Here is a 70,299-nt window from a genome sequence, read left to right on the forward strand (position 1 = left end):
GCCTCACAAATGTTGAGGATGTGAGTGTGATCCTCAAAACCCACATAAAAAACTGTAACCCCAGTACTGAGGTGAACAGAGACAAGAGGATCTTTGGAGCTTGCTGGTCAGCCAGTGTAACCAAACAGTGCAAGACCCAGGTTAGGGGTGGAGAGATGGCTCAGAGGTGAGATGACTTAGCTGTTAAGGCACCACGAGTTCAAGGCCACATGAGTCTACATAGTGAATTACAGGTCAGCCTAGGCTAGAGTGAAACCCTACCTCGAAAAACCAAAATCAAAACAAACAAAAAAAGTGTTCCCAGAGCCAGGCATGGCAGTATATGCTAGCCAGCATTTAGGAGATAGAGGCAAGAGGATCAGGAGTTTGAGGTCATCCTCAGCTATATAATGAGTTCCACGCCAGTCTGGAGCAAATCCTGTTGAGGTTCCATCCTCAAATAGGCCTAGAGGCTACTCAGCTTCTCACACACTTTCTCTAGCCTCTACTGGACCTAAGGAGGACAAAGAGGTCCTAAAATCAGCCTGCTTATCACTGCCCAGGAAGCAACTGAGCCTGGGGTGAGGGGGAGGGGTGTCCTAGTGACTGGGCTACCAAAGGCAATGACTCATGTTTTGGGCATTCTATTTCTTTGTTTTTCGTCTTTTACGTTGTTGTTTTGTTTTTTCCAGGTAAGGTCTTGCTCTAGCCCAGGCTGACCTGGAATTCAGTGATCCTTCTATCCCTGCCTTCTGGAATTAAAGGCATGCACCACCACACCTGGCTCCATTTTTTTTTGGTTTTTTCGAGGTAGGTTCTCACTCTAGCTTAGGCTGACCTGTACTGTAATTCACTCTGTAGACTCAGGGTGGCCTTGAACACATGGTGATCCTCCTACTTCGGCCTCCCAAATGCTGGGATTAAAGGCATATGCAACCACGCTCAGCTTTCTTTTTTTTTTAAATTTAAATTTATTTGAGAGAGAGAGAGAAAGAGAGAAAGAGAAGAAAGGAAGGAAGGAAGAAAGGAGGGAAGGGAGAGAGAGAATGGGTATGCCAGGACCTCCCAACTGCTGCAAAGAACTCCAGATGCATGTGCCACCTGGTATATCTGACTTACGTAGGTCTTGGGGAATCAAACCTGGGTCCTTTGGCCTTGCAGGCAAGTGCCTTACCTGCTAAGCCATCTCTTCAACCCTCCATTTTTTGTTTTTTTGAGGTAGGGTCTCACTCTAGCCCAGGCTGACTTGTAATTCACTATGGAGTCTCAGGGTGGCCTTGAACTCACGGCAATCCTCTTACCTCTGCCTTCCGAGTGCTGGGATTAAAGGTGTGTGCCACCACGCCCGGCAATTTTTTCTTTATTTAATTTACAATTTTTACGTACAGTTTGCTTTTCTTTTTCAAGGTAGGTTTCACTCTAGCCTGGGCTAACCTGAAACTCATTCTGTAGTCCCAGGCTGGCCTCAAACTCAGTGATTATCCTACCTCTGCCTTCAGAGTGCTGGAATTAAAGGCATGCATCACCATGCCTGGAAATATACATTTTGTTTTTAGAGGCGTGATTCCTGCACAGAAGGAAGCTAAGAACAGCACCACTGAGGTCACTTCTGATCCAAAGGTCAAGATTCTCACCCTACCTGACAGGTTTCATCTACTTCACTTCTGCCCAGTAGGGATTTGGCCACATTAGTCTGTACAGTGGGAGGTGTGAGGCGTTGGCTTCATTACTCACAGCAAACATCAAGGAGTGGAGTGCTCTGAATGCCTTTCCTTCTTTCTGGGCCCTGGCCTGCCTCCAGAAAGCCTTTCCTACCTGGCGCTCCCTTTCACCTCTTAGTGGGGAAAGAGGCTGCCGGTCTATGATGCCTCAACTCAGGGACCAAAGCACACTCCTCTCCCTAGCTAGGTCACCATCAAAAAAACACCTCCTAGCCGGGCGTGGTGGCGCACGCCTTTAATCCCAGCACTCGGGAGGCAGAGGTAAGAGGATCACGAGAGTTCGAGGCCACCCTGAGACTACATAGTGAATTCTAGGTCAGCCTGAGCCAGATCAAGACCCTACCTCGAGAAACAAAACAACAACAACAAAAAACAAACAAACAAACAAAAAAAAACACCTCCTCGGGTTGAGGAGATAGCTTAGTCAAGGCACTTGCCTGCAAAGCCAAAGGACCCAGGTTCGACTCCCCAGGACCCACATAAACCAGATGTACTAAGTGGCTTATGCAATCTGGAGTTCCTTTACAGTGGCTGGAGGCCCTGGTGTGCCCATTCTATCTGCCTCATTGTCTCTCAAATAAATAAAGATAAAATTTTTTAAATCAGCTGGGTGTGGTGGCGCACAGCTTTAATTCCAGCATTCAGGAGGCAGAGGTAGGAGGACTGCCATGAGCTCAAGGCCACCCTGAAACTACATAGTGAATTCCAGGTTACCCTGAGCTAGAGTGAGACCCTACCTCAAAAAACAAAACAAAACAAAAAACAAATCAATAAAAATTTAAAAATAAAATAAAAAATTTAAAAATCCTCCTCTGAGTAGGATTATGACCAGTGAAGGGACCATTGCTGTTCTTCCATTCTACAGCTAATATGTGCTGGAAAGGAAATGGGAAGCCTTTTCTCCCTCTGGGAGAATATAATGTCCTCACTGGACTCCAAATTCCTTAAGATGACTTTCTGATCTCCTGGCTCATCTCCCCTCACTGTGTGGCAGGCATGGCAAAGAATGTTCAGTTTCATGAGGGGGTGCCTCACGTATAGGCCTCCACATGGGCTGTTGCCAGCTGAATCACTTCCTCTCCGGTGCTCTCCATTTGCACCTGACACTATTCTACTCTGACAGATCCTTCCTCCTCCTTGGTGACAGAACTTGATCTCAAGTGCCCAGGCCCAAGAACAAGGCTTGGTCTACACAGCCTGCTCAGTTGCCTTTGCTGCCTTCCCAGCCAACTCCTTAGACATGTCCATAAGGCCCATTTCTTGGCTAAAGACCTCTGAAAAAACTACTTCCTGGGCTGGAAGGATGGCTTAGCAGTTAAGGCGTTTGCCAGCAAAGCCAAAGGATCCAGGTTCGATTTTCCAGGACCCACGTTAGCCAGATACACAAGGGGGCACACATGTCTGAAGTTCGTTTGCAATGGTTGGAGGCGCTGGTGTGCCCATTCTCTCTCCCTCTCCCCCTTTCTCTGTCAAATAAATAACTACTTCCTGGGTGACTTTTCATTAAGTTCTATGGTGGGGTGCTGCCACAACCTTCCTGCAACGAAGAGATGTTAAGTCCTTGAGGGAAGATGGAGAAACACAGGAAGGCGTCACTTCCTTGGTGTCTAACACTGCCTGCCTACACAGTTAGATGGGCAAATATCCCTTGTACTGTTGCTATACCTAACTGATGCACCAGACTTAGTTCCAACTTCTGAACAGGTCATGTTACCCAGACAGCATTCCGTGGCTGCTCAGGACAAGAGCAGGGGCCTCCTTCTCAGGAGTAGTAGGTACATGGTGCCTTCTTCCATCTCCTCACCTGTTCATTCCCTCTGTGCCCCAGCTGTGAGCTAGACAGTGGACGACTACAGCTGTTTGCTATTTTATTTTGACATCAGTATACATGTTAAAGGAATATTGGTGGCACAGCTTTCTGAGGACAAAGATGGATGTGTAGATGGATGAACTGAATCCACTGCAAAGCTCTGAGGATGCTCTGAGCACCCACATGCTGGAAAAGGTGAACATCTACCTACCTGGAAAGCACCAGAAGCTGCTCCCGGCACAGGACAGTCTGCGTGAGTCTTACCTCATGACGCTTATCAGCTCTGCAGGGTTAACTGAACATTTCCTTTCCTCTGCCTGGTCTGGTAGTAAGTCACACCCACCTCTCTGAGATAGTTCCCTGTGGCCTGGACATGCTCAGCTGTACTTGGAAGGCCAGTAAGAAACACAAGCTGTGGTGAGAGAAACCGCATTCTCTCCTGATACTACGATGCCTTTCATCATCACCCCACCTGCTGACTCATCTACAGGCACTGCGAAAAGCAAGAAGTCTTTGAGTCACCCAGTTTCTCATACTATCACAGTTCACATCACCTTTCTACTTTTTTTTTTTAATTTTATTTATAAGCCAGGTGTGGTGGTGCACACCTTTATTCCCAGCACTTGGGAGACAGAGGTAGGAGGATTGCCATTGAGTTTGAGGCCATCCTGAGATTACAAAGTAAATTCCAGGTCAGCCTGAGCTAGAGTGAAACCCTACCTTGAAAAAACGGGGAAAAAAAAAGTATTTGCAAGCAAAGACATAGCGAAGAGAGGAAGACAGAGAATGGGCACAACAGGGCCTCTAGACAGTGCAAACAAACTCCAGACACGTGTGCCCCTTCTGCATATCATGTGCATGGGTCCTGAGGAATCAAACCTGGGTCCTTTGGCTTCGCAGGCAAGCGCCTTAAGCACTGAGCCATCTCACCAGCCCTCTACTTCTCCTTTCATGCCATTCCAAAGGCACGTATGGTCTCCCTTGGACAGCAGGACATGAACACATTCTGGAACAGACGCTTTTACACTTTTCATCCTCCTCAGTTTATCAGCATCTTCACGCTACACACTATGTTAGCAAACTGGCAATACCCACGGGTATATGGTAGTGATCATTCCTTGGTGTGCATGCATGTTTGTGTGTGGGAGTATACATGCCACATGTGTGCATATGGAGGCCAGAAGTCAATGTTGGCTGTCTTTCTCTACCCAGTCTATTTTGTGTGTGGTGGTGGTGGTGGTGGGGAGGCAGGTAGGGGTTTGAGAGGACCCCATGAAGCCCAGGCTGGTCACTTCTGATCCTCGTGGCTCCACTTCCTAAAAGCTGGAATTAAAGGTAAGTTGCCACCATGCCTGGTTTTATGTGGTGGTAGGGAATCAAATGCAGGGCTTTGTGCATGCTACGCAGGTACTCCACCAACTGAGCCACATCCCCAGCACTGTACCTTATTCTTTCAAGATAGTGTCTCTCATTAAACCTACAGCTATTCAGTGAGCCTCAGAGATCCTGTCTCTGAATTACATGGTAATTACACCACCAGGCCCAACATTTTACATGGGTTCTGGGGAATCTGAACTCAGGTCCTCATAATTGTGGCACTTTACTTACTGAGCCATCTCCCCCAACCCAGTAGCTATTTTTGACATGCCATAATCAACTCTCCTAAAGCTACATTTGTTTGTTTTGAGGTATGATCTCACTTTAGCAGATGCTCACCTGGAACTCACTCACAGCAAATCCTACCTCAGCCTCCCAAGTGCTGAGATTAAAGGTATATACTACCACAACCAATCTCCCCACCCCACCCCCGCCTCCAACCCAGTGGTGCTTGGGAATAAAACCCAGATCTTACGCATGCATTCCACTACTGAACTACATCCCCTGGTCAACCCCCTGCAAGTTTGTATTACTTTATTGATACTGATTTTACTGTTCTGAGCACTCTACCTAGAGCCTGATTAATGCTTAGTATACCCTCTATGACTGAGCTATATCCCTAGTCCTATATTCTCATTTTGTAGGTAACGAAATCAAAGTTCACAAAGTAAGTGGTAGGGAGCTACATGTGTCCAACTGCAAATCATTTCAGGGTTGGGCCACGCCAGGTGCAGGTCCCATCCTTGTAATAACACCTGAGGAAGAGTACATATATGGTTTGGGTATAAAAATTTATTATACATAAAGAATAATTACCACTAATGAATGCAGATAAGCTAAGACACAATGGTATTAGATGGCTAGCTCTTTGGAAAGTGAATGGGTTTAGGTGGCTTGGAGCTTTCATGCCATGGTGATTGGTCAGTCAGACATAAAGGCACATGCCAACCACTACAGAGCCTCAGGGCATCAAGGGATTGTCCTGAGTGCCCACAATGCCCTCCCTGTCTGACCTAGAGCTTCAAAGGAATGGCACACCCAGAAGCAAGAGAAAGAGCTTCCTAAGGTGGCCCAGGCTTTTCTCTGAAGTCACGGCAACACCACTGTAAGCACAACATTTAATTGGATGATTCCCACAAACTATACATGGACATTTCTAGCCATCACAATTCCGTGGAGTACAAAACACCAAGTTACAGGCTGGGGGAAAAGGAAAGTAGCGCCCATGGTGGCCCCCTCAATCCTGTTGTTCTACTGGTAAGGACTGGGGAAGGTTAAACGAGCCCCTCCTTTCAATGTAGAAAAGAATTACTCTGATTGATATTAAATTGTATTGAAAACAAAATGGACTAAAAAGCAAATACTACTCTATGTTGGGGTGGAAGTGGGAGGAAAGAATGAGTCCTTCAAAGCAGGAAGGAGACAGCTGGGGAGGTTTCCGTGGCTGTGATCCAGTTGGTCACTCACGCTGCTCCATTTTTACTTTCGGTGGTCTCAGGAAGGTCCGATTCTTCTTCTCTTTCTTCCCCTTGGTATTTGCTTGGAAATTTCGCCAGCTATCTACCCGACCGTCTCGACTTTCCTAAGAACACAGAAAAAGTCTGAGGTGGGCTAGGGTAGCTCAGTTAAGAGTGCTTGTGTGGGCTGGAGAGATGGCTTAGCAGTTAAGCACTTGCCTGTGAAGCCTAAGGACCCCGGTTCGAGGCTCGGTTCCCCAGGTCCCACGTTAGCCAGATGCACAAGGGGGCGCACGCATCTGGAGTTTGTTTGCAGAGGCTGGAAGCCCTGGCGCGCCCATTCTCTCTCTCTCTCCCTCTATCTGCCTTTCTCTCTGTGTCTGTCGCTCTCAAATAAATAAATAAATAAAAATTAAAAAAAAAAAAAAAGAGTGCTTGTGTAACATGTGCAAATCCCTAGACTCCCAGCACCACATAAAAAACTTGGCATATAGCCAGCCATGGTGGCGCACCCCTTTAATACCAGCACTTGAGAGCAGAGGTAAGAGGACACAGTGGATTTCAGGTCAGCTTGGGCTAGAGTGAGACCCTACCTCAAAAAACAAACAAACAAACAAACAAAACTAGGTATGGGCTGGAGAGATGGCTTAGTAGTTTAGGCACTTGCCTGCAAAGCCTAAGGACCCATGTTCAACTCTCCTGATTCCACATAAGCCAGATGCTGCAAGTGTACAAGGTCGCACATGCACACAAAGTGGCACACACGTCTGGAGTTCGACTGTAATGGCTGGAGGTCCTGGTGTGCCAATTCTCTCTTTCTCTCATTAAAAAACAAAAATAAGCAAATAAACAAAAAAATTGGGCATGGTAGAGCATGCCTGTACTTCCAACATTCTGGAGGTAGAGGCAAGACAAATCAGAAGTTCAATTTCTTTCTCATCTACACAGAGAGTTTGAAGCCAATCTGTGCTATATGAGACTCTGTCTCAGGGGGAAAAAAAATAGGCTGGGAGAGAGAGAGTTCAGTCAATTAGAAAACTGCTTCCCTTGTAAGCATGAGGACTTGAATTCAATCTCCAGAGCCTATGTCAAAATACTAGGTAGCACACACCTATAATCTCAGTGCTGGTGAGTCCTGGGTCTTACTGGCCAGCCAGTCTTACCTAATTGGTTAGTTCCAGGCCAACGAAAGACCCTGTCTCAAAAAAAGGTAGACAGTGTACCTGAAGAACAACACACAGAGTATCCTCTGGCTTCTACGCTCACACACGTAGCCACACACACATATGACCATGCATGTGCAAACATGCAGCAAGTTTGTGCTACCCTGCCACCTACCCACCCTCTGGCACACCAGCCCAGTTCAGCCATCTAGAATAATACAAGAGTAGAACAGAGGGGCTGGAGAGATGGCTCAGCAGTTAAGGCACTTGCCTACAAAGCCTAAGGACCTGAGTTTTATTCCTTAGTACCCACATAAAGCCAGATACACAAGGTGGCACATGTGTCTGGAGTTCATCTGCAGTTGGTAGAGGCCCTGGCATGTGTATTCTCTCTCTCTGTATCTGCCTCTCCTTCTCTCTCAAATAAATATATATAAAGAGAAAGCAGGGGCTGGAGAAATGGCTTAGCAGTTAAGGCATTTGCCTGTGAAGCCAAAGGACCCAGGTTTCGATTCCCCAGGACCCACACTAGCCAGATGCACAGGGACACATGCAAGTGGAGTTTGTTTACAGTAGCTAGAGGCCCTGGCGTGCCCATTCTCTGTCTCTCTTATATCTCTTTCTCTCTGCTTGCAAATAAGTAAAAAGAAAAACAGAGAGAGAACAGAGCAGAGCATTCCTCTCACTCTTAGGGGCCCAGGAAAAGCTTAGCAGCATTCTCAAAGGCAATTTGGAAGGAACACCAATCACCTCAACAAAGCTACTTGTTGTGGACCTGAGCTAATGTTTATCATAAGTTATCTTGTTATCAATGAACAATACCTCCAGCCCAGCTTATTTCTTTTCTTTTTCTCTTTTGGTTTTCTGAGGTAGGGTCTCATGCTAGCTCAGGCTGACCTGGAATTCACTATGTAGTCTCAGGGTGACCTCACAGCTATCCTCCTACCTCTGCCTCCCAAGTGCTGGGATTAAAGGCGTGTGCCATCACACCTGGCTAGGTTAAATCATTTTCTTAAAGCTATAGTGCTGGCCAGCAGTACAACCACTTCCCACCATACTTTCCTGCTGCCCCTAAATCTTGAATGGAATGCCATCCCAAAGCCAGCTACAATGAGAGGAACACAAGGAATTCTATCTACCTCCTTACGAAGGGGTTACTCATTTTCTCTTTTCATACAGAAACTAAGAAAGAAACAAGCCAACAATTCTGATTAGCTAAGATCTACCTGAATCAGAAATCCTGTAAAATAAGAATTAAATGTTACTACAATGCAGAAGTGGGCCAAGCTGGGCCTAGTGACAAACATATTTTTTGTTGTTGTTTGGTTGGTTTTTCAAGGTAGGGTCTCATTCTAGCCAAGGCTGTTCTGGAACTCATTTTGTAGGCCCAGGCTGGCCTCAGACTCACAGTGATAGGTCTACCTCTGCTCAGCTGGCACATGCCTGCCTTTAAACCCAGCACTCAGGAAGCTGAAGTGGAAGGGTCACCATGAGTTCAAGACCAGTCTGGGCTACACAGTGAATTTCTTACTTGGGATAGATAGCACCTGCTTAAAAAAAAAAAAAAAAAAAAAAAAAAAGGAATCTGAGGCCACACTGACACTACATAGTGAATTCCAGGTAAGCCTGGACTAGAGTGAGACCCTACCTCGAAAAGTAAAACACAAAACAAAAACAGGGGCTGGATAGATGGCTTAATAGTTAAGTGCTTGCCTGTGAAGCCTAAGGATCCCAGTTCGAGGCTAGACTCCCCAGGACCCATGTAAGCCAAATGCACAAGGGGGCACACACGTGTGGAGTTTGTTTGCAGTGGCTGGAGGCCCTGGTGCACCCATTCTCTCTCTCTCTCTCCCTCTTTCTCTGTCACTCTCAAATAAACAAAACACAAAACTGGGGGCTAGCAATATGTCTTGGTGGTCAAGGTGCTTGCCTGTGAAGTCTAAGGACCTATGCTCAACTCCTCAGGTCCCACATAAGCCAGCCACACAAGGTGATGCAAGCATGTGCTGGCCCACAAGGCAGCACACGTGGTCTGGAGTTTGCAGTGGCTGGAAACCCTGGCCTGCCTACTCTCTCTCTCTCATTAAAAAAAAGAAAAAAACTGGAAGTGAGCTGTGGTACTTTGAATGTATGTTTCCCCATAGCCTCAGGAATTTGTTTTTTAATTTCTTTAAGAGAGAATGGGTATACCAGGGCCTCTAGCCAGTGCAAATGAACATGTGCCACCTTGTAATCTAGCTTTACTTGGGCACTATGGAATTGAACCTGGTTCCTTAGGCTTTGCAGGCAAGCACCTTAACCGCTGATCCAGCTCTCCAACTCAAGAGGATTAAATTTTTTTTTATTAATATTATATTTTTATTTATTTATTTGAAAGAGAGAGAAATAATCACACAGAGGATGGGGGCTGAATGGGCAGGCCAGGGCTTCTGAACAATGGGGAATCGAACCTGAGTCCTTAGACTTCACAAGGAAACACCTTGACTGTTAAGCCACTTCTCCAGCCATAATTTTTGTTTGTTTTTGTTTTTCAAGTGCAGGCTGACCTGGCATTCACCATTTAGTCTCACGGTAGCCTCGAACTCATGGTGAGCCTCCTACCTCTACTTACCAAGTGCTGGAATTAAAGGCATGTACCACCATGCCCAGTATGAGCTAGAGAAGAGACAGACTGAGAAAATGGGCACATCAGGGCCTCCAGCCACTGTAAACAAACTCAGGTACATGCACCACTTTATGCATCTGGCTTTATCTGGGTACTGAGGAATCAAACTCCAGACCGTAGGTTTTGCAGTCAAGCACATTAACCACATTAACCACTGAACTAACTCCCCAGCCCTTTTCGTTTTTGAGGTAGGGTCTTACTCTAGCCCAGGGTGACCTGGAATTCACTTATGTAGTCTCAGGTTATCCTGCAACTCACAGTGATCCTCTCGCTGTTGGAATTAAAGGTGTGGCAAATTCCCCTTTTAATACAATTTGTTCAGCTGGGTGTGGATGCACATCCCTTTAATCCCAGCACTTGGGAGGTAGAGGTAGGAACTCCAGGTCAGTCTAGGCTAGATCGAGACTCTACCTTGAAAAACAACAACAACAAAAAAAAAGAACCCTGATTAATACATGGGCCATGCACTTGGGAGTATATACCCAGGGTATCAAAGAGGAATCAAATCCCAAAGCCACAAATTTTGCAAGGACAATGAATGGGGGTCACAAGAATCTCAGTTTCTAGCTGGGCATATGGTGGCATATACCTATAATCCCAACAGTTAGAATAGGGTGAAGGGTCAGTAGTATCCTTAGCTAGCTGGGCAGGGCATGGTGGCACATGCCTTTAATCCCACTCAGGAGGCAGAGGTAGGAGGACTGCCATGAGTTCAAGGCCACCCTGAGACCACATAGTGAATTCCACGTCAGTCTGGGCCAGAGTGAAACCCTACTTTGAAAAAACAAAAACAAAAACAAACAAACAAACAAAAGTTATCCTTGGCTATATAACAAGTTTTCTGTATAGTGAACCAGCATGAGCGATATAAGACCTTGCCTCTAAACACATAAAAATGAAAAATCTGTTATAGGGTTTGAGGCTTAGTGGGTAAAGTACTTGCAAGCATGTGGATATGGGTTCATAAACCTAGCACCCATATGAAATGCCTGTGATCCCAGCAATGGGGAAGTGGATTTACTAGCTAGCCAGTCTAGATCAATCAGTAAATTCCAGATTCATCAAGAGATTCTATCTCAGAAAATAAGGTGGGGGCTGGAGAGGTGGCTCAGTGGTTAAAGGTGCTTGCTTGTCAAGCCTGACGACCTGGGTTTGATTCCCCAGTGCCCACGTAAGGCAGATGTGGACAAAGTGGCGCATGTGGCTGAAGTTTGTTTGCAGTAGCAAGAGGCCCTGGGATACCAATACTCTCTCTCTGCTTGCAAATAAATAAATTTAAAAAAAAATTAAGGTGGGCCAGACATCATGGCACATGTCTTTAATCCCAGCACTTGGGAGGCTGAGATAGGGGAATTGCTGAGTTCAAGGCTAGCCCTTAGGACTATAAGAGTGAGAGAGTTCCAGGTTAGCCTGGGCTAGAGTAAGACCCTGCTTCTGAAAAACCACTGGGGGGGGGGGGGAAGGAAAGAAAAACCAAAATAAAATAAAATAAAGGCCTGGTGTAGTGGTGCATGCCTTTAATCCTGGCACCTGAGGGACAGAGATAGGAGGATTCCTGTGAGTTTGAGGCCACCTTGAGTCTACATAGTGAATTCCAGGTCAGCCTGGGCTAGAGCAAGACCCTACCTTGAAAAACCAAAATAAGATAGTAATAATAAAGAAGCAACTCACTTTCCTTGGGACTATTTGGGAACTGCTCCTACCACTGCTCTTCCCAGGGCAGAAGAGCTCACAGGAAGCTGTAACAGGCCTACTTCTCCCACTCTTCCCACATCCCATTGCCTTCTGTCTGCCTCAGAACAATCCTAGAAATATCCCTGGAATCAAACTTCCTTTGGCAACTTACCTCAAAGTTTTTCTGCCATTCCCTTTCTCGTTTGGCTTTTTCTTGAGCTTCAATCTCCTCTTCTCTTTGTCGTTTCCTATGAGAAAAAGCCAAACACAGGACTTATATGATACTCACGGACTTTTAACATGAAAGGTAAGGCATGAGTGTACAAAATGAGACACATAAAGCTAATGAATTCCTTAGAAGTCTATAAAGACAACTGTCAGCAAAGGGCTCAAAGCATTTTCATGAAGGTCTTATTCTAAAACATGAAGGTGGGGCCATGGGCAGGGGTATGGTCACGGTATAAACATCCCTGGGCTGGAGAGATGGCTTAGCAGATAAGGTGCTTGCCTACAAAGCCTAAGGACCCAGGTTCGATTCTCCAGGTCCCACATAAGCCAGATGCATATGATGGCACATGCGTCTGGGGTTCGTTTGCAGTGGCTAGAGACCCTGGTGTGCCCATTCTCTCTCACTCTCTCTCTCTAATAAATAAATAAGTAAATAAATAAATAAAAATCTTAAAAAACAACCCTAGCCAGGCGTGGTGGCGCATGCCTTTAATCCCAGCACTCGGGAGGCAGAGGTTAGGAGGATTGCCTTGAGTTCGAGGCCACCCTGAGACTCCATAGTGAATTCCAGGTCAGCCTGGGCTGAAGTAAGACCCTACCTCGAAAAACCAAAAAAAAAAAAAAAAAAAAAAAAAAAAAAAAAAAAAAAAAAAAACAACCCTGATATACAGATAAGATAACTAAAGCCTGGCCAACAGTATTCTGAAGTTAGGGGCTATGTGGAAAACATAGGTAATCATATGCTAGAATTGTAATAGCAGAGGTCCTTGATCAAGATGATCTCTGAACAAAATCTAATCCTGAAATAAAGTCATTTTAAACAATTCAACTAATAAAATCTGACTATTCCTAAACAGTAGTCAACAATGCAAAATACAGAAACCAAATTAATATCATTATGTCTTTTTCCTTCTTTCTTTCTTTTTTTTTTTTTTAATTAATTATTTATTTATTTATTTGAGAGGGGCAGACACAGAGAGAAAGACAGATGTAGAGAGAGAGAATGGGCATGCCAGGGCTTCCAGCCTCTGCAAACGAACTCCAGATGCATGCGCCCCCTTGTGCATCTGGCTAACGTGGGACCTGGGGAACCGAGCCTCGAACCGGGGTCCTTAGGCTTCACAGGCAAGCGCTTAACCACTAAGCCATCTCTCCAGCCCTCTTTCTTTTCTTTTTTGAGGCAGAAATTCACCTAAGTCGCACTGGCTTTGAATTTGCTATATGTGAATGAACTTGAACTCCCTATCCCATCTCTCACTCCCAAGAGTTGGGATTACAGGTTTGTGCCACCACACCTAGCAACCTCAAATATTTTCCTGATAATCAAAGGAAATCATAATCATACTTTAGAATAACTTTTTTTTTCCTCCAAGGTAAGGTCTCACTCTAGCTCAGGCTGACCTGGAATTCACTATGTAGCCTCAGGGTGGCCTTGAACTCATGGTGATCCTCCTACCTCTGCCTCCCAAGTGCTGGGATTAAAGGCATGTGCCACCATGCCTGGCGTAGAATAACATTTTTTTTTGGGGGGGGGTATCGAGGTAGAGTTTCACTCTAGCTCAGGGCAACCTAAAATTCACTGTTTAGTCTCAGGGTGGACTTGAACTCACAGCAATCCTCTTACTTCTGCCTCTCTGTGCTGAGATTAAAGATGTGAGCCATCACACCCGGTTTAGAATAACATTTATAAGTGACTACATTATGCAATACTACACACACACCAAAACTGCAACTGTAGCCCCCAAAAGATTCTGACCTCAATAACAATAGCTTTAGAAACTGTATTTTATTCAAAACAGAAAGAAAGAAAACACAGTACTTAAAATCCCCAAGGACAGTTCTATTTAGTACTTCCCAAAAATCAGCAGAAAATGTCTTATACTGATGATTAGCTCAGAATGGTTTCTTATATGCTAGGCAAGCACTCTACCACTCACCTATATTCTCAGCCCTCTGTAACTTACTTTTTTTTTTTTTTTCCAATTTATCAGTTGTTTAATTAGGTTCTTAGTAAGAAACTTAGAACACCAACGTGTGAGGATAAACTCCATTCATTAGAGCAAAACCGACTGCAGGTAGCCCTGGAGCTGAGGAACAGCTTTGATCTTTGGCAAAATTTTCAGAGTCACAGCTTTCTGATCCACCTTGCATTGCTCTGTAATCTCGTATTTCTCCTTCTCTGTGTCAAAGATCTCGCCTTCCTGATTGCCTGGGCTTCCGCAGTTTCTTCTTCTTGAAGTAAGCATCAGTGAGGTGGTTAGGAATTTTAACTTTGCTGATATCAATTTTTGTGGAAGTGGCAATGACAAACTTTTGGTGTGTTCTATGCAGAGCAACTCGATTGAGAGAGAGGGGTCCAGTCACAAGTAATAAGTCACTTTCCAGATGCTTCAGGAAAACCACTCTCTTGCCTCTGTGGTGTCCTGTGAGGATGATCAGGATGGTCCCGGGAGTGATGGTGGCACGCAGCGTCTCACATGCTGACCGAAGGGTTTCTTGCCATGGCTCAACAGCTTCTGTGGCACGTCTTCAGTAGAATAATACATAGGCATTTTACAAAGCTTAACCACGCGGGTACCTCCATTCTTGTCACCACCGACTGGTTTTGTGACCATAGCAAGAACCTTTTCCCTTTTTTCTTTTCAACCTTGGATTTGGCAGTTGAGTACTTCTTCTTGTACAGAGCCTTTCTGGAATACATAGCTGATCAGGAGTACCTGCCAATTCCTCTCACCAGGACCGGGTTCCGGCGGCAGTGGAGCTTCCCCTTCTTTGGCTTTGTAACCTTAGGGTCACCCTTTTTAGCCCTGTCTACAGCATCAGCCTTCTTGACTGCAGGTTTCTTCTCAGTGTCTGCTTTCTCGGACTTTTCACCTACCATCTTGTAAGATGGGAAACAGCTATAACTTACTTTTTTAAATGATGTGCTACCTAGCTTCTTCATTAGGAAAATTCCCAGAGACCAATGTTTGTTAATCTAAGCATTTAGACAGGATTTAAATTAATATAGGAACATGTACCTTTCATGCATTTCTTTGGCTTCTCTCTCTTTTCTTTTAATTTCCAGCTCAGCAAACAGTTTCATGGTCTGTTTATATACTGCTTGTTTGAACTACAAGGAAATTAAGGACAAAAGAAAAGCAAATATTTTACTACCAATGCTGAATCAATCATTTAGAATTGAAGCCCAAAGGATTAGAACCCAGCAAGAAAAAAGAGGTCCTTTAAGGAAAACCAGTGAACAACATTATCGCTTTTGGGAGATAAATAACTCAACTGTCTATAAGATCTTTCTGCAACATACAGATGCTTTGGAGGAACCTGGCTCTGGTAAAAAGTACTTGTAAGAAAAAAACCTGCCAGGTATTATGGCACGTGCCTTTAATCCCAGCATTCCCAAAGGCTGAGATGGAATAATCATCTTGAGCAGGACTTGGTAGCTCATGCCTTTAATCCCACTCGAGAGGCAGAAGCAGGAGGATCACTATGAGTTCAAGGCCAACTTGAGACTATACAGTAAATTCCAGGTCAGCCTGGGATAGAGTGAGACCCTACCTTGAAAAACCAAAAACAAAGAATAGTCACCTTGAGCTCTGGACCTCTGGGGCTACAAAGTAAGTTACAGGTCAGCCTGGGCTAAAGTGAGACCCTACCTCGAAAACACACACACACAATCCTATAGCACTTGAGATTTTAGAGGGTATTTTCCTCTTGCCTGAAAAGCCTAAGGACCTGGGTTCAATTTCCTACTACCCACATAAAGCCAGAAGCACAAAGTGGTACATGAGTCTGGAGTTCATTTGCCATGGTTCCCCCATTCTCTCTTAACTCTTTCTCAAATAAATAAATAAATTTTATATATATATATATATATATATGCCATCTCTCCAGCCCTCTTCTTATGTTTTAAAGCATGTGTGTATGCATTCAACTGTGTGAGTACAGGCATGTATCTGCCACAGCACCCACGTGGAGGTAGAAGTATTTTTGAACTTTTAGCTGTCAGTCCACCTTGTCTGAGGCAGGGTCTCTAGCTCTCGCTGTTATCTGCTGTACAGGTCTGTGCTTCTAGGTAAGTTTCCTAACCCTGCAGCCCATCTCACTTCACTGTTGGCATGTTAAGTGTTTAAAGCAGTATACAGAGCTCCTGCAGTTCTTTATTGCTATTTCAAAGCAGGGTCTCACTCTCGTCCAGGATGACCTGGACTTTACTATGTATTCTCAGGTTGGCGTTGAACTCATGGCAATCCTCCTACCTTTGCCTCCCAAGTGCTAGGATTAAAGGTGTGAGCCACCATGCTCAGCTTTTTTTGTTGGTTATTTTTATTTATTTATTTGAGTGTAACAGAGAGAGAAAGAGACAGAGAGACAGAGAGAGAGAGACAGAGAGAGAGAGAGGGAGGGAGGGAGGGAGGAAGAGGGAGAGGGAGAGGGAGAGAATGGGCGCAACAGGGCTTCCAGCCACTGCTAACGAACTCCAGATGCATGCGCCCCCTTGTGCATCTGGCTAACATGGGTCCTGAGGAATCGAGCCTCGAACCAGTGTCCTTAGGCTTCACAGGCAAGTGCTTAACCGCTAAGCCATCTCTCCAGCCCCCATGCTCAGCTTTTGATTTGTTTTGTTTTTGTTTTTCAAGGTAGGGTTTCACTCCAGCCCTGGCTGACCTGGAATTCACAATGTAGTCTCAGGGTGGCCTTGAACTCATAGTGATCCTACCACTGCCTCTGGAGTGCTGGGATAAAAGGTATGCATCACCACACCAGGCTCCAACCCCTATGTATTTGTTTGGTTGAAACAAGGTCTTGCTGTATAGTCCAGAATTGTCTAAAATTCACAACAATCCCCCTGCCTCAGTCTCCCAAGTATGTTGTGATTACCGAAGTGCACCACCACACCTAACCCAGTAGTTTGTGGGCACAGGGTAATGGAACCTGGGTCCTCAGGCTTCACAGCAAGTGCCTTAACCACTAAGTGATCTCTCCAGCCCTTTTTTGATCTTTAAGGTAGGATCTCACTGTAGCCCAGGGTGACCTAGAATTCATTATGTACTCTCAGGCTGGCCTTGAACTCACAGCAATCTTCCCTTGGCCCCCTGAGTGCTGGGGTTAAAGGTGTGCACCACCATGCCAGGCCCAATAGTTGTTTTTTGTTTGCTTGCTTTCTTTATTAATGATTTTATTGTTTATTTGCAAGGAGAGAAAATGGACATGGCCTCCTGAAACTAGAAATGCACCCCAGACACTTGTGCCACTTTATGTATCTCATTCACATGTGCCAGTTTACGTGGGTAGTGGGAATTAAACCCAGGCTATCAGGTAACCACTGAGCCATCTCTCCAGCACTGAATAGTTCTTAGAACAGAAATTTGGTATTTATTCTATCTTTAGAATGTTTTCTTCCCAAGCAGGCTAAAGTAGGAGGATTGCTGTGAATTTGAGGCTAGCCTGGGCTACAGAGTGAGTTCCAGTACAGTGAGACCCTGTCTCAAAACAGTAACAAAAAGATTAAGTATACAATAGGACTTAAGATGACAGCTTTTCAGGTTAGTGAGATAATCAGATATTAACAATGAAGTAGGATCTCAAGAGATGTCCAGTCAGGTGTGGTGGCGCACGCTTTTAATCCCAGCACTTGGGAGGCAAAGGTAGGAGTAATGCCATGAGTTCAAGGCCACCTGAGACTTCATAATAAATTCCATGTCAGCCTGGGCTAGAGTGATTGAGACCCTACCTCAAAAAGAGAGAGAGAGAGAGAGACAGAAAGAGAGAGAGAGAAATAGAGAAAAAGAAAGATGTGTACTAAGCAAGCCAATGCTTCTGTAAAAATGCAACTGGAGCACCATGACTGGCCAAAAGTCACTGCACTGTTCCCAAAGCTGTCCATGTCAGCTCCTATCATGACTATAGTTACTTAATGTATATGTCTTACAAAAATTTATGGTGTTGGGCTGGAGAGATGAATTAGTGGTTAAAGTGCTTGCCTGCAAAGCATAAGGACCCACATTGGGTTCTCCAGTAGCCATGTTAGGCAGATGCACATGGTGGTGCATGCGTCTGGTGGCTACAGGCCCTGGCATGCTTAGACTTACTTTCTTTCTCTGTATGCCTGCTTCCAAATAAATAAATATTAAAAATCAAAAGGTCCTGATGGACTCATAAACACAAACACACCCAACTCTCCACATTTCTTTCTCTCAAATAATTAAGAATATCTTCTTTTTTTTTTTTTCTTGTTTTTTTGAGGTAGGGTCTCACTCTAGCCCAGGCTGACCTGGAATTCACTCTGCATTCTCAGGGTGACCTCAAACTCATGCCAGTTCTCCCATCTCTGCCTCCCAAGTGCTGGGATCAAAGGCATGCACCACCACACCCGGCTAAAAATACCTTCTTTTTAGGGGGCTGGAGAGATGGCTTAGCATTAAGGCTTGAGAAGCCTAAGGACCCAGGTTCGACTCCCCAATACTCACGTAAGCCAGATATACAAAGTGGCGTGTCTGCAGTTTACAGCAGCTGGAGGCCATGGCACAGCCATTCTCTTAGTCTGTATCTGCCTCTCTCTCTTGCTCTCTTATAAATAAAATATTTTAAAAGAAAAAGAATATCTTCTTTTAAAAAATATTTTAGTGCTAGAGGGATGGCTTGGCCATTAAGGCACTTGCCTGCAAAGCCAAAGGACCCAGGTTTGATTCCTCTGGACCCATGTAAGTTAGATGCACAACGTGGCACATGTATCTGGTATTCGTTTACAGCAGCTGGAGGCCCTGGTGTGCCCATTCTCTCTCTGTCAAATAAATAAAAATAGAAGAAACAAAACAAAAAAAAATACCTTTCTATAGGAAATAAATATTTTATTTATATATTTATTTACTTGAGAGTGAAAGAAAGGCAGATAAAAGAGAAAAGAGAATGGGCATGCCAAGACCTCCAGCCACTTTGCTAATGAACTCCAGATGTATATGCAAGAATATCTTTCTTTTTTATTTGAGAGAGAGAGAGAATGGGCCTCTAGCCACTGCAAACTCTAGACACAGGAACCATTGTGCATCTGGCCTATGTGGATACTGAGGAATCAAACCTGGGTTCTTAGGTTTTGCAGTCAAGTGCCTCAACTGCTAAGCCATCTCTTCAGCCCAAGATTTTTTTTGAGGGGGTGGGGGGGAAATTGGCATGCCAGGACCTCAGCCACTGCAATCAAACTCCAGACACTTGTGCCACTAGTGGGCATGTACAACCTTGTGTTTCCTCACCTTTGTGCATTTGGCTTACATAGGATCTGGAGAGTTGAACATAGGTCCTTAGGCTTCACAGGCAAGTGTCTTAACCACTAAGCCATTTCTCCAGACCCAAGAATATCTTTTAAAATAACTAAATTAAATAATTCCTGATGACCAAGCATAGAGATGCAAGCCTGTGATACCAGCATTCAGGAGGCCAATGTAGTACTTGTGAGTTTGACAAAATAGCAAGACACTGTTTCTAAAATCCTTTAATCCTAGCACTTAGGAGGCACAGGTAGGAGGTTTGCAATGAGTTCAAGGCCAGTCTGGGCTACAGAGTGAGTTCCTGGTCAACCTAAGCTAGAGTGAGACCCTACTTTGAAAAAACAAATAAACAAAGAAACAAGTATTTATCAGTAAATCAGTTATAGGAAAAGTCCAACATAATATCTATTGTGTATGTATATAGCTAGGATCTTATGGTCATATTGCTTCACAAGTATCTAAGTTTCCAATATATTTCAAAAAAAATTAAAAGCAGATCAGGGCATAGTGGTACACACCTTTAATCCTAGCAATTGGAAGGATAAAATAAGAGAACTGCCATGAGTTGAAAGGCATCCTGGGTTACAAAGTAAGATTCTGCTTCAAAAATAAATAGGACTGGAGAGATGGCTTAGTAGTTAAGGCATTTGCCTGCAAAGCCAAAAGACCCAGGTTCGATTCCCTAGTACCCATGTAAAGCCAGATACACAAGGTAGCAAATGCATCTCCCGACATGACCATTCTCCCTAAAGTAAATAAATAAATATTTTAAAATAAATAAATAAAGCTGGGCACAGTGGTGCATGCCTTTAATCCCAGTACTTGGGGAGGCAGAGGTAGGAGGATCGCCCTGAGTTCAAGGTCAGCCTAGACTACATAGTGAAATCCACGTCAGCCTGAGCTACAGCAAGAGCCTATCTCAAGAAAAAAACAAAAAAGATAACATTTTACACATGTGGTTTATAAAATAGTCACCTGCAAACTCCTTTCAATAGATATACATTCAAAGAAATGACCATAACACTGTTAATACAAGGGTGAACAGGTGCTGGAAAGATGGCTTAGCGGTAAAGGTGTTTGACTATGAAGCCTAAGGACACATATTTGATTCCCCAGTACTCACATAAGGCAGACAGACAAGGTGGCACATGTGTCTGGAGTTTGACTGCAGTGGCTAGAGGCCTTGGCATGCCCATTCTCCCCCTCTTTCTTTGCCTATCTTTCTCAAATAAATAAAAATACAATATTTATTTAAAGAAAAGGGGGAGGTCTGGGGAGATGGCTTAGAGGTTAAGGCATTTGCCTGTGAAGCCAAAGGACCTAGGCTCTATTCCCCAGAACCCAGGTAAGCAGATGCACAAGGTGGCACATGCATCTGGAGTTTGTCTGCAGCAGCTGCATGCCCATTCTCTCTCTCTGCTTCTCTCCCTCTCTCTCAAATAAATAAAGTTAATAAAAAAAGATTTTCTAATAAAAAAGCTGGGCATGGTAGACCACACCTTTAATCTCAGCACCAAGGAGGCAGAGTTGAGTTTGCGGTACCCCGAGACTATATAGTAAATTCCAGGCCAGCCTTGGCTACAATAAAACCTGCCTCAAAAAATCCAAACTAAAATAAAATAAAATAAATAAATTTCTCTTTCTCTCTCTAACATAAATAAAATAAAAATAAATTCCAGTTCAGCCTAGGCTAAAGCAAGAACTTACCTTCAAAAAACAGAAGTTTAAGGAAAAAAAAAAAAAAAAAGCCGGGCATGGTGGCGCACTCCTTTAATCCCAGCACTCGGGAGGCAGAGACAGGAGGATCACCATGAGTTCAAGGCCACCTTGATACTACACAGTGAATTCCAGGTCAGCTTGGACTAGAGTGAGACCCTACCTTGGGGGAAAAAAACAAAAAACAAAAAAACAAAATAATAAATAACAGGGCTGGAGAGATGGCTTAGTGGTTTATGCCCTTGCCTGTGAAGCCTAAGGACCCCAGTTCAAGGCTCAATTCCCCAGGACCCATGTTAGCCAGATGCACAAGGGGGCGCATACGTCTGCAGTTCATTTGCAGTGGCTAGAGGCCACAGTGTGCCCATTATCTCTTTGTATTTCCCTCTTTCTCTCTCTGTCTGTTGCTTTCAAATAAATAAATAAAAATAAGCAACAACAAAATAATAATTAAAAAAATAAATTTTGGAGCCGGGTATGGTGGCACACGCCTTTCATCCCAGCACTTGGGAGGCAAAGGTAGGAGGATCATAGTGGGTTCCAGGCCAGCCTAAGACTGCATAGTGAATTCCAGGTCAGCCTGAGCTAGAATGAGACCCTATCTCAAAATAAATAAATAAATAAATAAATAAATAAATGGGGCTACAGAGATGCCTAGCTAGGTGCTTGCTTGCAAAACCTAGTGACTCAGGTTCAATTCCCCAGCACCCACATAAGTCCTATGCACATGGTTGGCACACGCATTTAGAGTTCATTTGCAGTGGCTGGAGACTGGTGCACTCATTATCTCTCTCTCAAATAAATAAAAAATTAAAATTAAAAAAAAGTTCAAGGTCATTCCTTAAAACAAAGGTTGGCATGACTGCTTAGAGGTTAAAGCACTTGCCTGTAATGTCTAAGGACTCAGGTTCAATTCACCAGGACTCACATAAGCCAGATACACAAGGTAACAGGCCCTGGTGTGTCCATTCTCTATCTGTGCCCCCATAAATAAATAAATACATACATACATACATACATACATACATACATACATACTAGATTAAAAACCAAACAAAGCAACCAAAAAAAAAGTCTGCAGTAGTAAGAGGCCCTGGCATGTCAAGTAACACAGACATACTCTTTCTCTCAAACAAATAAATAAAATAGCTAAAAAGGAGACATAAAGGGTAGAGAAAGGAAGGGAGGAGGATACTTAATAGGTTGATATTGTATATATGTAATTACAATGATTGTAATGGGGAGGTAATATGATGGAGAATGGAATTTCAAACGGGAAAGTGTGGGGGTGGGGAGGGAGGGAATTACCATGGGATATATTTTATAATCATGGAAAATGTTAATAAAAATTTTTTTAAAAAACTACAATAAATAAATAAATAAAATATATAAAGAAACAAGGAGGAGGTTAGAGGGATGGCTTAAGAAGGGGGTTAGAGGGCTAGAGAGATGGCTTAGCGGTTAAGCACTTGCTTGTGAAGCCTAAGGACCCCGGTTCAAGGCTCGATTCCCCAGGACCAGCATTAGCCACATGCACAAGGGGGTGCATGTATCTGGAGTTTGTTTGCAGTGGCTGGAGGCCCTGGTGCGCCCATTCTCTCTCTCTGCCTCTTTCTGTCTGTTGCTCTCAAATAAACAAATAAAAATAAACAAAAAATAAAGGGGGGGGGGCTAGAGGAATGACTTAGCAGTTAAGGTGCTTGCCTGCAAAGCCAAAGAACCTGAGTTCAATTCCCCAGGACCCAAGTATGCCAAATGCTCAAGGTGGCACATCCATCTGGCGTTCGTTTGCAGTGACTAGAGGCCCTGGCATGCCATTTTCTTTGTCTATCTCAAGTAAATAAATAAAAATATTTTAAAAGCATAAGGTTGCATATGCCACTAGTTGGTATACATGTCTGGAGTTTAACTGCAGTTGGTAGAAGGCCTTGACACACCAATCCTCTCTGTCTCAATCTCTCATTAAAACAAACAAATAAAGCCACCTTTAATCCCAGCATTTGAGGCAGAGGTAGAGATCACTGTGAGTTCAAGGTCACCCTAAGACTATATAGTGAATTCCAGGTCAGCCTGGGCTAGTTGGAGATCTTACCTTAAAAAAACCAAACAACCCCTTTTATCCCAGCATTCGGGAGGCAGAGGTAGGAGGATCACTGTAAATTCAAGGCCACCCTGAGACTTCAGAGTTAATTCCAGGTCAGCCTGGACCAGAGTGAGACCCCACCTTGAAAAACAAAACAACAACAACAACAAAAAAAAAACCAACCAACCAACCAACCAAATAAATAAAATAAACAAGAAGCATGAATGAATGTACATTTACATGAGATGCTTTTAGTGAGCCTTCCCTGTCCTTAACCCACCAGTCAATATCACTAAGAAAAAAGTGGTTTTCCCCATGCTTAACTCACCAGCTCTGGATCATCCTCCTCCACGTTTGTAGGTTTTCCTTCCTTCTTTAATTGTTTTTTTCGCTCTTTAACCTAAAAAGAATTTTTTTCATCAAAAGATAAGCACCCATACTTTAAGAATATCTGCTGAGCTGTAGTCATATAATATGTGTACTTTTCTGTAGGTATAAACATAACAAAAGTTTGTATTAAGGCAGAGGCAAAAAACAAAAAGAACGAGTCCTTCCCTCATCAATAATAATAACTATTATTATTCAACCAAGGAGAAGTAGGAACCTTGGGTTCTTTTACTAAACTCACTTAAAACCCAATCTACCAGAAAGGATGAGAGGCAAACACCAGGAGGGTTGTTCCAACTCAAAAGACCAAGCATATTCAAATAGCCTTAAAGATGGTTAGCAGATTACCATTTATCTTTCTTAACTTGTGGTTACATAGTCAATAGCACAGAAAATACAACTGTCTGCATTTGTAATTTTAAGTGTAAACAGTATTTCTAAAATTCCACTATTGATCACTTTTACTGTAAACTCCCTGAAATATATATTGTTGTTGTTGTTGTTTTGGTTCAGTTTTTTCAAGGCAGGGTCTTACTTTAGCCCAGGCTGACCTGGAACTCACTCTATATCCCCAGGCTAGGCTCAAACTCACAGTGATCCTCCTACCTCTGCCTCCCAAGTTATGGGATTAAAAGCATGTGCCACCACGTCCAGTTCAATAATTTTCACATTATATTAACTGATAATGTTCACCACTTTAGCCACCACTAAGATTTAAAAAAAATACTGGGCTGGAGAGATGGCTTAGCGGTTAAGCGCTTGCCTGCGAAGCCTAAGGACCCCGGTTCGAGGCTCGGTTCCCCAGGTCCCACGTTAGCCAGATGCACAAGGGGGCGCACGCGTCTGGAGTTCGTTTGCAGAGGCTGGAAGCCCTGGCGCGCCCATTCTCTCTCTCTCTCTCTATCTGTCTTTCTCTCTGTGTCTGTCGCTCTCAAACAAATTAAAAAAAAAAAAAGTAAAAAATAAATAAATAAATAAAAAATAAAAAAAATACTTATTCACACAAGATTGACACTATTCTGCCCCCCCCATATGCCTCTTTCAAATAAATACAGTAAACTTTAAAAAATTCTAAGGGGCCAGAGAGATGGCTTAGTAGTTGAGGCACTTGCCTGCAAAGTCAAAGGACCTAGGTTCAATTCCCCAGTACCCACGAAAGCCAGATGTACAAGATGGCACATGCATCTATCTATCTCTGAAATACAGTAAATTAAAATTTTTTTAAACTGTAAAGATTGACACTATTCTGTATTAAATAACCTATTATACAATGAAAAAGCCAAGTGCCTTCAAATTAAGAAAGATCTTACTGCCACCTTCTGGTTATAAGGTCTAAGGACAACTTCCTTACAAGCAAAATACACGGTAACTTAAAGAGAAATTATCATATAGTTTTTCTGATTTCTATCAAGTACAAATGCCACTTTCAACACAATTAGCAAGGCATAGTTATAGCTCTTTCTCTGCTTTCTAAATTTCCCCATCATTTTCTTCATCTAAATTAGATTCATCATCATCAATATTATTGACTGTATACTTATTTCAGATTCCAAAGCTCTTCAAAACAAAAGCTGGCCCCCTTCCCAAACATAATGAAACACACACACACACACACACACAAAGACTGACTCCATGTTCACTACCCATTGAAAGAGCTCTTATAAATGGACTCAAGATTCTTGCATCAGCAAGTATAAAACAAAAATAAAGTGCTTTCTGCCAGGCATGATGGAACATGCCTTTAATCCCAACACTTGGGAGGCAGAGGTAGGAGGATTGCCATGAGTTCGAGGCCAGCCTGAGTCTACCTAATGACATCCAGGTCCACCTGGGCTAACTAGAGACCCACCTCAAAAAAAAAAAAAAAAAGAGCCAGGCATGGTGACACACACCTTTAATCCCAACACTCAGGAGGATCGCTGTGAGTTCGAGGCCACACTGAGACTACATAATGAATTCCAGGTCAGCCTGGGCTAGAGAAGACCCTACCTCAGAAAAAATAAATAAATAAAGTGCTTTCTCTCTGGGCATAGTGGTGAATACGTATAATCTTAGTAACTGGTAAGTAGAGGGTTACCAGGAATTCAAGGCCAGCATAAACTACACAGTAAATTCAAGGCCAACCTGGACTACATGAGATCCTGTCTAAAAAAAAGAAATCAGCTGGGCATGGTGGCACATGCCTCTAATCCCAGACTCAGGAGGCAGAGGTAGGAGGATCGCCATTATTTTGAGGCTACTCTGACACTACATAGTGAGTTCCAGGTCAGCCTGGCCCAGAGTGAAACCCTATGTCGAAAAACCAAAAAGAAAAAATTAAAAAAGGAAAAAACAAAGCAAAAAAGAAATCTTTCTAGTGCGATATGATAGCATACACCTATATTCCCAATACACAGAAGGCTGAGATAGGCTTTTTATAGTGACACCCTATCTAAAAAAAAAAAAAAGCTCTTAACTGAATTCCTTTCAACTGAGTCCTTCCAAGTATATGTACTACTCTTACTTTTAAAAATGTATGCATACCTCCTTATCACTTTCCCAAACCTGTATTTTCAAACCCTACACAGAGAGGTAGAAAAATCAAGAGTCATGCATCATATGGCCACCCCACTTTTCTACTCACAGTCAGAAAGGAGGTAACCGAGTGGCCCTCTCCACAACATGGAACTGGTAGGGCAAGTAGGAGGAGCAGTGTCCTAGCCATTCCTCACCCTGAGCTCTTCTCTTACAAGTGACTGCTAGCTTCAGGCACCCACTATTCATGACCACCACAGATAAGTGGTAGAAATGATATATAAGTTATGTGGAAAGTGCCACTATGTTACATTTACCCTATACAAGGTGCCCAAGGCTTTCTGGTACTTCCTATAAACACAGCAGCACTATAAATACTTACAGTGTGTTCCACGTATTCTTTTCCTGCCTGAATTACATCCAGGGCCCTCTTCTTTTGTTCCTGATCCAGTAGCAACTTGTAAGCTTTGTCCACAGCTAATGCAAAACATTGAAATTAACTGTTTCTGCAAACACCCTCTGAAAGTCTGAGCTATACTCAGCAGTGAAAATGGACTGGCACTATCTAAAAGCATTCCCTGCATGGTTAAATTATTTACTGTGGTTAAACCAAATTAAAAAAAGAAATATACAACCAGAGCAATGATCTTAAAGCCTTGGAAAAATTAAATGTATACTCCAGGCAAAATATACCATATATCTAGACTTAACACAGTGATAATCTTTCCTACTTTATGTTCAAAGGAAAAAAGATCCTATGCATTAAAGGTATACTTGTAGACACATAAAAGTATTAACAAAGGAAAGTTAAGATGTACTTTCTTGTTTCTGTAGTGCTGGGGGATTGAACCTAGGGTCTCATCTCAGCATGCTAGGCTCTACCAGTGCTCTACCAGTAAGCTACAGCCCCAGTCCCCAAGGACTACTACCTAAACACTAGCAGTCAGCTTAAATGACTGTTTCACTAAAATCCATAGCTTCTTCATCATTCATGACCAGTCAGTCCCTAGCATTGAAAATTATTCAAAAGCAGGTAAATTTACAAATACCTTCAAAAGCCTTCTGTGCTCTGTCAGCATCATCTTGATTTTTGTCAGGATGCACCAATATAGACAACTACAATGTAAGAGCAAAGTTTGATTCATCAATAGGCAATGAAGCAACTTGGACATTTGACAGTGACTAGATGAGTATTCACTGTGCTAGTCTTTTCTTTTCTTTCTTTCTTCTTTCTTCTAACTTCCTTCCTTCCTTTTTAACTTTTTTCTTTAATTTTCTTTTTTTTTTTATTTTTTTGTTTTTATTTATTTATTTGAGAGTGACAGACAGAGAGAGGAAGAGGCAGATAGAGAGAGAGAGAGAATGGGCACGCCAGGGCCTCCAGCCACTGCAAACGAACTCCAGACGTGTGTGCCCTCTTGTGCATCTGGCTAATGTGGGTCCTGGGGAATCGAGCTTCGAACCAGGGTTCTTAGGCTTCACAGGCAAGCGCTTAACCACTAAGCCAATCTCTCCAGCCCTAATTTTCTTATTTTTAAGAGAGAGAGAAAGGGCACGCCAGAGCTTCCAGCCACTGTAAACAAACTTCTGATGCACGGGCCACCTTGTGCATGTGGCTTACATGGGTTCTGGGGAACTAAACTGAGGTCCTTTAGCTTTGCAGGCAAAGTGACTTAACCGCTAAGCCATTCTCCAGCCCTTTCCTCCTTCCCTTCCTTCCTTTCTTTCAAGGTAGGGTCTTACTAGCCCAGACTAACCTGAAATTTATTATGCAGTCTATGCTAACCCGGAGCTCACAGCAATCCTCCTACCTTAGCCTCCAAAATTCTGGGATTATAGATGTGAACTACTGCACCCAGGTTTGTGGTTTGTTTTGTTTTGTTTTGTTTTGTTTTGTTTTCCAAGGTAGGCTCCCATGCTAGCCCAGACTGACCTAGAATTCACTATGTAGTCTCACAGTGGCCTCAAACTCACGGCGATCCTCCTACCTCTGCCTCCCAAGTGCTAGGATTAAAGGAGTGCACCGCCAGGCATGGTGGCGCACACCTTTAATCCCACCACTCGGGAGGCGAAGGTAGGAGGATTGCCATGAATTTGAGGCCACCCTTTAAGACTCCATAGTGAATCCCAGGTCAGCCTGGGCTAGAGTGAGACCCTACGTCGAAAAACAAAATAAATAAATAAAGGAGTGCACTACCACACCCAGCTCAGCTTTGTTCTTTTTTTTTTATTAATGGGTTCTTTTTCTTTCTTTATTTTTTTGATTTTTCCAGGTAGGGTTTCACTTTAGCCCAGGCTGACCTGGAATCTACTATGTAGTCTCAGGGTGGTCTCAAATTCATGGCAATCCTACCTCTACCTCCCAAGTTTTGGGATTAAAGGTTTGTACCACCATATCCAACAAAAATTTTTTTAAAAAGGTCCATGGGAGCAGGAGAGATGGCTTAGTACTTAAGACACCTGCCTGCAAAGCCTAACAACCTGGCTTCAATTCCCCAGAACCTATGTAAAGCCAGATGTACAAAGTAGTGCAAGCATTTGGAGTTCATTTGCAGATGCAAGAGGCCCTCGTGCATCCATTCTCTTTCTCTCTTCTGTCTGTTTGCAAAGATAGATAGATAGATAGATAGATAGATAGATAGATAGATAGACAGACAGACAGACAGACAGATAGATAGATAGATATAGATAGATATTTTGTTTTGTTTTGTTTTTCAAGGTAGGGACTTGTTCCAGTCCAGGTTGACCTGGAATTCACAATATAGTCTCAGTGTGGCCTCAAACTCAAGGCTATCCTCCTACATCAGCCTCCCAAGTGCTGGGACTAAAGGCGTCCACCACCATACCCAGATAAATAAAATATTTTTAAAAAAATGGTCTATGACTCTGGACATTTTTCTGGAGAGTAAACCACATCCCATCTTCAGGCCTCTGGCTTATATCTTTTTGTGTACATATATATGACCAATATACTTATCTATCACCGGGCGTGGTGGCGCACGCCTTTAATCCCAGCACATGGGAGGCAGAGGTAGGAGGATCACGGTGAGTTCAAGGCCACCCTGAGACTACATAGTGAATTCCAGGTCAGCCTGGGCTAGAGTGAGACCCTACCTCAAAAAAACAAACAAACAAAAAAATACTTATCTATCTACACACACACACACACGTATGTGTATGTGTGTATATGTGTATGTCTGCATAAATCACACTGAGGATTGAGCCCAAGGTCTCATGCAGGCCAAGAATACACTATATAACCAAGTTATATCCCTAAGCATTTAACCAATATATTGGGATTTGTTTTGGTGTTGTTTTACTATTATTATAATTTATTTTATGAGAGAGAGAATGGGTGTGCCAGGGCCTCCAACTGCTACAAATGAACTCCAGATGTAAGCATCACCTTCTGCATCTGGCTTGTGTGGGTCCTGGGAAATGGAACCTAGGTCCTTTGGCTTTGCAGGCAAGCCCTGGGATGACCATATTTATTCATTCTCTTTCTCTCTCTGCTTGCAAATAAATAAATAAATAATAAATATTTAAAACTTGCCAGCTAGTTGGTATATGCCTTTAACCACAGCACTTGGGAAGCTCAGGGGGAGGATCACTGTGGTTTCAAGGTGAGCCTGAGACTACATAGTGAATTCCAGGTCAGCCTAGGCTAGAGTGAGACCCTACATCAAAAAAAAAGAAAGAAAGAAAAGGTTTTGAGGTTTTTGACTAAGGACTTGAATGTCAGCTTAAATTGGGAAAGATTGCTAATGCACTATAAAAGAAAACAAAGTCCTAAGGAAGGGGCGGAGGTAAGTGCCAAAATTAAGGACAGAGCAGAGCCTAGAAAGGAAAAAAAAAAAAAACCCTATTAATCTAAGTAATAAGAAATGATTAGGGCGTGGTGGTGCACGCCTTTAATCCCAGCACTGGGGAGGCAGAGGTAGGAGGACTGAGTTCAAGACCTGTAGAGCTTTTGCTTACCATGCACAAAGCCCTGCGTTCTAACCCTAGCACCACATAAACCAGATATGGTGGCACAAGCCCATTATCCCAGCAGGCAGGAAGAAATTGAGTTCAAAGTCATCCTTGGTCACATATAAAGTTCTAGGCCAGACCGGGCTACATAAAAGCCTGTCTCACTGGGCATGGTGGCACACTCCTTCAATTTTCACACTCAGGAGGCAGAGGTAGGAGGATCACTGTGAATTTGAGTTAGAGGCCAGCCTGGGCTAGAGTAAGATCTTACCTCAGATAAACAAACAAAAAAGCCTGTCTCAAAAAACAAACAGAAAGCTGGAAGAAGCCATTCTACATATAGTTCAATGGGAGAAAGAGATACCACCAGTGAAGATACTCAACAGTGGACACTGCAAGCCTTATAATTGGCCAGCCAGGCCAAATGAGCCAACGGGTGCAATAGTGCACGTCTGTCATGGTGGAAACCAACTGCCCTTCAATTGGACTGGAAGCCTGCTCCATGGGGGGAAGATACATCCCTGATACTGAAAACTTAAAACAGGGGTAAGTCATGAGCCCTAGGGGTGTAACATCTGCTGATTTCTGGATAAGTATATATACTATGCTTATCAAACTACCCAGTAGGCACTTCTCTTAAGATTTATACCCTTATATTAACGCTACTCTCACTTTGGGTAGAGAATCTTCTCTTTTCAGATGGGATGACTCAGAAGGTATCATAGTGCTGGAAAGAAGTGACTGGAATACTGAGTAACATATCGATCACATCTTCCAAGGCTCAGGGTCTAATGTGGAAGAGGTAGCAGAAAGAATGTAAGAGCCAAAGGAAAGGTAGGACTCCTTACAACGTGTTCCCTCCAGACATAAAATGGCTTGGATATCCATGACCTCATAGTGCCTGACCCTACCTACACAAGACCATCATAAGAGGAGGAAAAGATCATGATATCAAAATAAAAGAGAGACTGATTGAGATGGGGAGGAGGTATGATGGAGAATGGAATTTCAAAGGGGAAAGTGGGAAGAGGGAGGGTATTACCATGGGATATTTTTTATAATCATGGAAAATGTTAATAAAAATTGAGGGAAAAAAAAGATAAAGCATAGTGTTGAGGAGGAAGAAATAAACCAAGGCTTATTCCCCCCCCCCCAAAAAACAGAAGGGCTGGAGAGATGGCTTAGCAGTTAAGGTGCTTGCCAACAAAGCCTAAGGACACAGGTTCAATTCTCCAGATCCCATGTTAGCCAGATACACATCGTGGCACATGCATCTGGAGTTCATTTGCAGTGACTAGAGGCCTTGGCACGCCCTTTTTTCCTCTCTCTTTCCCTCTGTACCAAATAAATAAATAAATAAACTGATAATAAATAAAAGCAGAAAGCTCAAACTCTATTACAGGGAAATAGTACTATACCTGTCGAAACCTCTTTTTTATTTCTTCATCTGTCACCTCAGGATCTATCTGGAGAACCTGGAAAAACCAAGATCAAAAGTTTAAAACTGAAAAAAAAAAAAAAGTTTAAAACTGGTATCATAGCTCACACCTGTAATCCCAATACTCAGGAAGTAGAGCTCAAAAAACCAGAGAGGCCAGATGTGGTACATGCCTTCAGTCCCAACACTTGGGAGGCAAAGGGAGAAGGATTGCCATGAGTTCAAGGCTACCCTATGACCACATAGTGAATTCCAGGTTAGCCTGGGGTAGAATGAGACCCTACCTTGGGGAAAAAAAAAAAAAAAAAAAAAGAGAGAGAGAGAAAGAAAAAAAAGAGGGGATTTAGAGAGATGACTCAGCAGTTAAAAGCAAGGCACTTGCTTGCAAAGCATAATGGTCTGAGTTCAATTTCCCAGGACCCATGTAAATCCAGATGCACAAAGTGGTGTCTGCATCTGAAGTTTACCTGCAGTGGCAGGAGGCCCTGGTGTGCCCATACTCACTCTATCTCTATCTATCTCTGTCCTCCACCCCCCCTTCAAATAAATAAAAATACTTTTAAAAAATAGCTTGGGCTGGGCATGATGGTCCACACCTTTAATTCCAGCACTTGGGAGGTAGAAGTAGGAAAATCCCTGTGAGTTCAAGGCCACACTGAGACTACAGAGTGAATTCCAGGTCAGCTTGGGCTAGAGTGAGACCCTATCTGTGGGGCAGAGAGGGGAGGGAATGGAAGGCCAGGCGTGGTGGCGCATATCTTTAATCCCAGCACTAGGGAGGTAGAGGTAGGAAGATTGCCATGAGTTCGAGGCCACTCTGAGACTACATAGTGAATTCCAGGTCAGCCTGGGCTAGAGTGAAACCCTATCTCAAATAAGGAGGGGGGAGCTAGAGAGATGGCTTAACAGTTAAGCACTTGCCTGTGAAGCCTAAGGACCCCAGTTCGAGGCTTGATTCCCCAGGACCCACGTTAGCCATATGCACAAGGGGGCGCACAAGTCTGGAGTTCATTTGCAGTGGCTGGAAGCCCTGGTGCGCCCATTCTCTCTCTCTTTCTGCCGCTTTCTCCCTCTGTCGCTCTCAAATAAATAAATAAAAATAAACAAAAAATAGCTGGGCGTGGTGGCACACGCCTTTAATCCCAGCACTTGGGAGGCAGAGGTAGGAGGATCACCGTGAGTTCAAGGCCACCCTGAGACTCCATAGTGAATTCCAGGTCAGCCTGGGCTAGAGTGAGAACCTACCTCCAAAAGCCAAAAAATAAATAAATAAATAAAATGAAGTAAAAATAAGTAATATACAGAGGAAAAATACTCTTCAAGCTTCCATCTCCCCTTTTTGTTCCTGAGCATTGCATGCAAATCCATTAAATGAAGACAAGGAACGCAGATATATATTCTGAGACATGTCCAGAGCAGATTAGAGCATACCTGGAACAAAAAGGGAGACCACACAGGGAGTGATGGCTAGCTATAGAGTGTAAGAGTCTAAACAAGGCGAACTAAGCATCTATATAGAAAGGCAGCCTGACATGAGTGCCAAAGCAGGATAAAGAGGGCATTCCCAGAGACACATTGGGTGGCATAATGTGTCAGAAACCTTTACTAGGGTAAAGATGTCAACATGGGCCAGGTATGGTGGCTCACAACTATAATTCTAACACCTGAAAAGATGAGGAAGAATTGCCATGAATTCAAGGCCAGTTCAAGAGAAGACAGTGGGGGCTGGAGAGATGGCTTAAGAGTTAAGGCACTTGTTTGCAAAGCCAAAGGACCCAGGTTTGATTCCCAGGACCCACATAAGGCAGATGCACAAGGTGGCACATGCATCTGGAGTTCATTGGCAGTGGCTGGAAGGCCTGGTACCCCCATTCTGTCTCTCTGTCTCTTTCTCATAAGTAAATAAAAATCAAAATTAAAATTTAATTTTGTAAAAAAAAGAGCACAAAGTGGAACCCTGTCTCAATAAACAAACAGTCAGAACATGGTGGTTCAAGCCTATAATTCCAGCACTGAAAAGACTAAAGAAGGAGTGCTGACAGTTCAAGGCCAACCAGCCTGTGATAGTGAGTGCCTGACTCAAGGGGAAAAAAGGTCTGACATAGCATGCATGGTGATAAAGTGCTTGCCAACATGTACACGCCCACACAAGCCCCTGGGTTTGATATTCAGCAATAAAAAAAAAAAAGTAAAAAGAGGGTATTTATAGGGCAAACTTAGAAGTATTAACTGGAGTCAACACCAAAACTAACACTAATAGCACTGGAATTTCTCCACTTCAATTTATTGGAAAGATGGAAGACAACACACCAGCCAATTAATTCTTTGATTTGAAATAACCAATGATTTCTGGCTCTTTATTACACATGGTGTGGTGGTATCTGCTTTTAGTCCCAGCAGCTGAGTTAGGACTGCTGTGAGTTCCAGGCTAGCCTAGGCTAGAGTGAGACCCTGCCTTAAATAACAAAACAAGGGCCATAGATAGCTTGAATGTTTTAATGTAAATATATGGCCCCACAGACTCAAATATTTTATTAAAATTTAATTTACAGGTCTAGAGAAATGGCTCAGCAGTTAAAACAATGTGAGTTCAATTCCCCAGTACCCAAATACACAGAACAGAACATGTAGCTTGTGATCATTTATAATGGCTAGAAGCCCTGGTATACCCACTTTATCTTTCTCTGTTTACAAATGAATATTTTTTTTTTTAAATTCAGTTTACAACTGGGCCTGGTGGCACACAACTTTAATCCCAGCAATCAGGAGGCAGAGGTAGATGGATCACAGTGAATTTGAGGCCACCCTGAGACCACATAGTGAGTTCCAGGTCAGCTTGGACTAGAGATCCTACCTCAAAAAACCTTTAAAAAAAAAAAAAATCAGTTTATATTTTTAACCCCTAGCAGGCAAATTCTTCTGCTGGTAGAGGCATGTCACTGACAGTGGATCTGAATTCTAGCCCAAAGGTATGGAGAGAGAAGCCTGAGCTAGGAGTTCGTGCTTGCTGCTTGTTGGTGTTTGCTTGCTGCACCTGTTTCTCTCTACTTCAAGGTATGGAAGTAAACAGCTTCTTTTGCCATTAATGGGTTTTCGCTGGATTTTGTAAGCTGAAATAAATCCCTTCCATAAATTGTGTCTGTCTGTAAGTTTGTCCCAGAAACGTGGAGCTAACTACAACAGAGGTGGAGAGATGGCTCAGAGTGGCATGTGCTTGCAAAGCCTACAAGTCTAGGTTTGATTCCCCAGTACCCATGTAAAGCCGATGAACAAGGTGCGCATGCATCTGGAGTTTGTTTACTTAAGAGGCTTTTGTGCACCCGTTCTTTCTCTTTCCCTGCCTCTCTCCTCTGTTTGGAAATAAATTAATTAATTTAGAAAAAAAAGAAACACAAGCGGTGCATGTGTCTGGAGTTTGCAACAGCAAGAGACCCTGGCACACCCATATTGTCTCTCTCTCTAGTAAACACAAATATTAAAAAAAAAGAACTCCACCAGTGCTGTGGTGCACACCTTTAATCCCAGCACTCGGGAAGCAGATCGCCATGAGTTCGAGGCCACCCTGAGTTTACATAGTGAATTCCAGGGCAGCCAGGACTAGAGTGAGACCATACCTTGAAAAACAAAAACAAACAAACAAAAAAATACACTCTGAAGAGTCAGGCATGGTAACCTTTAATCCCAGCACTCAGGAGGAAGAGGTAGGAGGACTGCTATAAGTTCAAGGGCAGCCTGGAACTACAGAGTTAGTTCCAGGGCAGCCTGGGTTACAATGAGACCCTACCTAGGGAAAAAAAAAAAAAAGTGGTGGTACTCACCTATAATAACAGCATTCAGGAAGATGAGGCAGGACAAACCCTAGGATGACCCAAGCCATATAGTAGACACTGCCCCTCCCCAAAAAAGGAGCCAGGCATTGTGGTTCATACCTATAACCCCAAAACTCAGGAGGCTAAAGTAGAAGGATCTTTGTATCTCTGTGAGTTCTAGGTCAGCCAGGGCTAGAGTGAGACCCTGCCTCAAAAAACAAACCAGGGGGCTGGAGAGATGGCTTGGCGATTAAGCGATTGCCTGTGAAGCCTAAGGACCCCGGTTCGAGGCTCGGTTCCCCAGGTCCCATGTTAGCCAGATGCACAAGGGGGCGCACACGTCTGGAGTTTGTTTGCAGAGGCTGGAAGCCCTGGCGCGCCCATTCTCTCTCTCTCCCTCTATCTGTCTTTCTCTCTGTGTCTGTCGCTCTCAAATAAATAAGAAAAAAAAAAAAACAGGGTTGGAGAAATGGCTCAGATGATAGTTCAGTTCTCTAGTTCCTGCATAATACAGTTTGGCATGGCCACACATGCCTATAAAACCAGTACCCCATGGAAGAAGAGATTCAAGAACCTTCGGGACCTGCAAGCTTCAGAATCCGTTTAAAAAAAAAAAAAAAAAAGGAATTACCAGCTCAAAACAAGACCAAGTTGAAGAGTGATGAAGCAGAATACCCGACATTCTACTCTAGCCACAGTCAGTGAGCAACCTTGCAGACAAGCATATGGGGCAACTCAAGGGCATACATCATACACAGCACATTACACATGCACACACACACAAAAAAAAAAGCAGGGCGCAGTGGTGCACACCTTTAATCCCAGAGCTCAGGAGGCTGAGGTAGGAAGATCGCCATGAGTTCAAGGCCACCCTGGGAATATAGAGTGAATTCCAGGTCAGTCTGAACTATACCAAGACCCTACCTTAAACAACCCCCGTCCAAAAAAAAACAAAAAACAAAAAACTGCAACAGAGGGCTACGGAGATTGCTCAGTGGTTAAAAGCACTTGCATACAAGGCCTGCCAGTCCAGGTTCAAGTCCCCAGTACCCATGTAAAGCCAGATGCACAAAGTGGTGAACGCACCTGAAATTTGTCTACAGTGGCAAGAGGCCCTGGCATGGCAATTTTACACACACACACACACACACACACACAAACACACACACACACACTCTCACTCACTCTCTCTCTCTCTCTCTCTCTCTAATAAATAAAATATCTTCATCTTGGTTTGTTGTTACTGAGTGTAAGTACTTGGTATTTATTTTTGTGCAACAAAAAAGTTTTTTATGCTGAGCCTGGTAGCACATGACTTCAATCCCAGCACTGGGGAGGCAGAAGCAGATGGATGGCTATGAGCCTGAGGCCAGCCTGAAACTACATAGTGAATTCCAGGTCAACCTGGGCCAGGGAGAGACCCTACCTTAAAAAATAAAACAAAACAAACAATAAATAAAAGGGTTTATGAGCCAGGCATAGTGGCACACACCTTTAATCCCAGCACTCCAGAGGTAGAGTTGAAAGAGGATCACAGTGAGTTCATGGCTACCCTGAGACTACATAGTGAATTCTAGGTCAGTATGAGCTACAGTGAGATCCTACCTTGAAAAACAAAACAAAACAAAACAAAAAAAGGCTTGCGTCGCTTCGGGGGCTGGCGGCCGCAGACTGTGCGCATGATCCGGGCCCAGTGGGATCCGGGATCCCAGCCACCGTCATGAACATCCGCAAGGCGAGGCCCGAGGACCTGATGAACATGCAGCACTGCAACCTCCTGTGCCTCCCGGAGAACTACAGATGAAGTACTACTTCTACCACGGCCTCTCCTGGCCGCAGCTCTCTTATATTGCTGAGGACGAGAATGGGAAGATTGTGGGCTATGTCCTGGCCAAAATGGAAGAAGACCCAGATGACGTGCCCCATGGACACATCACCTCACTGGCTGTAAAGTGTTCCCACCGGCACCTTGGCCTAGCTCAGAAGCTGATGAACCAAGCCTCTCGAGCCATGATAGAGAACTTTAATGCCAAATATGTCTCCTTGCATGTCTGAAAGAGATCAGCGAGGTGAAGCCCAAATACTATGCAGATGGGGAGGATGCCTACGCCATGAAGCGTGACCTCGCCCAGATGGCTGATGAGCTAGCCACAGAGCCTGGCTCCCCTTGTCTTGTCTCTGGAGACTTAGGCCCTGTCTCTTTCCACCCACTTCCCCCTGGGCTCCCGGCGGCAGCTGAGACAGCACCTGGAGCTGAAGGAGAAGGGCAAGCTCGCAGAGAGCAAAGGCAACCCACTTCTGAGCTCAGCAGAGGCCTGTCGCGAGGAGAAGACCTCGGCTGCTGAAGATAGTGGTGGGGACAGCAAGGATCTCAGTGAGGTCAGCGAGACCACAGAGAGCACAGACATCAAAGACAGCTCCGAAGCCTCTGAATCGGTCTCTTAGAGCCTTCCCCACCCAGCCCAGCCTCATCCATATGTTTTTACAATAAACCTCACTCCGCCCTTGGGGACTTTGCAAAAAAAACAAAAACAAAAACAACAACAACAAAAAAGGGTTTATGCTTGTTTTTTGCTGTTCTGGGAACTGAAGCCAGGGCCTGGAGCACACTAAACAAGTACTCTACCACTGAGCTACATCCCCAGCCAGCAAAAGTTTTAACAAATTTGTTTTTGTATTGAGAGAGGGTTTCACTGTGTAGTTCTGGCTATCCTGGACTTTGCTATATAGACCCAGCAAACCTCAATCCTATAGCAATCCTGCCTCGGCCTTCCAAGTGCTTGGATCATAGGGCTCATGCCTGGCTTTACAAATACTTTAAAAGCATGGGGGGAGGGAAGGCATTACCATGGGATATTGTTTATAACCATGGGAGATGTTAATAAAGAATAATTAAAAAGAGAAAGGAAGGGAGGAGGGTACTTAATAGGTTGATATTGTATATATGTAAGTACAATGATTGTGATGGGGAGGTAATATGATGGAGAATGGAATTTCAAAGGGGAAAGTATGGGGGGGGAGGAAGGGAATTACCATCGGACATTTTTTTATAATCATGGAAAATGCTAATAAAATTTTTTTTAAAAAGGCTGGAGAGATGGCTTAGCGGTTAAGCGCTTGCCTGTGAACCCTAAGGACCCTGGTTCGAAGCTCGGTTCCCCAGGTCCCACGTTAGCCAGATGCACAAGGGGGCGCACGCGTCTGGAGTTCATTTGCAGAGGCTAGAAGCCCTGGCGCGCCCATTCTCTCTCTCTCCCTCTATCTGTCTTTCTCTCTGTGTCTGTCGCTCTCAAATAAATAAATTAATTAATTAAAAAAATTTAAAAAAATACTTTAAAGCAAGGATCCTAAGTTCATTAGTGCTCCACACTCCTTTAAGTCAAAAATTAATTTTTTGAGGCCAGTAAGCTAGAAAAGAGATATAAAGGGAAGAAAAAGGAAAGGAGGGGAGTATTCAATAGGATGGTATTGTATATATGTAAGTAGAAGAATAGATTAATGGGGGTGAAAGGCCCAAGTGAGGTCACGGGAAGAGACTGAGTAAAAGGAACGGTGGAGGGAGGGCTAATCAAAATCTAAAAGGATATAAATAAATCATATGGAAACCTAATTTTTTGGACAACGGAACACTCAGGAGCCATAGATTGTTGCTAGAAAATTTTCAGTGCCAGGAATAGGATACCTTCCAGTGAGCTGTTGGCCAGGGAGGTCCCTGACGCCCCCAAAACATTACAGGCCATTGTCAAGGCCCTTGGTTTCCCACCAGGAATAGATGGTAAGACCCTATTGCTGAAGACTCCACATACTTAGGCTGCAAGGCCACTTAGAAATCTTGCTGAATCTGAGCTGATAACCTCCTCCATGTAGACCAGCTGACAGAAAGCTGGAAGAAGCCATTGTGCATGCAGTTCAATGGGAGAAAGAGAAATCACCAGTGAAGATACTCATCAGTGGACACTGCAAGCCTTATAATTGATCAGCCAGACCAAATGAGCCAACAGGGATAACAGTGGCACAACTGTTATGGAGGAAACCAACTGCTCTCTAATTGGACTGGAGGCCCACTCCATGGGAAGAGAACATCCCTGATACTGAAAACTTAAAACAGGGGTAGTCATGAGCCCTAGGGGTGTAACATCTGCTGTTGTCTGGCCAAATGTATATACTATGCTTATCAAACTGCCCAGTAAGCACTTCTGTTAATGTTCACACCCTTATATTAATGCTACTCTCACTTTGGGTAGAGAAGCTTCTCTTTTCAGATGGCAGTGACCTTAGGCCATTGCCGAGGCCCTTGGTTTCCCACCAGGAATAGATGGTAAGACACTATTGCTGAAGACTCCATATACTTGGGCTTCCAAGCCACTGAGAAATCCTGCTGGCAGATAGTTTTGCCATGAGTTCAAGGCCACCCTGAGACTATACAGTGAATTCCGGGTCAGCCTGGGCCACAGTGAGACACTACATCAAAAAACCAAATAAAATAAAATAAATAACAATTATAATTCTTTGGGCTAGAGAGATGGCTTAGTGGTTAAGGCGCTTGCCTGCAAAGCCTAAGGACACAGGTTCAATTCTCCAAGTCGTATGTAAACCAGATGCACAAGGTGGCACATGTGTCTGGAGTACGTTTGTAGTGGCTGTAGGCCCTGGTGTTCCCCATTCTCTCTCCCCCTGCCGTCTGTAATAAATAAATAAAAATACAAATTTTTTTTAATTAATTCTTTGAGCCAGACGTGGTTATGTATGCCTTTAATCTTAGCACTTGGATGTATGCCTTTAATCTTAGCACTTGGGAGGCAGAGGTAGGAGGATCACCGTGAGTCGAGGACACCCTGAGACTCTACAGTGAATTCCAAGTCAGCCTGGACTGGAGTGAAACCCTACATCAAAAAGCCAAAAAAAAAAAAAAAAAGCCGGGCATGGTGGTGCACGCCTTTAATCCCAGCACTCGGGAGGGTAGGAGGATCGCCATGAGTTCAAGGCCACCCTGAGACTAGAGTTAACTGCAGGTCAGCCTGGACCAGAGTGAGACCCTACCTCGAAAAAAAAAAAAAATTAGTTCGCTGAGCTGGGTATGATGGTACATACCTTTAATTCCAACACTTGGGAGGCAGAGGTAGGTGGATTGCTGTATGAGGCCACCCTGAATTACAGGTCAGCTTGGGCTAGAGTGAGATCCTACCTCGCAAAACCAAAATAGCAATACTGAGGATCCCAAACTCCGGTTCTCATGCCTGCATGGCAAACACTTCACCCACTGAGCAATCTCCTCAGCCCCTATCTCATTTTCTTTAACATGCTGCCTCTCCAACTCTACTCACAATGAAACCACCCAAGTTCAAAGACAACCTGCTAACTACACAAATTCCTTCATTTCACTTTCTCACTTCCAGCTGACAGAAATTAGATGTGTGCTTGAATATAAATCTGTCTGCAAACTGGGTATAGCGGCTTACATACATGGAATCCCAGTACTTGGGAGGATGAAGCCGACCGATGTGTGTGTGTGTGTGTGTGTGTGTGTGTGTGTAGAAGGGGAAGTGGGGAGAGAGAGAGAGAGAGAGAGGGAGAGGGAGAGGGAGGGGGAGGGAGAGAGGGAGAGAGGAAGAGAGAGAGAGAGAGATTGATCCTACCTTCACAGAAGCCAAGGCAACAATCAGCTTACCTCAAATGGGTTCAAATTAAAGTAAGAGGAACCAGGACGGGTCAATCTTTCAATCTGATTTTTGGATGTTAGAACTGAATCTCTTTTCTCTATTTGTTTCACCTAAAATTAAGAAGAAAAAAAAAAAAAGCTTCATTAGTAAAGGTCAATAATAAAGTCAGTATCTACTTAATACAACCCTCACTGACATGATCAGCAAATACCTGTATGTCCATCTTGTGCTTTTTATTTTTGTTTTGTTTTCTACTGAGGTAGAGTCTTGCTCTATCCCAGGCTGACCTGAATACACTATGTAGTCTCAGGCTGGCCTTGGATTCAAAGCAGTCTTCCTACCTCAGCCTCCTTTTTTTTCTGAGGTGGGGTCTCATCTAGAACAGACTAACCTGGAATTCACTATGTAGTCCCAGGCTGGAATTAAAGGCATGCACCACCACAACAGACTAATGTAAATTTTTTTTTTTTTAACAGTTACATTCTTTTTTTTTTTTTTTAATTTTTATTTATTTATTTGAGAGAGACAGACACAGAGAGAAAGACAGATAGAGGGAGAGAGAGAGAGAGAATGGGCGCGCCAGGGCTTCCAGCCTCTGCAAACGAACTCCAGACGCGTGCGCCCCCTTGTGCATCTGGCTAACGTGGGACCTGGGGAACAGAGCCTCGAACCAGGGTCCTTAGGCTTCACAGGCAAGCGCTTAACCGCTACGCCATCTCTCCAGCCCTAATGTAAATTTTTTAAAAAATATTTATTTGCAAGCAGGGAGATACAGAGACAGAGTGTATGGGTGTGCCAGGGCCTGCAGCCACTGCAAAGGAACTCCAGATGCATGTGCTACGCTGTGCATTTAGCTTTACATGGCTACTAGGGAATCAAAACCAGGTTTTTAGGTTTTGCAAGCAAGACCCTTAACTGCTGAACCATCTCTCCAGCCCTAATGCAAAGTTTTTATGTTAATAAAATTACTATTTATTATAAAATTGTTTATCACTATTGTAATTATTCTTTAAAGTGTTTAGCAAAATGAAAATGCACATGAGCCAGGCGTGGTGGCACTGTGAGTTCAAGGACAGCCTGGGACTACAGGATGAGTGCCATGTCAGCCTGGGCTAGAATGAGACCCTACTATGGGGGAAAGAAAGGAGAGAGAGAGAGAGAGAGAGAGAGAGAGAGAGAGAGAGGGGGAGAGGGGGAGGGAAATAGAGGGGGGGATGGGGAGCTAGAGAGATGGCTTAGCTATTGACCACTTGCCTGTGAAGCCTAAGGACCCTGGTTCAAGGCTCAATTCCCTAGTACCCATGTAAGCCAGATGCAAAAGGTGGCACATGCATTTGGAGTTTGTATGCAGAGGCTAGAGAGCCTAGTGTGGCTATTCTCTCTTTCTGCCTCTTTCTGTCTGTCTCTAAATAACTAACTAAATAAGTATATTTTTTAAAAAAGAAAAGTGAGGCTTAGAGAGATTAACTGATGATTCCCATTACATAATTCATGAGAAATTTATCCCCCCCCCCAGTTTGACTTCAGAGAAGGCATGAAGAAGATTCAAAGATAAGTAAGTTACAATCAACACTTTCACAGAGCTTACATCCTAATTATAGAAGGTATACCTGCATGTGGTTACACTTAAATGGTAATTTTCTATTTTGAGAGGAAAACTTCAATTACACTAAAACATAAACCACAAACAGCATTAAAAAACCACAATGGGGCTGAAGAAATGGTTTAGCGGTTAAGGCACTTGCCTACAAAGCCAAGGGACTTTGGTTCAATTCCCCAGAACCCACATAAGCCGATGCACAAGGTGGCACATGCATCTGGAGTTCGTTTGCAGTGGCTGAAAGCCCTGGTGTGCCCATTTTCTCTGTCTCTCTTTCTGCCTTTTTCTCTCTCTCAAATAATAAGAAATAAAATATTACAAAAAAATTAACGGGGACTGGGGAGATGGCTCAGCAGTTAAAGGTACTTGTATGCAAAACCTGATGATAGGCTGGAGAGATAGCTTAGCGGTTAAGGTATTTGCCTGCAAAGCCAAAGGACCCAGGTTCAATTCCCCAGGTCCCACATAAAGCCAGATGCACAAATTATTTATATAATTATTTATTTATTTGAGAGACAGAATGGTTACGCCAGGGCCTCTTGCCACTGCAAACAAATTTCTGATACACGTACCACTATGTGCATCTGACTTACGTGGGTACTGGAGAACAGAACCCAGTAGCTCAGGCTTTACAAGCAACTGCCTTTAACTCCTTGAGCCACCTCTCCAGCCTTCATTCCTATGTCCAAAACAATGCTGGAAATAATTTCAGTCATTCAAAAAGTAATCCCAACCAGGTATGGTGGTGCACGCCTTTAATCCTAGCACTGAGGAGGAAGAGATAGAGGACAGCTGTGAGTTCAAGGCCACCCTGAGACTACATAGTGAATTCCAGGTCAGCCTGAGCAAGAGTGAGACCCTACCTCAAAAAACAAAAACAAACAAATTAAAAAAAAAAAAAAAAAGAAAGAAAAAGAAAGGAAACTCAGCAGGCATTATGGCTCACAACAGCCATCCTAGCACTGGGGCACTAGAGAGGCTGAGATAGGAGGATCACCATGAGTTTGAAGCCAGTCTAGGGTACACAGTGAATTTCATTCCCACCTGGGCTATATAGTATGATGCTGTCTCAAGAAACAAAAATAGGGCTGGAGAGATGGCTTAGCGGTTAAGCGCTTGCCTGTGAAGCCTAAGGACCCCGGTGAGGGGAGGGGAGGGGAGGGGAGGGGAGGGGAGGGGAGAGGAGGGGAGGGGAGGGAAGGGCAGGGGAGGGAAGGGCAGGGGAGGGAAGGGCAGGGCAGGGGTTGGGGAGATGGCTCAGCAGTTTTAAAGGAACTTGTTTGTAAAGCCTGCTGGCCTCAATTGAATTCCCCTGCATCCACGTAACGCCAGACACGAAAGTGGCACATACATCTGAAGTTTGTTTGCAGAGGTGATAGAGAAACATCCATCCATACACATAAATATTTTAAAAAAGAAAACAGCCAGGCATGGAAGCACATGCCTTTAATCCCAGCACTTGGGAGGCAGAGATAGGAGGATAACCATGAGTTCAAGGCCACCCTGAGACTATATAGTGAATTCCAGGTCAGCCTGAGCTATAGACCCTACCTCAAAAAACCAAAATAAATAAATAAATTAATTAAAATAAAATTGAGTCTAACAATAAACAAAAATAATTTTTAAAAAAGGGCTGGAGGAATGGCTTAGCGGTTAAGGCGTTTGCTTACAAAGCCAAAGGACTCAGATTCAATTCCCCAGGACCCACGTAAGACAGATGTACAAGGGGGCGCACACATCTGGAATTCCTTTGCAGTGGCTGGAGGCCCTGGCACGCCATTCTTTCTCTCTCCTTCTCTTTCTCTGTCAAAGGCTGGTGTGGTGGCTCATGCTTCTAATCTTTTTTATTTATTGATTGATTTTTGAGGCAGGGTCTCACTCTAACCGAGGCTGACCTGGAATTCACTATGTAGTCTCAGGGTGGCCTTGAACTCACAGCGATCCTCCTACCTCTGCCTCCCGAGTGCTGGGATTAAAGTCGTGCGCCACCACACCTGGCCAGACTGAAACTTTTGAAACAGTGACCAAAATATATCCTTCCTCCTTAAAAAATAAAAATAAGGGCTGGAGAGATGGCTTAGCAGTTAAGGCACATGGCTGCAAAGCCTAAGGACCAAGGTCTGATTCTCTAGATCCCAGATGCACAAGGTTGCCCATGTGTCTGGAGTTTGTTTGCAGTGGCTAGAGGGCCCTGGCATGCCCATACTCTTTCTCTCTCTCACAGACACACACACACACACTCTCTCTCTCTCCCCTCTCTGTTTCTAATAAATATAAAAAAAAATTACTAAAGAGTTGGGCATAATTTTAATTCCAGCACTTGGGAGGCTGAGGTAGGCGAATCACTGTGAATCTGAGGGCAGCCTGTGACTACATAGTAAATTCCAAGTGAGCCTAGGCTAGAGTAAGACCCCGCCTTGAAAAACCAAAAACAAAACAACAGCTGGGCATGGTGGCACACACTTTAATTCCAGCACTAAGGAGGCAGAAGTAGGAGGATCACTGTGAGTTCAAGACCAGCCTGGGACTACAGAGTGAGTTGGTTCCAGGTCAGCCTGGGCAAACAGTGAGACCCTGCCTTGGAAACAAAAACAAAAATAAGTACTATGAAGAAAATACTATGTACCAAAATGGTACCTTTAATCTCAGCATTTGGTAAGCTGAGACAGGATGGAAATCAACTTGAATTATGTAATGAGAAACTGTCTTTAAAAATAAATAAATAAAACCAGGGACTGGAGAGGTGGTTTACTGGTTAAAGTACTTGCCTGCAAAGCCAAAAGGACCTTGGTTTGATTCCCTAGGACACACATAAGCCAGGTAGTGCATGCATCTGGAGTTTGCAGTGGCTGGATGCCCTGGCATGCTCATTCTCTCCCTCTCTGCCTCTTTCACACTCTCAAACAAACAAATAAAAATAAAATACTACAAAACAAACAAGCTGGGGGAGGGAGTGATGGCTTAGCAGTTATGGTGCTTGCATGCAAAGCCTAAGGACCCAGGTTTGATTCACCAGTACCCACATAAACCATCAAATGCACAAGGAGGTGCAGAATGTGCCTGGGGTTCATCTGCAGTGGCTAGAGGCTCTGGTGCACCCACTCTATCTATCTGCCTCTCTTTCTTTTCCTCTTTTTCTTTTCTTTCTTGTTTTGTTTTTTGAGGTGAGGTCTCACTTTAAGATTGTCTTAAAGAAAAAAGGCAAATAACAGAGGTTAATGACTTTTAGTCACTGTTGTTGATGTTATTAGTTTGGTGGCACTGGGGATTGAACCCACTGTGTTGCACATGCTAGGCAAATGCCCTACCACTGAACCATATCCCCAGCCTGACATAGCTCTTAATTGGACGTAGGTCACATTCATCCCTCAAATCCACATCTGCATAGAAAGATCCCCATCTTCAGTCTGAGATGCTTCTGTTTTGTTTTTGTTGTTGTTGCTCTGAGACAGGGTCTCGCAATTTAGCTGTGGCTAGCCCTGATACTTGATACCTACTTTCCTGCCACTGCCTCCCCAGTACCGGAATTACAGGTGATCATGACCTCCTTGCTTCTACTTCATGTCTTGTGAGGCACTTTCTTCTACTTCTTCTTCTTCTTTTTTTTTTTTTTTGTTTGTTTGTTTTTTCGAGGTAGGGTCTCACTCTGGTCCAGGCTGACCTGGAATTAACTATGTAGTCTCAGGGTGGCCTTGAACTCTAGGCAACTCTCCTACCTCTGCCTCCCGAGGGCTGGGATTAAAGGCGTGAGCTATCACGCCCGGCCACTTTCTTCTTATACATCAAATTCTTCCATCTTCATGAATCCTGTCTTAATACTAACTTCCTCCTTTCACTGATGACCTGCAAAAGCAATGTCTGGAAAAAAATTCCACCGCACTCGGGTTAACTAACTACCTTGGCAGAGTTCAATGTGAGGGCCTCTGAGGCCAAATGTCTTTTTCTTTCTTTATCCAACAAACGAGCTGAACATACCAGGTTCCAACTTGTCACCTGCTGTGATGTCAGACTCTGAACCAACTAATGAGTCTCTTACTGAGGTTCGTCATCTGTAAAATGGGGGCATCCTCACGTCTATCACGATGCAGTGACTAGCACTGGTGGACGGCAGCAATGACGGTTCATCACGCAGGACTGAGAGAAGATAACTTCTACTTGGAAACCAAAGCTGAGGCCACCACAGCAAAGTCACTGGGTCTCCGGCCAGCAGCCACGGCACCTCGCCGGCCACGCTCCGGTCTCCGTCCACGTCCGGCGGGCGCTCAGCCCCGCGGCCCTCCCTCTGAGGGGGACGCGCACACACCCCGGCCAAGCCCCGCTGCCCTGGAGGCAGGACAGCGGCCGGCCAACGGCCCAGGCCAGGCGGCCCGCTGCCTCCGCCCACTGGGAAAGGAGGTCCGAGCGCGGTCGCCGTGGGGGCACTAGGCCTTACTGTGTGCTCACCTCACTGTAGAAGGTCATAAATGCCTCCTCTGTGCTGCCTCCGCCGCCCGAAGCCCCGCTCTCTCCTGAAGCCGCCATTTCCCCGGCGCAGCCACCACGTGACCTTTCTGCGCAGGCGCCGGGTCACGTGATCCGCACAAGCCCGCCTCTCTGGCCCGGCCCCATCTATTTGGCGGCTCTTAAAGGGCTAGTGGCCCCGTGGTTTGTTTTGTTTGTTTTTATTGTCAGCAGAGGAAGGGAATTTATTCAACGTGGCCATGAGGGGAAGAACTCAATCACTCCCCATGTTATGTCTCCCTATATGGACTCTTAAAATTAATATGAAGCCGGGCATGGTGGCGCATGCCTTTAATCCCAGCACTCGGGAGTCAGAGGTAGGAGGATCGCCTGAGTTCAAGGCCATCCTGAGACTACATAGTGAATTCCAGGTCAGCCTGAGCTACAGTGCCCATACCTCGGGGAAACCCCCCTCAAAAAAAAATTAACATGAAATAATAGGGGGGGAAAAATAACATCAAAATAGAAGAAAGGGCCTGGCGTGGTGGCGCACGCCTTTAATCCCAGGATTGGAAGGCACGTGTAGGAGTATCGCCGAGAGTTCGAGGCAATCTGAGACTACAAAATGAATTGCAGGTCAGCCTGGGCTAGAGTGAAGCCCTACCTATAAAAATCGATTAAAAAAAAAAAAGAGGGCCGGGCGTGGTGGCGCACGCCTTTAATCCCAGCACTCGAGAGGCAGAGGTAGGAGGATCGCCGTGAGTTCGAGGCCACCCTGAGACTCCATAGTGAACTCCAGGTCAGCCTGGGCTAGAGTGAGACCCTACCTCGAAAAATCAAAAAAAAAAAAAAGAGGGGGCTGGAGAGATGGCTTAGCGGTTAAGCGCTTGCCTGTGAAGCCTAAGGACCGCGGTTCAAGGCTTGATTCCCCAAGACCCACATACGCCAGATGCACAAGGGGACGCACGCGTCTGGAGTTCGTTCGCAGTGCCTGGAGGCCCTGGCGCCCCCCCCCCCCCCCCCCCCCCCCCGCCTCCCTGTCTGTCACTGTCAAATAAATAAAAATATTGGAAAAAAAATAAAGGGGGGCTGGAAGGATGGCTCAGTGATTGAGGTCCTTTCCTGTAAAGCCTAACAAACTGGGTTTAATTTGTCTAGTACCCACTTAAAGCCAGATGCACAAACTGGTACCTGCATCTGAAGTTTGTCTGCAGTGGCAAAAGGATTTGGCACACCTATACTCACAATCTCTGTCTGCTTCTCTGTCTCTGTCTCTCTGCTTGCCCCCCTCCAATAAATAAATAAATAAGTTGGGCTGGGGTTGGAGAGATGGCTGGCTTAGTTGTTAAGAGCACTTGCCTGCAAAGTTTAAGGACCCAGATTCAATTCCCCAGTACCCACATAAGCCATATGTATGAGGTGACATGTGTCTGGAATTCATTTTCAGTGGCTAGAGGCCATGTTGCACTAATTCTCTATCTACCTCTCTTTTTCTCTCTCAAATAAATGAATAATAAAATGCATTTTTAAATATTGGGGACAGGAAAGATGGCTTAGCAGTAAAAGTGCTTGCCTATGAAGCCTAAGGATCCAGGTTTGACTCCCCAGAACCCACATGAGATAGATGCACAAGGTGACACATGTGTACAAAGTGGTACACACATCTGAAGTTTGATTGCAGTGGCCTGGTATGCCAATTCTCTCTCTCTCTCTAACTCTCACTCATAAAAAATAAAGGGCTAGAGAGATGGCTTAGCTGTTAAGGTGCTTGCCTGCAAAGTCTAAGTACTCATGTTCGACTCCCCAGGGTCCACATAAGACAGATACACAAAGTGACGCAAGTGCGCAAGGTTGCTCAAGCACACAAAATGGCGAACACGTCTGGAGTTCAATTGTGACGGCTGGAGGCCTTGGTGCACCAATTTTCCCTCTCCTCTCTCTCATAAATAAATAAATAAATATATATATATATATATATGAACAAATAAATATATAGATAACAAAAAATTGGACTGGAAGTCGGGCATGGTGGCACACACATTTAATCCCAGCACTCGGGAGGCAGAGGTGGGAGAGTTCAAGGCCACACTGAGACTCCATAGTGAATTCCAGGTCAGCCTGGGCTAGAGTGAGACCCTACCTCAGAAAAGAAAAAAAAAAAAATTGGACTGGAGAGATGGCTTAGTGGTTATGGCACTTGCCGGTAAAGCCAAAGGACCCAGGTTAGATTCCCCAATACCCATGTTAAGTCAGATGCACAAATGGAGCATGTGTCAAATAAATAAGTAAATAAAAAAATAATATGTAGTTTAAAAAATAAGGAAGCTACAGGGCTGGAGAAATGGCTTAGCCATTAAGTGCTTGCCTGTGAAGCCTAAGGACCCCGGTTCGAGGCTCGATTTCCCAGGACCCACTTTAGCCAGATGCATAAGAGGGCACATGCAGCACCCATTCTCTCTCTCTCTCTCTCTGCCTCTTTCTCTCTATGTCACTCTCAAATAAGTAAATAAAATGAAGAAAAATTAAGAAACAAAAATAAGGAAGCTAGCCGGGTGTGGTGGCTCACACCTTTAATCCCAGAATTCAGGAGGCAGAGGTAGGAGGATTGCCATGAGTTCAAGGCCACCCTGAGACTACATAGTGAATTCCAGGTCAGCCTGGGCTAGAGCAAGACCCTATCTTGAAAAACCAAAAAGTAAAAGATATTTTAAAAATATTTTAATTGTTTATTAGCATGTGTGGTAGTTTGAATGGTAAATGTTACCCATAGCCTTGTGTTTTTGATTAAGCCCAATACTCAGTCCCTAGCTAGCGGCAATTTGAAAGGTAGAACCCTGCTGTAGGAGGTGTATTGCTTGATGAAGACCTTGGGTGCTATGGCCCAGGTCCCCTTGCCAGTGCCAGCTCACTCTTGCTGTCACATTCCAGCTGCTATGGCAAGATATGACATCCAGCCTCTATTCCACTGTGCTAAGATAAATCTTCCCTTTAAAACTGTAAGCCTGAAATAAACCCTTTCCTCCCATAAGATGTTTCTGGTGGAATGTTTTGTTCTAGCAAAGAGATGGTAACTGCAACGATATGCCAGGATCTTTGCCATTGCAAACAAATGCCAGATATTTACATGTCTTTTTGCATTTTGCTTTACTTGGGTACTGAGGAAACTTAGCCAGGGCCAGCAGGCTTTGCAAACAAATGCCTTTAACTGCTGAGCCATTTCTCCATCCCCGAAGAAGGTATTTTTATACTAATGAATAAGATAATCTGGCTTAATCCTCTCACCTAAAGGAAGAAACTGGGCTGGAAAGAGAAAATAACAGACAAAAACTGTAAACTCCATGAAGTCAAAGAAAGATGACTGTTGTCTTGTTTAAAGGCCTTGGTGGCCAGAAAAATGGTTAAAAAGCAAAGGCCATTTTTCAGTACCCCATAAAGCCAAATGCACATAGTGGCACATGAGTCTGGGGTTTAGAGTTTATTTGCAGCAGCAGGAGGCTCTAGTTTACCAACACTTACTCTAGTTATTTTTGTGGGTTGGGGGGGGCACATTCCAGGGTCAGTGCCACTTTTTGCATCCAGCTTTATGTGAATGCTGGCAGACTTTGCAATCAAGTTCCTTTAACAACTGAGTCATCTTCCCAGCCTGTATTTTTTTAACATTTTAAATTTTATTTTATGTATTTATTTGAGACAGAGAGAAGGAAAGAGACAGAAAGAAGCATATAGGGTATGGGCACACCAGGGCCTTCAGCCGCTGCAAACTCCAGATGCATGCACCACCTTGTGCATCTGGCTTATGTGGGTCCTGGGGAATCACAACTGGGTCCTTTGGCTTTGCAGGCAACCGTCTTAACCACTAAGCCATCTCTCCAGCCCTGTTTTGTTTTTCAATTTGTTTATTTGAGATAAAAAGAGAAACAGGGAGAGAAAGAAAATGGGTACCCCAGGGCCTCCTGCTGCTGCAAAGGAACTCCAAACGTGTGCACCAATTTGTGCATCTGGCTTACATGGCTCCTGGGGAATTGAACCTGGTGAATCAAATCTGGGTCCTCTGGCTTTGCAGGAAAGTGCCTGAAGTGCTAAGCCATCTCTCCAGCCCCTCTTTTTTTTTTTTTTTTTTTCCCTAGGTAAATTCTCACTCTAGTTCAGGCTGACCTGGATTTCACTATGTAGTATCTGGATGGCTTCGAGCTAATGGCAATCCTCCTACCTCCTGAGTGCTGGGATTAAAGGCATGCGCCACCACACCCAGCTTTTTTTTCTTTTTTCTTTTCTTTTTCTTTTTCTTTTCTTTTTTTTTTTTTTTTTTTGAGACAGGATATTGCTGTATGTCCTTGGCTGGCCAGGAACTTACTAGGTCAGGCTGGCTCCAACTTGCCTGATTCTCCCTGCCTCTGCTTCAGTAGTGCTGGATTGCAGGCTTGGACCACCAGGAGTGGATGCATTTCCACTTCACTGCACGTCACCAAAAGTTCTTTTCAAGTCCATTCAACATACTAATATCGTTCACAAATATTATTTCACCAGATGTCTAAGGCCCTGATGACACAAGATGAAATGCTGACAGAACAGGGAGGGTGATAGGATAGAAGGTTGGTAACAGAATGACTAAGAAGGTCAAGGAGATTTCTCTGAGAGTGAAATTTGAAACGAGAGTTGAGACTGAAATGTCAGTGAACACCCCCACAAACATTGACACCTCCTAAGAGATGAACATGACGTCCTATTTATAAATAGAGGCACGCTGGAGGTCGAGATCCTGGATAACCCATGAGCCAAGAAAAAGGATGGGCTCTTTCAAGATTTTAATAATATCGATAACTTAGGGCTGGAACTGTCTGGTGAGGGTGGACACCATGTCTCAATGAGCCCAACACCAGAAATTTCCTTCTTTCCTTACCCTTCTTTTCAAACTCCTCCATCAGTATTTACCAGTCCTTCGGTACAAGAGTCCTTCTTACCGGTTGGTTAAGAACAGTCTCTCCTCCCCATCATGATTCGCCGAGGCTTCAGAAACCCCGCCTCCCCTTCCTCGTGATTTGTTGGTCCTATGCCCATCTCGTCCCGTCACCAATCAAATTGGCCGTTAGTCCTCATCTCAGTTAGCGCGCAGGAGGCTCCTCCTCGCCCGCGACTGGAGAGGTGCGGCAGCTAGAAACCATGGCAGGGACGTTGGCGCTTCGGGTGCGGCTCGGTGTGTGGGGAGTAAGGGCCATGCAAACCCGAGGCTTTGCCTCGGACCCGGTACGTTAACAGCAGTATCCACTGCCCCCTCGGGCACGAGTTCCCATTTTCCGGCTCCACCACGACCTATGTCCGTTTCTCTCTCCGCAGTCGGAGAGTCACGACGCTGGCGCGGGCTCCATCCGGGAAGCTGGTGGGGCCTTCGCTAAGAGAGAGAAGGCTGAAGAGGATCGGTACTTCCGGTGAGCCCCCCCACCCCCGGTCCCATGTCTGGACCTATGACTCCCTTCCAGTCCTTTTAAAGTTTCCCTTGCCCCACCCATTCCTTCCTTGTGTGGGGCGCCCATCCCCCCGCCGAACTCGGGGGCATCCCTGCAGTTGGAGGTCAGGAAGGTTGCCTGCTCGACTCCACTGCGGTCCCCCAGCCTCAAGTCATTTTTTCCACCGGGTCTCAAGGCCCATCTCCTGGCTCGCAGCAATCCCCCACCACCAACACATGCCCCAGGTCGTGCGAAACGCCCCCAGATTCTTCCATCGGTGTCTACATCTAAACGTATACTTGCAAGATCCCCTTAAGCCTGGCTTCCTCAGCCTTCACCCACCTACCGCCCCTGTTTTTTTTTTTTATCTTGTAGAAGCAATCGTACACCCTGTCGGCCATTTCTAGAGCCTCGTCTTTGGGAGTGATTAGTTCATAGATGCTGGTAGTACCTGCTCAAGGTTAGACTCCACCCCCTCGTTGGAGACTTCTGCCCTACTCCACCCAGACCAGACCTTGAACTTTAGATGTCTCCTGTCTAGGAATAGGGAGTAGTAGATAAGCCTTCCTCCCCACAACTTTTTCCCAGCCCTGAGTTATCTTTAACTGACTGTGCAGAGCACCCAGAAGCTAACATGCCTTCTTATTTTGGTTTCTGCCTTAAGGATTGTCATGGGCCCGGGGGAGTGGGGTGTTATTCAATGGTGGACTAAGAATTTAACATGCTGGAGGTTCCGGGTTCACTAATCCTCAGTGTCAAAAAAGTATCATTGGGGCTAGAGAGATGGCTTAGTGGAGCTGGGCGTGGTGGTGGAAGTCTTTAATCCCAACACTCAGGAGGCAGAGGCAGGAGGATCACCATGAGTTCAAGGCCACCCTGAGACTATACATAGTGAATTCCAGGTCAGCCTGGGCCAGAGTGAGACCCTACTTCAAAAAAAAAAAAAAAAAAGAGATAGTGGTTAAGGCTTTTGCCTGCAAAGCCAAAGGACCCAGGTTTGATTTGCCAGCAACCACATAAGCCAGATGCACAAGGTGGTGCATGTGTATGGAGTTTATTTACAGAGGCTGAAGGCCCTGTCATGCCCATTCTCTCCCTCTCTCCTTCTTTCTATATCTCAAATTTAAAAAAGTATCATGGGGCTGTCAAATCAAAATGGCTTAGCCCTTAAGGCGCTTGCCTGCCAAACCTAAGGACCTATGTTTGACTCTCCAGATCCCACTTAAGCCACATGCACAAAGGTGAGACAAGCACATGGTCGCAGATGCCCAGTAGGTGGTGGAAGCGTCTGGAGTTTGCAGTGGCTTACAACCTGGAGTGCCAATTCTTTCTGCCTCTTTCTTGTTCTCTCTAAAAAAGTATCATGTCACCTGACATACCAGGGTCCTATTAGAAAGTTATCTAGTTGTAACTGGATCTCAATATTTTGTTTAAATTGGGCATTTTCTTGTTGATTTTTTGTTTGTTTGTTTGTTTTTTGGTGATAGGGACTTGCTTTAGACCAAGCTAACCTGGAATTCACTATGTAGTCTCAGGCTGGCCTTGAACTCACAGCAGTTGATCTCATAGCAATCGTCCTACCTTAGCCTCTTGAGTGCTGAGTTTGAAGACATGCACAACCATGCCTGATTGTGGTTGTTTTTTTTTTTTTTTAATTTTTTGTTTATTTTTATTTATTTATTTGAAAGTGATAGAGAAAGAGGCAGATATATATATAGAGAGAGAGAATGGGCGCTCCAGGTCTTCCAGCCACTGCAAATGAACTCCAGATGCCTATGCCCCCTTGTGCATCTGGCTGACGTGGGTCCTGGGGAATCAAGCCTCAAACTGGGGTCCTTAGGCTTCACAGGCAAGCATTTAACTGCTAAGCCATCTCTCCAGCCCTCTTTTTTGAGGTAAGGTCTGGCCCTACCCCAGGCTGACCTGGTACTATGTAATCTCAGGATGGTCTTGAACTCATGGTGATCCATCTACCCCTGCTTCCTGAGTGCTGGGATTAAGGGCATGCACCACCATGCTGTTTGTTTTGTTTTTTAAATGTTTATTTCAGAGAGAAACAGACAGAGAAAGTAAAGGAACTCTAGACATATGTGCCACTTTGAAAGCTTTCCTCCTTTATTTTATTTATTTGAGAGAGAGAAAGGCAGATAGGGAATGGGTGTGCCAGGGCCTGTAGCACTGCAAATGGAACTCCAGATTACATGTGCCACCTTATGCATCTGGCTTACATGGTGTTGCAGTCCAGTTCGCATTGCTGGTAGAAATCACCCAACCAAGAGCAGCTTCTGGGAAAAGGAAATTTTGCCTTATAGGCTTGAGGGGAAGCTCCACGATGGCAGGGGAAAACGATGGCATGAGCAGAGGGTGGACATCACCCCCTGGCCAACATAAGATGGACCACAGCAACAGGAGGGTGTGCCAAACACTGGCATGGGGAAACTGGCTATAAAGCCCATAAGCCCGCCCCCAACAATACACTCCCTCCAGGAGGCATTAATTCCCAAATATCCATCAGCTGGGAACCTAGCATTCAGAACACTTAAGTTTATGGGGGACACCTGTATCAAACCACCACACATGGGTATTGGGGAATCAAATCCTTAGGCTTTGCAGGCAAGTGCCTTAACCGCTAATCTATCTCTCCTTCCCGAATATGTGCCACTTTGTGCATCTGGCTTTATGTGGCTACTGGGAATTGAACCTGGGCCATCAGGCTTTGAAAGCAAGCATCTTGAACTGCTGAGCCATCTTGCCAGCCCTGTTTTTTTTTTTTTTTTTCTTTTTCTTGTTTTGTTTCTCAAGATAGGATCTCACTCTAGCCCAAGCTGACCTGGAATTCACTCTGTATTCTCAGGGTGGCCTCAAACTCATGGCAATCCTCTTATTTCTGCATCCCTATGTGCCATCACGCCTGGTCTTTTTTTTTTTTCTTTTTTGTAATTTATTTATTTATTTTTTAAAATAATTTTATTTATTTATTTATTTATTTGAGAGTGACAGACACAGAGAGAAAGACAGATAGAGGGAGAGAGAGAATGGGTGCGCCAGGGATTCCAGCCTCTGCAAACGAACTCCAGACGCGTGCTCCCCCTTGTACATCTGGCTAACGTGGGACCTGGGGAACCGAGCCTCGAACCGGGGTCCTTAGGCTTCACAGGCAAGCGCTTAACTGCTAAGCCATCTCTCCAGCTCTGTAATTTATTTTTTATTAACGACTTCCATGATTGTAAGCAATAACCCATAGTAATGCCTTCCCTCCCCCAAATTTTCCCTTTTAAACTCCCTCTCCATCATATCCCTTCCCTGTCTCAATCAGTCTCTCTTTTATTTTGATGTCATGATCTTTTTTTGTCCTATTGTGATGGTCTTGTGTAGGTAGTGTCAGGCACTGTGAGGTCATGGATATCCAGGCTATTTTGTGTCTGGAGGAGCACGTAAGGAGTCCTCCTTTCCTTTGGCTCTTCCATTCTTTCCACCACCTCTTCCACAATGGACCCTGAGCCTTGAAAGGTGTGATAGAGACATTGCAGTGCTGAGTACTCCTCTGTCACTTCTTCCCAGCACCATGGTGCCTTCTGAGTCATCCCAAGGTCACTGCCATCTGAAAAGAGGTTTTCTACCAAAAGTGAGAGTAGCATTAATATATGGGTATGAACATTACGAGAAGTGCTTACTGGGCAGTTTTCTTTTTCTTTTAATGTATAATTTTTTTTATTGACAACTTCTATACATACACCAACCATAATTCCCTCCCCTTCCCCACTTTTCCTTTCACAACTCCATTCTCCCATTATATCCCCTCCTTCTCTCCATTAGTCTCTTTTTTTGGGGGGGGGTGGGTTCGAGGTAGGATCTCACTCTAGCCCAGGCTGACCTGGAATTCACTATGGAGTGTCAGGGTGGCCTCAAACTCACAGCAATCTTCCTACCTCTGCCTCCCGAGTGCTAGGATTAAAGGTGTGTGCCACCACATCTGACCTTTCATTAGTCTCTTATTTTGATGTCATCATCTTTTCCTCCTATGATGAGGGTCTTGTGAAGGTATTGCTAGGCACTGCGAGGTCATGGTTGTGGAGGCCAATTTCTGACTGGACGGTTGGATTGTAAGGAGTCCTACCCTTCCTTTGGCTCTTACATTCTTTCTGCCACCTCTTCCACAATGGACCCTGAGTCTTGGAGTGTGTGATACAGATGTTTCAGTGCTGGACACTCCTCTGTCACTTTTTCTCAGCACTATGTTGCCTTTTGGGTCATTCCAGCGCTCACCACCATCTGAAAACAGAAGCTTCTCTAACTAAAGGTGAGAGTAGCATGAATATATGAATATGAACATTAAGTGCTTATAGGGCAGTTTGGTGAGCATAATATATGCATTTAGCCAGGCAAGATTAGGCTTTATTATAACCTTAAGGCTCATGACCTCCCCTGGAGATAAGCTCTTTTTCTCTAGCCCAGGCTCAGCCTTTTCCATTTCTGGGATTACAAATTTATACCATCATTCCTGGTTTGGGACATCTGTTATTTGTCTTAGTTATTTTTTTAAAATATATTTATTTGCAAGGAAAGACAGAGAGAATGGGCATATCGGGGTCTCATGTCACTGCAAACAAATTCCAGATGCCTGGGTACCTTTGCAGCTGGCTTTATGTGGGTACTTGAGATTGAACCCAGGTCTACTTTTTGGTGTGCTTTTTGTTTGTTTGTTTTGGTTTTGGTTTTCAGGGTAGAGTGTCACTTTAGCCCAGGCTGACCTAGAATTCACTATGAAGTCTTAGGGTGGCATGGAACTCACTCATTGAGATCCTCCTACCTCTGCTTCCCAAGTCCTGTAATTGAAGGTGTGTGCCACCAAGCCCTGCTGGCTTTTGGTTTTTTTTTTGAGGCTGTGTCTCAGTAGTTCCAACTGGCCTCATACTTGCAGCCATCTACTTGCCTCAACCCTCTGAATGCTGGGATTGCAGGCATGAACCATCACACCTGGCTTGCCTTAGGTCTTGATAGTTATGATTATCGATCTCTTTGGGATGAAGGATTGGAATTAAACCCTGAGCCACTGTGTCCTTGTAGAGAGAAGACTAAGGAACAACTAGCAGCTTTGAAGAAACTCCACCTGGATGAGATCCAAGAACATGAGGAAGAGATTCGGCATCTGCAGAAACAAATTGAGCGGCATAAGAAGAAGCTCAAACAACTGAAACAGCAAGAAGACTAAATGCACACAGTTTCCTATACAATGGCCTGTATCATTGCCCACTTCTATGTAGACATAGTTCTAATTTAATTAATATTTTGGTCTGTGTGCTACTAACAGATAATAAACTATCATCATCGAACTATGCCTGATGCCTTCTACTATCTAGAGGGTTGTAGATAGACAGACAGTACTCATCCATTAAAATGAATCAGATGGGACCCTACCAGGGAGAACTCAGCAACTGAAACAAACTGGGAATAAAAAGGGAGGGCTGTGACACAGACCCTAATATAGCCAGAATGATTCAGAGAAATATATATGTATGTATATATTTATTTATTTTGGTTTTTCAAGGTAGGATCTCCCTCTAGCCCAGGCTGACCTGGAATTTCAGTGCCAAGGATGGGATACCTTCCAGTGAATTCTTGGCCAGAGAGGTCCCTGATGCGCCCAAAACATTATAGGCCGTTGCCAGAGTCTCTTGGGTTCCCACCAGGAATAGATGGTGAAACCCTATTGCTAAGAAATCTATATGCTTGGGCTACAGGTTGTTGAGAAGTCAAGCTGGACCTGAGCTGAAAACCTGTCTGTGAACCAGCTGACAGAAAGCTGAAAAAGCGTGGGAGACAAAAGTCATTAATGGTAGTAAACAACAGTGGACATTGCAAGCCAGACAGGCCAAATGCGCTAACTGGTGCTATAGAGACATGTCTGTTATGGGGGAAACCAACCACTCTCTAGTTGGACTACAGGCCTGCTCCATGGGAGGGAATACATGCCTGGTACTGAAAACCCAGTCAGAAGCCTATGGCAGGGAAGATCATGAGTCTTGGGGAGTAACTTCTGCTCTTTTTTTTTTGATTGTTTTTTTTGAGGCAGCGTCTCAATCTAGCCCAGGCTGACCTGGAATTCACTATGGAGTCTCAGGGTGGTCTTGAACTCATGGTAATCCTCCTACCTCTGCCTCCTGAGTGCTGGGATTAAAGGCGTGCACCACCACGCCTGGCTAACTTCTCTTGTCCAGCTAAGTGCATGTATTATGCTCACCAAACTTCCTGGTAAGCACTTTTCATATATAAAATTTTTTTTGAAGGGGGTGACTAATCAGGGACAGGCAGAGGCAGAAGGTATGAGTTAATGTAACAGTTTAGTACTGTAAGTCAACATCACACAGGGGAGCCTATTAGTCTGAATCCTTGGTTTATATTGTAATATCTTATAGTTACTTTTTTTTATTGGCTGTTTAAGACCATGTAGGCACCAATATTAACTGTGTATTATATTTTAGAGGTCATTTGTGGCTTTATAGGAAAGACTTTGGGGACCTATGCGGAGTTTTATGATTTCAGCATTGTCATCTGTTAGGATAAGTCAAGGCTATGCTGACCAAGTGGTCCTCCCTCTCTTGGGAGTCTAGAGGACCAATTTTTTTCTAATGTGACTCTCCTGTTGCAGATACAAAGACTTGGAATTCATCTCTGGGTCTCCATATCCTCCCTCATCAAGAAGACAGGTGACTTGCCAGAGGCTAGAAACTAGCTAGCATCATCTCCTGTGGCCTTTTGACCTGGGAGTAAGAACCGAAATACTGGGGGGGGGGGTTGTTTGTTTATTTATTTATTTATTTGTTATGTTTTTTTTCAAGGGAGGGTCTCGCTCTAGCCCAGGCTGACCTGGAATTCACTATGTAGTCTCAGGGTGGCCTCAAAATCTCTGCCTCCCCAGTGCTGAAATTAAAGGCATATGCCACCACGCCCTGCTATTTTTTTAAATTCAAATGTTTTGGGTTTTTTTTAAATTATTTTTATTTATTTATTTGAGAGAGGGAAAGAGGCAGACATACACGCAGAGAGAATGGGTGTGCCAGGGCTTCCAGCCACTGCAAAGGAACTCCAGACACATGTGCCCTCTTGTGCATCTGGCTTATGTGGGTCCTGCAGAATCAAACTGGGGTCCTTAGGGTTTGCGGCAAACGCCTTAACCACTAAGCCATCTCTCTAGCCCTAATTCTAATGTTTTTAACTGACTCTGGCTTTTACATATGTTTATCAGTCACTCAAAGAGATTATACATTTTTGATTATCAAAACAAATCTAGTTAAAGTACAGAACATATCTGGTTAGCAAAGCAAACCTGGTTAGAAAATGATACAAAAGTTTAAAATAATTTTTATTAGTATCAGTCCAGCTTTCAGCTTTTTTTCCACTGCACTCCACTTTTTTTTTTCCACTTTTGGTTAGAGAAGCTTCTCTTTTCAGAAGGCGGTGGCCACTGGGAAGACTCAAAAGGCACCGTCATGCTGAGAAGTGACAGAGGAGGGCTCAGCACTGAGACATCTCTATCACACCTCCCAAGGCTCAGGGTCCATTGCGGAAAACGTGGCAGAAAGAATGTAACAGCCAAAGGAAGGACTGCTTACAGTGCAATCATTCGGATACAAAGTAGCCTGGATATCCATGACTTTGCAGTGCCTGGCACTACCTACACAAGACCTTCATAATAGAAGGAAAAGATAATGACATCAAAAGAGAGACTAATTGAGAAGGGGAGGGAATATGATCAAGTGAGGATTTGTGAGGGAATTATGGCTTATTGTCTATAATTATGGAAGCTGTCAATAAAAAAAAAGTTAAAGAAATCTCAAGATAACCGGGTGTGGTGGCGCACAACTTTAGTCCCAGTACTCAGGAGACTGAGGTGAGATTGCAGTGAGTTCCAGGACAGCTTGGGGCTAAGAGTACATTCCAGATCAGCCTGGGGGGCTGGAGAGATGGCTTAGCGGTTAAGCGCTTGCCTGTGAAGCCTAAGGACCCTGGTTCGAGGCTCGGTTCCCCAGGTCCCACGTTAGCCAGATGCACAAGGGGGTGCACGCGTCTGGAGTTCGTTTGCAGTGGCTGGAAGCCCTGGCATGTCCATTCTCTCTCCCTCTATCTGTCTTTCTCTCTGTGTCTGTCACTCTCAAATAAATAAATAAAAATTGAACAACAACAACAAAAAATCCCACAGATCAGCCTGGGTTAGAATGAGATCCTACTTAAATAAACAATAAAACAAAAACACCTCAAGATATTTTTAGGCAGGGTTCTGGAAAGATGGCTCAGTAGTTAAGATACTTGCTTACAAAGCCTACTGGCTTGGATTCATTTCCCAAGCCACCCACATAAACTGGATGTAAAAATGTACAAAGCTGGGCATGGTGGCACACACCTTTAATCCTAGCCCCCTTCCCCTGTGGGGAGAAGGGGGGAGAGGAAGTTGAATTGTTCCATGTTACTGTGGGCTAGAAAAAGGCCAGTCTGAGACTACATAGTGAATTCCAGGTCAATCTGGGGTACAATGAGACCCTACCTAGAAAAACAAAAAACAACAACAAAAAAGTGGCACAAGTGACCCATACACAATAACTAAAATAAATAGATTTTTTTTCTTTTTTCTAGGTAAGGTCTCACTTTAGTCCAGGCTGATCTGGAATTCACTGTGTAGTCTCAGTCAGGCCTTGAATTCACAGTGATCCTCCTACCCCTGCCTCCCAAGTGCTGGGATTAAAGGAGTTCGCCACCACACCTGGCCAAAATTAATTAATGAATTAACTTATTAGCCAGCAGAGAGAGACAGAGAGGGAGACAGAAAGAGGGAGACTGGGCATGCCAGGGCCTGTGTCCATTGCAAACAAACTCCAGATGCATGTGCCACTGTGCATCTGGATTTATGTGGGTACTGTGGAACCTAACCCATGTTGTTAGGCTTTGCAGGCAAGACCCTAACTGCTGAGCCATCCAGCCTCCTAGTTTAATTTTACAACCAAAGTAACAAGTAGAGTTATGAAATAACTTTAGGTTTCATGATCAGGTTTGTGCAAAGCAAGCCATTACTTCCAAACTCTGGGCTCTTGAAGCCTGTAGTTGAAGGCCAGTCTGGGGTGGTAATACATGGACATCTGGGATGGGTGCAAAAAGGCAAAAGCTCCTGGGAATTTGCGCAGAAGTGCTCGTGGTAGTGCTGGTGTGTACATTTTGGCTGTGACATGAACCTCTGCCAGCATGTGTATGCAGGCTTCTGTAATGTAAACACGTTTGTCATGAAACTAACATCAGAATTCCACAGCAGTTAAGTCTAAAGTTCTCATTTTCAACCCATGCTGCACATTGGAATATCCAGAGATCTATCAAAATAAAATTTTGGGGCTGGGGAATGGCTTAGTGGTTAAGGCATTTGTCTATGAAGCCTAAGGAGCCCGGTTCGATTTCCCAGGACCCACGAAGCCTAAGGACCCCGGTTCAGTTCCCCAGGACCCACATAAGCCAGAGATGCACAAGGGGTTGCATGCATCTGGAGTTCATTTTTAGTGGCTGGAGGCCCTGACACACTCTTTCTCTCTGCCTCTTCCTCTGTATCTCTTTCTCAAATAAATAAAATATAAAAAGTAAAATCTTGGGCTGGAGAGATGGCTTGGCAGTTAAGCGCTTGCCTGTGAAGCCTAAGGACCCTGGTTCGAGGCTCGGTTCCCCAGGTCCCACATTAGCCAGATGCACAAGGGGGCGCACGCATCTGGAGTTCGTTTGCAGAGGCTGGAAGCCCTGGCACGCCCATTCTCTCTCTCTCCCTCTATCTGTCTTTCTCTCTGTGTCTGTCGCTCTCAAATAAATAAATAAATAAATAAATAAATAAATAAATAAATAAATAAATAAATAAATAAATAAAATAAAATAAAATAAAAAATAAAATAGAATCTTGAACCAGGCATGGTGGCACATACCTTTAGTCCCAGCACTCAGGAGGCAGAGGTAGGAGAATCACCATGAATTCAAGGCCACCCTGAGACTGCATAGTAAGTTCCTGGTCAGCCTGGGACTAGAGTCAGACCCTACCTTGGAAAACCAAAAATTAAAAATAATAAAAAAATAAAATCTCGAGGGAATTACCATGGGATATATTTTGTAATCACGGAAAATGTTAATAAAAATTAAAAAAAAATCTCAAGAGTTGAGGGTATACCTTGCTGGTGGAGCACTTGGATAGTTCTACATTTGGCCCTTGCGATGAAAAAAAGAAAAGAGGCTGGGCACGATGGTGCAAATTTATAATCCCAGCACTTGGGAGGTGGAGGTAGGACAGGAGAGAGGATCAGGAGTTCATGGTCATCCTTGGCTACCTAGCCTGCTCAGGGACAGCCTGAAGGACATGAAACTCTGCCTCTAAAAAACAAACAAAAAAACTAAAAAGGCTGGCCAGGCATGGTGGCACACACCTTTAATCACAGCACTTGGAAGGCAGAGGTAGGAGGATCACCATGAGTTTAGTTCAAGGCCACCCTGAGACAACATAGTAAATTCCAGGTTAGCCTGGGCTAGAGTAAAAAATAATAATAATAAAGCTCACATGCCTGTGGGGACATCATAGACGGCTCTGCATTCTATCTGATGTCTGAGGATTGTTACTGTCTCATCTTTGATAGCTTGATTAGATGATGTCTGCCAAGAAGTGGTCGTTACATTCGTGACCACACAGTGGCTGTCGTTACTGGCACAAGACCTGTACAATAGTTGGCTCACCAATATGTTATCTTGGATAATGGAGGAGAAGGCCAATAAAAAAGTGACATCTGACATCAAAATAGAAGAGGGACTAGTTAGAAGGGTTCAATGGAAAGGGGCTGGGGCGATAGGCAAAAGAAGATAATGCAAGGGTAATGTATAATCAAAATACACTATGTACATGTATGGAAATTGTCAATAAAAAGAGGGGCTGGAGAAAAAAAAAGGACTGGAGAGATTGTTCAGCAGTTAAAGACACTTGTTTGCATAGCTGCAGGCCTAGGTTTGATTCCCCAATATCCATGTAAACCATGATGCACAAAGTGGTGCATGCATCTGGAGTTTATTTGCAGTAGCAAGAATCGTTCTCTCTCTCTCTCTCCCTCTCTTTTTCTTTCTTTCTTTCTTTTTTTTTTTTTGAGGTAGGTTCTTACTCTAGCTCAGCCTGACCTGGAATTCAGTCTGTATTCTCAGGGTGGCCTCGAATTCTGGGCAATCCTCCTACCTCTGCCTCCTGAGTACTGGGATTAAAGACGTGCGTCACCACGCCTAGCATGCGCGCGCTTTCTCTCTCTCCTTACACATAAATAAATAAAAGTATTGAAAAACACCAGGTATATCACCCTGAGACTCCATAGTGAATTCCAGGTCAGCCTGGGCTACAGTGAGACCCTACCTCGAAAAACCAAAAAAAAAAAAAAAAAAAAAAGAAAAGAAAAACACCAGGTATAAAGCTGGGTGTGGTGGCACACGCATTTAATCCCAGCACTCGGGAGGCAGAGGTAGGAGGATTGCTGTGAGTTCAAGTCCACCCTGAAACTACATATTGAGTAAATTCAGGTCAGCCTGGGCTAGAGTGAGACCCTACCTGGAACAAAAAAAAAAAAAAAAAAACAGGTGTAATGGCCCATGCCTTTTATCCCAGGATTTGGGAGGCAGAAGTAGGAGGATCGCCATGAGTTTGAGGCCACCCTAAGACTATAGAATGAATTACAGGCCAGCTTGGGCTAGAGAGAGACCCTTGGGCGAAAAATAATAAAGTATATACATAGATAAATGCAACGAGAGAGAAGGCTGGGGCTGGTGGCATATACCTTTAATCCCAGCACTAGGGAGGTAGAAGTATTACTGTGAGTTCAAGTCCAGTGTAAGATGCCACAGTGAATTCCAAGTGAGCCCAGACTAGGACAAGACCCTACCTCAAAAAAAAGAAAAGCCAAGCGTGGTGGTGCATGCCTTTAATCCCAGCACTCGGGAGGCAGAGGTAGAAGGATTGCTGTGAGTTCGAAGCCACTCTAAGACTCCATAGTGAATTCCAGGTCAGCCTAGACTAGAGTGAGACCCTACCTTGAAAAATAAGAAAAAAAAAAAAAGACAAATGCATAGGTTTGGGAATGTAGCTCCATGGCAGAATGCTTGCACAAGGCTCTGGGTTAATAGAAAAAAGATCTGACTATAACCCCAACACTGGAAAGGTGAAAGGAGAATCTGAGTTCAAGACCAGCCTGGGTTACAGAAAGAGACTTTGTCTCAGTAATAATCCTTTTATTCCTACTTGAAATAAGCCAATTTAATTTCTCTCTCTCTCTCTTTTTTTAGAGGACTTTCTCCTTTCCTTCTTCCCTCCCTCCCTTTCTCCTTTTGACACAGGCTGGCATTAAACTTGCTATATAATTGAGGATGACCTTGAACTCCTGATCCTCCTGCTTCTGTCACTGGAGAATTGAGATTATAGGTATATGCTACCAGGCCTAGTTTATGCAATGCTGGCAATCAGATCTAGGGTTGTTTTTTTTTTTTTTTTCTAATTTTTATTAACAACTTCCATAATTATAAAAAATATCCCATGATAATACCCTCTCTTCCCCTACTTTCCCCTTTGAAACTCCATTCTCCATAATATCCCCTCCCCCTCTCAATCGCTCTCTCTTTTATTTTGATGTCATGATCTTTTCCTCTTATTATGTTATATTATTATTTGTGTAGGTAGTGTTAGGCACTGTGAGGTCATGGATATCCAGGCCATTTTGTGTCTGGGGGGAACACATTGTAAGGAATCCTACCCTTCCTTTGGCTCTTCCATTCTTTCTGTCACCTCTTCTGCATTAGACTCTGAGCCTTGGAAGGTGTGATAGAGATATTACAGTACTGAGCACTCCATTCACTTCTTCCCAGCACCATGATACCTTTTGAATCATCCCAAAGAAAGGGTTTTTTTGCATGCTAAGCAAACACTCTACCAACAGAGCTGCATTCCCAAGCTGTCCCCCTAATCTTTCTTTTTTTTTTAATATTCTATTTTATTTTATTTTTATTTATTTACTTGAGAGAGGGAAAGAGGCAGAGATAGATATAGAGAGAGGGAGAATGGATGCACTAGGGCTTCCAGCCACTGCAAATGAACTCCAAACGCGTGTGCCCCCTTGTGCATCTGGCTAACATGGGTCCTGGGGAATCGAACCTGGGTCCTTTGGTTTGCAGGCAAACACCTTAACTGCTAAGCCATCTAAGCCTCATCTTTCTTTTCATTGTGTATGTGTGTATTACTGAGGATTGAACACAAGGCCTGTGCATCTAGACTGGCACTCTACCACCATACTACATCCCCAGAGTGACTCCGATGTCTACGCTGTGCCAGGCACTATCTGAGGTACAAAGGGTAGAAAAGAAAACTAAAGTTCTAAGCCTGGAATGGTGGTGCACACCTCTAATCCCAGCTCTTGGGTAGCAGAGCTAGGAGGATTGCTGTTAGTTTGAGGCCAGCCTGAGACTGTATAGTGATTTCCAGGTCAGCATGGGTGAGACACTACCTTGAAAAAAAAAAGAAAAAGAAAAAAAAAAATCCTGCCTTCATGGAGTTTACATAGAATACATAATATAAGGAAGTAGATAAATAAATATATATGTTTAGATGAAAGCTACCTAAAGCACAAAGGCCAGATGTGTGTGGTGGCATTGTCTGGTAGGAGGATTACTGTGTTACTATAAGTTCAAGGTCATCCTGGGCTAGAATGAGACCATACTTAGAAAAAATAATAATAATAAGGGTACATAAGACTGGGTGGAAATGATTTATTTATCTTACGTCTTGATAAGGTTCACATAGAGTTTACTGAGAAAGGTAAGGTACCTGGAGGATATGGTAATATGCAGAATGAAGATACAGACCATTCTAACCTAAGGTCCAATAGCAAGGGCTTGGATAGAAGAATGTCCTGATATAGTCAAGGAACAGAAGAGTGACCAATATAAATGGAGGAGAGTAAGGGAGAAAGAAGAAAATCATGGGTGAGAGCTGGGCATGGTGATACATGCCTTTAATCCCAGCACTCAGGCAGAGGTAGGAGGAGAGTCTCAGGGTGGCCTCAAACTCACAGCTACTCTTCTACCTCCACCTCTTAAGTGCTGGGATTAAAGGCGTGCACTACCTCCTCTAGTTCTATTTAGTTTTATGCAATTAACTGACTTTGGCCTGATCTTATAGAAGAAAAATGAACATTCAAGTTAATGAGTATTAGATCTGTGTGCCAGGTCATCACACAAGCCCATAGTACCAGCTACTTGGGACAGGAGGCAGAAGGAGTCTGTGAGCCTAGATGTTTGTGACCTGTCTGGGTAACACAGCAGACTTAAGTCTCTAAGGGAGTAAAACAGGCTTAATGAGGATCTATTTTAACTACAAAATACGGGAGTTAAAAGAACCAGGATAGTAAATTAGAAAACTTGGTTCTAATCCCCATTCTGTCATTGCTTTTTTTTAATACTTTGGACAAGGATGTGTGGCAGCAACTGTGAGCAAGAGAAGAAGGAAGTAGAAGTCAGAGGATGTAGCTTGATGGTGGTGTTTGCCTAGCATGATCAAGGCCCTGGATTTGATCACAGCAGTGGGGAAAAAAGGTAGAAGTACAGGTGAAAAAGAAGAGCGGCAGTGTTAGGGATTGTTAGGGTCTTAATCACAAGCTATGCACCACTGAGCAACTCTTCATTTGAGACACTAAGCTTTTTTTTTTTTTTTACTTTTTTTGTTTATTTTTTTTTAATTTATTTGAGAGCGACAGACAGACAGAGAGAGAATGGGCACAACAGGGCCTCCAGCCACTGCAAACAAACTCCAGCCTCCAGCCACTGCAAACAAACTCCAGACGCGTGCGCCCCCTTGTGCATCTGGCTAATGTGGGTCCTGGGGAATCGAGCCTCCAACCAGGGTCCTTAGGCTTCATAGGCAAGCGTTTAACCACTAAGCCATGTCTCCAGCCTGATCCACTAGGTTTTTTAATCTGGTCTTGAATTTGTAATCCTCCTTCCTCAGCCTCCCCAGTAGTTAGAATTACAGACCTATGCTACTAGGCATGGTTATGTTAAAGAATTATGATCTTTGCTGGAGAGATAACTCAATGGTTAAGGTACTTCCCTGCGAAGCCTAAGGACCCAGGTTTGATTACCTAGTACCCATGTAAAGCCAGATGCACAAGGTGCCACATACACCTAGAATTTGTTTGCATGGCTAGAGACCCTCTCTCTCTTATAATTAAATAAATTAAAATTTAAAAAAAGAATTATGGGGCTGGAGAGATGGCTTAGCGATTAAGGCGCTTGCCTGCAAAGCCAAAGGACTCAGGTTTGATTCCCCAGCACCCATGTAAGCCAGATGCACAAGGGGGCGCACGCATCTAGAGTTTGTTTGCAGTGGCTAGAGGTCCTGGTGTGCCCATTCTGTCTCTCTCTCTCTTTCCATATGTATTTTTGTATCTCTCTCAAATAAATAAATAAACATTTTAAAAAGAATTATGATCATGTCCCGGGGTTTTAAACTCAGGTTTGTGTAGAGGACAGGTATATAATATAAATGAGTTCAGTGGCTCATGTGCTTTATGGTAACTGAGAACTGGGGTAGACTGGCTCAGCTACTAGATAATAAACTCAATGTTGACAGATTGTGTTATTTCCAAAGAGAAATTATACATTGGGGATTTTATATGAAGTCTCACAAATTTTAAAACTTTTTTTTGAGACAGGAACTCTAGCCCAGGCTGGTCTCAAACCCCTTATGTTGCAAAAGATGTCCTTGAACATTGTTAGACTCTCAGAACTCCCTACCCATCCTTATCTTTTCTCTCTCCCCTACTACCAGCTATGCAGCCCAGGGGTTTGATTTCTAAGTACACACGTAATATCAGGTACACAAAGTGATATACTAGAGTTTAACCAGCCCACCCACCTGCAAGCGGTTCAGTGAGCTCCAAAGATGCAGCATCTGTCCTCACCTAGGCTGGGGTGGGCTTTTCACTGATTCCAGATGCCTTTGAGTTATCTATGCTCCCCACCCTGCTCTATAAATAACTGAACTTTTTCCTTTTTTTGACAAAGGCTTTCACTATAGCCCAGGTTGACCTGGAACAAAGTAGTCCCAGGCTGGCCTTGAACTCACAGTGATCCTCCTAACTCTGTCTCCCGGTTGCTGGGATTAAAGGCATGCACCACCACACCTGGCTGTAATTGGACTTGTGCAATCGTGCTTTGGCCATTTTTTTTAATTGGCCAGGCCGGGTGTAACGGTGCACGCCTTTAATCACAGCACTCAGGAGGCAGAGGTGGAAGGATCACCGTGAGTTCGAGGCCACCCTGAGACTATATAGTGAATTCCAGGTTAGCCTGGACTAGAGTGAGACCCAACCTCGGAAAACAAAAACAAAGGAAAAGACAGCTGGGTATTGTGACTCATGCTTTTAGTCCCAGCACTTGGGAGTATAGCTGGATTTGGTAGGGCAGGGCTGTAATGCTAGTTACTCAGGATGCTAAGGCAGGAAAATACCTGCCTGCATAACAGAGTGAGTTACCAGCTTGGGCAATTTATTGAGACTGTCTTAAAATAAAACATAGAAAGAAGGCTGTGGATATAGTTCAGTGGTACTGTGGTTATCTAACATACTTGAGGACCAAGATTCAACCCCCTAGACTAAGAACAATTGCAAACTAGACATGGTGATGTGTGCCTAAAATCCCAGCACTTGGGAGGAGGATCAGCAGTTCAAGCTATATATAGCAAGCTCAGAGCCACCCTGTACTATTTGAGACTGTCTCCAAAAGCAAAACGGGGGACTAGGGAGATGACTCAGTAAAGTGTTTACCTGGTAAGCATGAGGACTTGAATTCTGAAAACCAGTACCCACATAGAAGGTAGGTGCAGCCCAACATCACCCTCTGGCTTCCACATGCACCCACACATATGCAGACCCAAACATATAAAAAATAAATTTTAAAAAGGGGCTGGGACTGGGCACATACCTTTAATCCCAGCAATGGGGATGGGTAAGAGAGGTAGGAGGATCATTGTGAGTTTGAGACCACCCTGAGACTACATAGTGAATTCCAGGTCAGCCTGGGCTAGAGTGAGACCTTACCTCGAAAAACCACACACAAAAAACAGGGGGCTGAGGAGATAGCTTAGTGGGTATAGCGCTTAGGCATAACAGTAAGTAATTAAATATAAAAACAATATTAACTGCAAACATGTTAATATAGGTTATTTTCTGGTAGTGAGATTAGTTGTTCCTTTCTCACCTTTGAAAGGCACAAGGCATTCTCTCTCTTTTTTCTTTTTTTTTTTTTTTAATTTTTATTGTTTATTTATTTATTTGAGAGCAACAGACAGAGAGAGAAAGAGGCAAACAGACAGAGAGAGAGAGAGAGAGAATGGGCGCGCCAGGGCCTCCAGCCACTGCAAACGAACTCCAGACGTGTGCACCCCCTTGTGCATCTGGCTAACGTGGGTCCTGGGGAGTTGAGCCTCGAACCAGTGTCCTTAGGCTTCACAGGCAAGTGCTTAACCGCTAAGCCATCTCTCCAGCCCTCTTTTTTCTTTTTTCTTTTTTTTTTTTTTTTGGTTTTTTGAGTTAGGGTCTCACTCTGGTCCAGGCTGACCTGGAATTAACTCTGTCATCTCAGGGTGGCCTTGAACTCACGGTGATCCTCCTACCTCTGCCTCCCGAGTGCTGGGATTAAAGGCGTGCGCCACCACGCCCGGCCTCTTTTTTCTTTTTGAGATAGGCTGTCACTAAGTTGCTGAAACTCACTAGTGTTATATCTGAATTGGGATCAGAACCAACTGGGGCAACATGAAGAAGAAAGGAAACCAAACCTCAATGGCTATAGACTTCTTTATTGGAGACAAA

At 44.2% G+C, this 70,299-nt stretch overlaps 2 protein-coding genes and 2 pseudogenes across 2 annotated transcripts; 2 read left to right on the forward strand and 2 right to left on the reverse strand.

Annotated features, from left to right (window-relative positions):
* Positions 1 to 5,659: 5,659 nt before the first annotated feature.
* On the reverse strand, positions 5,660 to 47,079 carry Dnajc8 (DnaJ heat shock protein family (Hsp40) member C8). Its single transcript, XM_045150823.1, has 9 exons — positions 46,959 to 47,079; positions 40,924 to 41,025; positions 31,427 to 31,483; positions 27,086 to 27,152; positions 26,419 to 26,513; positions 23,464 to 23,535; positions 15,095 to 15,186; positions 12,019 to 12,094; positions 5,660 to 6,469 (listed from the first exon to the last, which is right to left on the reverse strand). Exons 1-9 carry the CDS (start codon positions 47,034 to 47,036, stop codon positions 6,347 to 6,349), a joined length of 762 nt encoding a protein of 253 aa, XP_045006758.1. The 5' UTR covers positions 47,037 to 47,079; the 3' UTR covers positions 5,660 to 6,346.
* On the reverse strand, positions 14,056 to 14,955 carry LOC101602380 (annotated as a pseudogene).
* On the forward strand, positions 36,959 to 37,700 carry LOC123460853 (annotated as a pseudogene).
* Positions 47,080 to 52,051: 4,972 nt separating the features above from the next.
* Positions 52,052 to 57,732, forward strand: Atp5if1 (ATP synthase inhibitory factor subunit 1). The gene is made up of 3 exons (XM_004671250.2): positions 52,052 to 52,199; positions 52,290 to 52,381; positions 57,467 to 57,732. The coding sequence occupies exons 1-3, from the start codon at positions 52,116 to 52,118 to the stop codon at positions 57,609 to 57,611; spliced, it is 321 nt and encodes a 106-aa protein (XP_004671307.2). The 5' UTR covers positions 52,052 to 52,115; the 3' UTR covers positions 57,612 to 57,732.
* The last annotated feature ends 12,567 nt before the right edge of the window (positions 57,733 to 70,299 follow it).

Source organism: Jaculus jaculus, chromosome 5 (genome assembly GCF_020740685.1).
Source record: "Jaculus jaculus isolate mJacJac1 chromosome 5, mJacJac1.mat.Y.cur, whole genome shotgun sequence".
Taxonomy (NCBI): domain Eukaryota; kingdom Metazoa; phylum Chordata; class Mammalia; order Rodentia; family Dipodidae; genus Jaculus; species Jaculus jaculus.

Excerpts from the sequence above, each read along its gene's own strand:
- Atp5if1 (XM_004671250.2), top strand. The coding sequence starts at position 52,116 with ATGGCAGGGACGTTGGCGCTTCGGGTGCGGCTCGGTGTGTGGGGAGTA. Across the intron at positions 52,200-52,289 it reads GAGGCTTTGCCTCGGACCCG|TCGGAGAGTCACGACGCTGG; the intron begins GTACGTTAACAG and ends CTCTCTCCGCAG. Across the intron at positions 52,382-57,466 it reads GAAGAGGATCGGTACTTCCG|AGAGAAGACTAAGGAACAAC; the intron begins GTGAGCCCCCCC and ends GTGTCCTTGTAG.
- Dnajc8 (XM_045150823.1), bottom strand. The coding sequence starts at position 47,036 with ATGGCGGCTTCAGGAGAGAGCGGGGCTTCGGGCGGCGGAGGCAGCACA. Across the intron at positions 41,026-46,958 it reads TTATGACCTTCTACAGTGAG|GTGAAACAAATAGAGAAAAG; the intron begins GTGAGCACACAG and ends TCTTAATTTTAG. Across the intron at positions 15,187-23,463 it reads AGGAGGATGATCCAGAGCTG|TTCAAACAAGCAGTATATAA; the intron begins GTGAGTTAAGCA and ends ATTTCCTTGTAG.